At 42.1% G+C, this 72,089-nt stretch overlaps 1 protein-coding gene across 2 annotated transcripts; it reads left to right on the top strand.

The window, feature by feature from the left end:
- Positions 1-29,882: 29,882 nt before the first annotated feature.
- On the top strand, positions 29,883-71,257 carry LGI1 (leucine rich glioma inactivated 1). 2 transcript variants are annotated; one of them, XM_004749641.3, is made up of 8 exons: positions 29,884-30,421; positions 30,822-30,893; positions 49,945-50,016; positions 50,115-50,186; positions 61,378-61,449; positions 64,425-64,594; positions 64,874-65,038; positions 67,827-71,257. In XM_004749641.3, the coding sequence occupies exons 1-8, from the start codon at positions 30,207-30,209 to the stop codon at positions 68,660-68,662; spliced, it is 1,674 nt and encodes a 557-aa protein (XP_004749698.1). In that variant the 5' UTR covers positions 29,884-30,206; the 3' UTR covers positions 68,663-71,257. The 2 variants fall into 2 exon arrangements, with proteins under 2 accessions (XP_044924375.1, XP_004749698.1); XM_045068440.1 differs by lacking the exons at positions 49,945-50,016; positions 50,115-50,186 and having other exon boundaries at positions 29,883-30,421.
- The last annotated feature ends 832 nt before the right edge of the window (positions 71,258-72,089 follow it).

Below are 72,089 nucleotides of genomic sequence, written 5' to 3'. Positions count from 1 at the left end.
TCTTCTAACTGCATCCTGATTTGTTTTCTATTAGACGGTGTCCTTACTCAGCCTATACTATTTAGCACAATTTCTGACAATGAGGTGTGTTGTTGACAAGGTTCTGTTTATAACCAAAAGCATTACTCTGTTGGATGATGCCCTCACATGACAAGAATTAGACAGCAGCTGAAGTGGCCCCAGTCACTGGACAGTGAATTACAAGATGTCAGCAGTAAGGTCACTAGTCTGTCTTGGCTTCTGCCACACCACACTCAGTCTTCCCTCTTCCTCAGAGCCTATGCCTTCTCAGACTCCTGGGGCTCTGCATGGCTGGGGCTGGGTGCTCTTTTCTACCTGCACCAACAGACATGGCCATGGCCCAGAGGTCCACCTATATGCTAATGTGCCCCAATTTATATCCTTTTAACGGCTGAATACTATCTGTTGCATATATATCATATTTTGTTCATTCATTCATTCATTCATTCATCCATTGACAAAGTACTTGGGTTGCTTCTACCTTTTGGCTATTGTGAATAATGACAGTATGAACATCTGTTCAAGTCCCTGCTTTTGATTCCTTTGATATATATGTAGAAGTAGAATTACCGGGTCATATGGGAGTTCTATGTTAACCTTTCGAGAAACTACTAAACTGTTCTCCATAGCAGTTACCATTTTACATTCTTACTTTCTCCACATCCTCATCAATATTTGTTATGTTTGAAAATTAAGGGGTGCCTGTGTGGCTCAGTTGGTTAAGCGGCTGCCTTCGGCTCAGGTCATGATCCCAGGGTCCTGGGATTGAGCCCCACATCAGGCTTTGCTCAGCAGAGAGCCTGCTTCTTCCTCTCCCTCTGCCTGCTGCTCTGCTTACTTGTGCTCTCTCTCTGTATCGAATACATTTTTTAAAAAATTATTATTATTAGGGCCATCCTAGTATGTGTGAAGTGGTAGCTCATTGTAATTTTGATTTGGTTTCTCTTATGATTAATGATATTAAGTATCTCTTCATGTGCATATTGGACATTTTTGTACCTTCTTTGGAGAACTGTCTGTTGGAGTCCTTTGCCCATTTTTGAATTGCATTCTTTGTTTTTTTTCTGTTGTTGAGTTTGGGTTTTGTATGGATTCCAGGTATTCATTTCTTATCAGATATGTGATTCACAAATATTTCCTCCCATTCTACATGCTATCTTATTGCTTTCTTGATAGTACCCTTTAATTAAAAAGATAATTTTTAAAAGCCAAAATCATGACTACAGATATACAGATATAAAAACACATATCAGAGATTTTATTTACCTAATTCATGAGACAACCAGCTGGAGTTTACCATCAGTTATGAAGAAGAATCCAAAGAACCCACCCATAAAGGCAATCAGAAAAGCTGACAGGAATTTACAAATAGATGTAAAACTGGTCAATACCACAGACACATAGATCAATGGAACAGAATAGAGAGCCCAGAAATAGACCCTCAACTCTATGGTCAACTAATCTTCGACAAAGCAGGAAAGAATGTCCAATGGAAAAAAGACAGCCTCTTCAATAAATGGTGCTGGGAAAATTGGACAGCCACATGCAGAAAAATGAAATTGGACCAATTCCTTACACCACACACAAAAATAGACTCAAAATGGATGAAGGACCTCAATGTGCGAAAGGAATCCATCAAAATCCTTGAGGAGAACACAGGCAGCAACCTCTTCGACCTCAGCCGCAGCAACATCTTCCTAGGAACAACGCCAAAGGCAAGGGAAGCAAGGGCAAAAATGAACTATTGGGATTTCATCAAGATCAAAAGCTTTTGCACAGCAAAGGAAACAGTTAACAAAATCAAAAGACAACTGACAGAATGGGAGAAGATATTTGCAAACGACATATCAGATAAAGGACTAGTGTCCAGAATCTATAAAGAACTTAGCAAACTCAACACCCAAAGAACAAATAATCCAATCAAGAAATGGGCAGAGGACATGAACAGACATTTCTGCAAAGAAGACATCCAGATGGCCAACAGACACATGAAAAAGTGCTCCATATCACTCGGCATCAGGGAAATACAAATCAAAACCACAATGCGATATCACCTCACACCAGTCAGAATGGCTAAAATAAACAAGTCAGGAAATGACAGATGCTGGCGAGGATGTGGAGAAAGGGGAACCCTCCTACACTGTTGGTGGGAATGCAAGCTAGTGCAGCCACTCTGGAAAACAGCATGGAGGTTCCTCAAAATGTTGAAAATAGAACTGCCCTATAACCCAGCAATTGCACTATTGGGTATTTACCCTAAAGATACAAACGTAGTGATCCAAAGGGGCACGTGCACCCGAATGTTTATAGCAGCAATGTCCACAATAGCCAAACTATGGAAAGAACCTAGATGTCCATCAACAGATGAATGGATGAAGAAGATGTGGTATATATACACAATGGAATACTATGCAGCCATCAAAAGAAATGAAATCTTGCCATTTGTGACAACATGGATGGAACTAGAGCGTATCATGCTTAGCGAAATAAGTCAAGCAGAGAAAGACAACTATCATATGATCTCCCTGATATGAGGAAGTTGTGATGCAACATGGGGGCTTAAGTGGGTACGAGAAGAATAAATGAAACAAGATGGGATTGGGAGGGAGACAAACCATAAGTGACTCTTAATCTCACAAAACAAACTGAGGGTTGCTGGGGGGAGGGGGTTTGGGAGAAGGGGGTGGGATTATGGACATTGGGGAGGGTATGTGCTTTGGTGAGTGCTGTGAAGTGTGTAAACCTGGTGATTCACAGACCTGTACCCCTGGGGATAAAAATATATGTTTATAAAAAATAAAAAATTAAACATGCAAAAAAAAAAGAACTGGTCAATACCCAAGGGCAATAATCAATTGCGCTTTCACCTGACAAAACACATTTACATCTCTATTGGTAAGAATCATTTGTATGCTATCGGTTTTGTACAACCTAACAAGTTGTAAAATAGCTCAAAGATGATGGAAGTCCCAATAACTCAATAGGGTACCAGCCTAGTAACCCTTTTCTGCCTATTTCAGTGTCTTTCATAATTTTTCCTGACGCCGCTCTCAGAGCACCCCCGGCACCACTCCCCCACCAGTGAGGGACACCAGCTGCTCTCAGGTTGCCTCTAGTCCGTCAGCACTCTGATGGCTCCTGGGGACAGTTATTTCAGCTCAAGCACTGCTCATGGGGTGCCGTGTGGTGTAGGTACAGCCATCCAGCCATTTTTGCTACAAATACTTACTATGGATTCTGAGCCAGCACTATGCTCTGAGCACAGTGGGGATTGGGCCGTCTGATGTCTGTCCTCTGGCGCCTTCCTGTCCAAATAGGGCAGGAAGAATAATAAATAGACAAATAAAATAATTACAAACTGATAAACGCAACGAAGGCAAATAGCTGTCAATGCAGAGAATCCCCAAGAAGGGTTTAGGTAAGTAGGGTGGTCAGGATGGCGGCTATGAAGAGAACGTTTCAGCCGAGACTGGAAAATGAAGAAGAGCCAGCTACTCCGAGTGTGGAGGGCGGCAGGAAGCCAAGAGAGCAGCCAACTCTACAGTCTTTCCTCACCCTCTGTGCTTCTAGGGACTGGTCCGCAGCAGCTACAGTTACTGCTTATCCCTGCCCCAGTGCTTAGGAGGCAACAAAGGCCAGGTCCTGACTTCCAGTGGCAGAACTGGTTGCCTTTGAGTCTAAGCTTCAAAAAATGCAAAAGGGTTGCTCCCGAACCAGCTTGTCCTCCTTCTGACCCAGTTTCCCTCTGACTACCCCCCTCTGCTAAGTGAAGCCTGAAATGTCTTCAACTTGTGAACAATGGTTGAACCCCCCCAAAAAGATAAAAGGCTTTAAAAATGCAAATGAGGGGCAAATGAGAATTAACACATTAGTGTGACTGTGTACAATGATCAGCTTTCTGCTGAACTGATTTGATGACAAAGCTGCAAGGCACAGGTCTCTTACAGGCAAAGGGAGAGACCCAAGGGTCGTATCGGGTGATGGGGCACCCAGATCAATGTATCATCTGCCTCCCGATTCTGTCCAGAGCCTGGCAATAGTTCATCGTTGTTCCAAAATCGTATCACGCTGCTCCATGACTCTCACCAGGATGCTGGCACCAGCATGGCTGAATTGGGGACCATCTGCCCGAGTTGGAGTGCTGCAAGTGGATGGGCGCACGGAGACAGACAGCAGGGAGAAGAGAAGGCGGGGGACAGAGTCTGAGGCCACTGATACGGCCAGGAGAGGAAGAAGGAGATGGAGAACAACAGACTCAGAGCCCACAGAACCAGAAAAAAAAATGTTGTATCATAGCAACCGAAGGAAATGTTTAAAGAAAGGAAGTGGGCAATTATGTCAATACCGAGGGACTGTTTCTCAAAATGTGTGTGGATCTGGGAACGCTCACATCAGAATCACTTGGGGCATTATTAAGAATTCAGATTCCCAGGCCTTGGCCACACCTGGTTTGGAACATCTGGTCCTTCAAGCAGGAACTAACAATTAAGATTTTTATTTATTTATTTGAGAGAGAGAAAGTGAGAAACAGCATGAGAAGAGAGAGGGTCAGAGGGAGAAGAAGGCAGGAGCCAGGAGCCCAGTGCAGGACTCAATTCCAGCACTCTGGGATCATGACCCAAGCCGAAGGCAGTCGCTTAACCAACTGAGCCACCCGGGCACCCAGGAACTGGCATTTTAATAGGTGCTCAGAGATACTGATGCATGTTCTGGAGTAATATGTAAAACACGGGATGTGGAATCAGAAATGGGTATGATTCTGGTTCCTTCACATAATCTGTGAGGCAAGTTATTTAACCTCTCAGAGCCTAGTTTTTTAAATCTATAAAATAATATCTACCCCATAGGGTTGAAATGAGGATAATCTTCACAATGAGATTATATTTATATATACAAACTATATATTCAGTGCTTAGCACAATGCCTGGAACACAGCTGGAAGTCAATGAATATCAATTGCTATTGTTACATAATAAAGAAAGGCCATGGGATTTGGGAAGAAGGGTTATTTTCAATTTTTCAGATAGTCTCAAGAGAGTAGCTTGGGAAATTTCTGGTAATTTGAAAGCAAATACATGGACAAGAAGTAGAAGTAGCAAGTAAAGATCAAAGTTAAGTTCAGAAAAATGTGCGGCAGAAGGAAAGCCATTGGGGTTGGTAGTTCTAACTAGAACTGGGTAATGTTGTTAAGAGGAAGGTGACTATTGAAGGGGCAGTGACGGGAGGGAGCTTGAAGGGCCCGGTAAGGACAGTTTCAATGGCAGGGATATAGGAGGCACTGGAAGAAAATGGGAATAGGAGTCCAGTCTCAGAGAAGATGAGAAGGAGTTTCAGAGGATGGATATGAGTTAGAGAAGCTAAACCATTTCCCCTGACATCAGAGGGAAGAATTACAGCCCGAGTTCGCCAGGTGTGGACCCTGTCCCAGCAGCCTGAGTACCATCAGGAACTGGCTAGAAACACAATTATCTTGCTCCACCATGGACCACTACATCAGAAACTGGAGGATGAGGCAATCTTTGCTTTAACGAGCCCTCCAGGTGATTCCAGTGTACCTGAAGCTGGAGAACCACTGGATTAGGCAGGAGCTGAAGAGGCAGGGATCTTTGAAACCAAGCTATGTGGTGCTCTGGGCAGGCCATCTGCTGAGTGTGGGCACATGGGGAGGCTGAAAGAGCAGAGAAGGATGCTGGGACAACTGTCCTGGATGTGTGCCAGAGTATCAGTAAGACCTGTGCAGGGGTTTCTAAACCACAAGATGCTATAAGCAGGTAAGAACATTTCTGTCCTACAATAACAACACATCTGAGGTGACCAAAAAAAATAAAATAAAATAAAATTCAAAAGCACCATGTACTGAGGTATGTATAATATTGAAAAACTAAACACTTAATTGCCCCACATGAGGGGATACATTAACAGACTCCCAAGGCATTCATTTACTCCTTGTGCAGACTTTGAGACAATGAGAGAGAATATCTGTGATACAATGTGGCGGGGGAGCCTCCAACACTGTACATAGGTATAATAACAATTGTGTTTTTTTTTTCTTTTTGTGAAGCACTTTTGGAAGGATGATTGGAATTTTAAAATAGATTGCCAAAGGCCACTGGAGCCAAGAACATAGCTGTTATACTTGCCACAGTGGAAGCAAGAGCTGGCCGTTGGTAGGAAGTGTTAGTCAGCGAGGACTTCTGGGTAAGACAGGCTTTAATCCGGGAGTTGACAGCCACGGGGTGGTGAGGCACCAGAAGCTGCTTTCTGGCGGTTGCTATGGTCCAGAGCCAGAGCAGCTAACTGAATCATTTGAGTTTGTTCAGAGTCCTTGAGGCTACCCATGTGTCTGGAGTAGAGATTGCTGTAGAGAATAACATAAGATCGTCTTGATAAGCTAGGGCGATGACATTTTTAAAACGCAAACTTGTGACCCAAGACCAGCTTGGGAGTATAGATGCTATCGGGAGTGTGGGCCAGCAAATCAGAATCTGGGCACCCCTGGCAAATGGAAGACCAGGGTGGTCATGGTGGACAAACAGTTCTAGGAGACCATTTACATTTGGAGTCCCCAGTCATTCTATAGATCAGGTAAATGAAGGCAAGGGAAGTTGAAGAACATCTCTAGAGTCACACAGCTTGAAAGCTGCAAAGACCAAGGCAGAAGCTAGATCTCCTATTTTATTACTGTGCCTCCTGGGCTAAAATAACAAACCCCGAGCTGAAAAGTCGAGATGAGATGTGAGAGGTAACAAGGATTCATGAGAAATCACAGCCTGGGAAGCAACATGGTGAGTGGAGTGTCCAAGGAAGGACAGTCACGTGTGAAGGGAGGGGATTGCTGGGGGACCAGCAGCAATCTCTAGGCATGGGGTCAGCTAGGGCCTGGATGAATTGCTGGCTGTGCCATTAGTCAAGAACCCCAGAGAGACATGGCATTCCTCCCTCACTCCACACCATCCCCAGTTTCCTTCCATCCATCCTTTAGAACTCATTTCTTTTGTCTTCAAGGCTTTGTGGACACAACTCAGTCTTTAGCCACCCTGTAGATCTTTCCGATATTTTTTTGCTAGACCATGCTCCCCATCTTCCAGAGCCAGGGCTATACCCACTGGTAATTAAGAGGAATCATACCCACCACAAATGGTGAGTGGTCCTGACCTCATGGCCTTCTACAAATACTGTGGTATTTGCAGAGCTCTGGGGTGTCTCCCCTCTAGTCCTGTCCCACTTCCGGCATCTCTGCTCCTCCCTCATGCCTCCAGCTTCCTTGGCTCCTTTGAGAAAATGGGAGGCATCATGCTAAGGTTAGGGCGAGGTTCTGGGCTAAGGCCTCACAGATCCTAAACACGAGTGGTGAAGGAGAAAACAAGACCAGGACCAGGTCTCTTAAAGGCCTCTCTGTACTACAACCTGTCTTTCCCCCTCTATGAAATGCAACCTGAGATAAAGTTCCAAAATTAAAAAAAAAAAAAATTTCAGTCTTAATTATATATAGAGAATATATAAAATATAAACATATTTCTATAAGATGTAATTACATACTTATTATAAAATATGTAAGATATATAAATATATATCACATATATATACAGATTAGAGTCAATAGAAGGCAATAAAGTTACGGTAAGTGTTGGGGGGGAAGGCCTGGGTGGTTTAGGTGGTTAGGCATCTGCCTTCAGCCTAGGTCATGATCCCAAGGTCCTGGGATTGAGCCACACTGGGCTCCTTGCTCGACAGGGACCCTGCTTCTCCTTCTCCCTCTGATACCGCTCCCCGCCACAACCACCACCACTTGTGCGCTATGGCTCTATCTCTCTGCCAAATAAATAAAATCTTTTAAAAATTATAGTAAATGTGTAGTAATTCAAATATCACCTTAAATGAAGTAATCGAACAGCATTCTTTAAATCGAATTACTTTAAGAAAGGGGAAAAAGAAGAATTTTTTCCTTTAAGCTAGATCTGCCATCAGAAGTAACCCGTCTACATGTGCTTTTCTTTGGCACACTCCTGTAAGTTCCCTTGGAACTACGTTATGTTATTCCTGGTCCTCGGTTCCCTTTCTTTCCATGACCCAATCTGCTGAAAGGAAAAGACCTTATCTTTGCATACCTCATGATTCTTTGTATTGTTTCTGGCACGTTGTTTATTCTTCAAAAGGTTTTGGCCCCGTGTTTACACCTTATAAACATTTGTGGAATGACAGAGCATAAAGTAACTTGCAGCCAACATTTTTGCGACTTGTCCCTTCACCATGTAAAGGAGAAAAGACAAACAGCAAAATGAATGTTGCCACATCAAGTGAAGAATCTAACAAGTTGCTTTTCCAAAGAAAACAAACACCTTGGAAAGCTTTGAGCTCACACCCACAGTTCTGAAATCCGTATCACACAAATGAGTCTGAACAAGTTGAATCAAGTCTTTGGTAACAAATTAAAAATTTGACCCATGGCAATTAAGGCAGAATCAAATAAGATGGAAAATGGCCTTCAAGCCAATTTCCCTTTCTATAATCAATGAGTTGTTTTGAAGCAAAAATAAATAAAAATAAATAAATAAATAAATCCTAGGATTTTTATTTACTTACTTTTATTACTGTTATTTATTTACTTATTATTTTAAGAAAACTGTTTTGCTTGCTTTTCTGTAAAACCAAGAACAGAGTGGGTTCCTAGACTCCTTTCAGATGCTTCAGCTAAAAGTTAAATGAACACCAGTGCCAATAAAACGAGGAGAAAAATTATGCCAAACGCTTGACACCAGCTGCAGCAATTAAGTAAGCACCTGCTTTATGTTTCATTTCTCATCACCCCTTCCCTGCTTCATTTAGGCTGGCTTCTGGTTTTGGGGGAGGGGTTGTTTGTTTTTTTGAGAATAAATGCACCTCAGTGCACAAGCCCACAAACGTGCTTTTCCCTTCTTTTTCTTTCTTTTTTCTTTGGCTGTCATTAACTGGGGTGAACTGAGTAGCAGGAAGATCTGGACAAAGGCAGGGTAGTAAAGGCACTTAAATTTCTAAAATCTGGGTTTTTGAAAATGTTGGGGGCAGATGTAACCATAGCAATCAGCCCCACTAGGAGTGCCAATGTCTGCGGCTTGTGCTAAGCAGTCGACTACGCCCTTCCAGGGAGACCCAGCAGATATGATGTAGATTTGATTTCTGGAAGCAAGGTTTCCATTGGCTTAAAAAACATGTTTCTCTGCAGACATTCAGGCTAGAAAAGAAACACCATTGAGGAGTTCTAGACTGTTAACAGTGCAGAACTAGCATGAGCGTCAAACAAGATCTGGAAGACATAAGGGCGCTTTGAAAAGTTGAAAGGATTATGCAAATACGTGACAGGTATTAATATTAAACATGCTTACTGAAATCCATCGAATAGAAAGTAGACAGTAAGCGCATTCATCCCCTGGAAGTGAATTAGCACTTTTCAGAGCCCTGAGCTACCATTTCCTCTGTCCTTTTTTTTTATCTTCTCTGTGAAAGCTAGCTAATGATGCCTCACTCATGGGGCAATTGGAAGGCTTACAGGAGACTAAGTGAGATAATGTATGTGAAGCACCTTGTTCTGTGCCTCCTATATATAAAGAACACTTAATAAATGTGACTTGATTTCAAGGGGGAAATTAAATACATTATCCTAGAATTCTTTGTACCTGCAGCCCACCAATAGATGCTTCTCATTAAATTATGTTTCCAAGAGAGAAGAATGGAAAAGTCACCCACAACGGTATGGAATCAGGTAAGCGAACTACTTCTCACGTGGAGAAAACAGACACGAAACTAAGACATTTATCCTTCATTTCGTGAGTACCAGAGTAGCAACTTTTCTTCCTATATTGATTATTACTGCTCTGTTCTCCAGGGGGAAATGTTAACACTGCTTTTAAAGTCCCCCTAACACAGCCACCTGCCTAACACAGATACCTGCAAAAGAGAAATTCTGAGAATGAAGCAAGACCTTTTGGCTGCAGACCAGCAGCTCCTTGAAGGCATGGACCTCCCCACCCCATTTCCTGCCACGGACCCAGCACCATCCAGCACTGGCAAGAATGCCCAACCTGTCACGAGCCCTCAGGGCACATTCATTGAAGGAGTTCCGCACATCAGAGATATGAGGAAGAAAATGAGGTATCAGATTATAGGTCTCTGTTTCAACAATTTAATTAGTAGTCTTGCTTCCTCTGCCTTTGGTTCAGAATGAGGCCACATTTGTGTTAGGACTTAGACAATAAAGGTTCCTAACTCTGCAAGGTAATGGACAGAGCTAGACTTACTGTGGTGTTTGCTTCCCAGTGTGTACACATATTGAGTCATTATGTGGTGCCCCTGAAACTAATACAATGTCTTACATCAATTATACATCAATAAAAGAAAAACGTAACAATTTTGAGGTTTCATTCTTGATCAAGGGTCCATCTGCTCTTCTTACTAGTGTGCCCGACACATTAGTAAGAGTGAGAGCAACCTGTTCTTTGTTAATTAGTTAATATGGCCTCCAAGAAGGAGAAGCCTTAAACTCTGGTCCATCCACCTAAGGACTCTGTCATTGGCTGTCGGTACAGATTTACACTGGTGCAGAAGAAATAAAGTTGTGTAGAAGGAGCCTCTAGGTTTTTTTTAGGTATTGCTATAACACCAAGACAGACAGCCATTGACAATCCTAAAAGATTCTGCACCAAACAGATCAGTGCTTCCAGCATTAATCACTGACCAGTTTATACACACTCACACACACACAGAGCCTATCCTAAGGCATGTCTAGGGTGCCTGCGTGGCCAGACCAGCAAGTCCAGCATCAGCCTCACCCCATGCTGAGAACCTTTGTCTTGACTGTCCTCTCTCCTGGAGAGCCTAGAAACACTGAGCTTGAGTTCAAGAAGGTAACATTTGAGTAGAACCTTCAAGGATGAGATAGGATACCTATCTGCTCTCCTAGGAAAGCAGAAAGTATCACCAACAACAGAGTAGTTTTTTGTTTTCCTTGGATTTCTAACAAACATAATGCACAGCATTCAAAACTCAATGGCAAGGAAAAGGTGAATAAAATAGAAATGGGATCAGGGAGGAGGGCCATAGGCATGCACAGGGAGGGGTAAGAAGTGGACGAGTTAGGATCTGGAGCAGGGGGATGCCCCCCTTTGGGCATCACATCTCATCGAACTCACAGTCTTCCTTGTGGGAAGTCCCCCACTGTCACAACTGATGGCTTGATGAAGACATCGTCCCTGGCCCAGCACTCACAATAGTGTTTTCCATTTGCACTGTCATCGTTTTCCTCTAGTGACTCATCATAGTTGTGCCAATCTGGTAGAGAGCTTTGAAATCTGCAAGTCTTATGTACATGATGGTGCTGTGTGGCAGGGAGCTGCCCACGGGCAACCTGGGCCTTCTCCTTGGTATTCCTTTGGTACAGAGATAACTTAAAAGATTGCTGTGTGTACTGCATTTAGACTTGGGGCAAAACCCAGAACCCACTGCCATCACTTTATTGTCCTATAGAGCAGTGATGGACTCAGGGAGGACTAGAGAACTGTGACAACACATTGGGAGTAGCCAGTCTTCCAAATCGTTAGGGTAACACGGCCCAGGCCAGTCAATCACCTAACATGGACTATTAGCTCTATGAGAGGAATAGATTAAAGGTGTTAAAAGCCCTTTAAAAGATACCCATGTCAGCCTAGGATAATTAGAGAGATAATCTTGGTCATGAGAGTGGACTCCTCAATATCTCACCGATCTTGTTTGGTTAAAGAGTACATTCATTCAGCAAATCCTTTCATTGGTTCTTTTTCCTGGCCATAAAACAGATCTACCTAAGGAGCTTAAAAATTTCCCAGGGTGCCTGGGTGGCTCAGTCAGTAAAGCGTCTACCTTCTGCTCACTTCCTGATTCCAGGGTCCTGGGATCGTGCAGGTGTTGGGCTCTGTGCTCAGCTGGGAATCTACTTCTCCCTCTCCCCTTCCTCCAGCTTGTTCTCTCTCTCTCTCTCTTTCCATGTCTCTCTTTTAAATACATAAAAAAAAAAAAATCCCAATGTCTAGGCCCATTCCAGTGATTCTAGACACCCCGGGGCTAAAAGAATCATGAGCAAGAAGGCCTGGAGAGCAGGGTAGATTACAGGGTTATTTAGGGTTCTACGTGCCTGGAACACAGAACAGGGAAATGAAGCAACAGGTGACATTGTGGGGTTACTACTGTCCAGTGCAAAATGGAGGTAATGGTGTAGGGTTTAATTCCCTGTCCCCAAATCTACACTATGGTAGATGTCCCTGCAGCCACAACACAGCAGAGGCTATTAAAAAAGGGAATCTCAAAAAATCTTTGAGAAAGGATGCCATGGTTGTTATAGCACATGCTGTGTAGTCCCCAAATCTTGTCTCCTTTTTCTCCATAAAGGACAATGAGATTGAGTTCAGACCAAAGGAATGCGGGCTGAAGTGATACACACCACAACCAGGGCTAGACCTGAAGAAAATCTTGCTCCAGAACCTCCACGCTTGCACTCTCTCCCTCTCCCCTCTTCTGCTGCTGGGAGGCAGAGTCCAGTGAAGGACTCCAAGGCCCTGAGGAGGGTGGCCTGTGAGTAAGCAGTCAGCCTCTACTCTATTAAGTCACTGAGATTTGGGGAATTTTTGTGATGGCCGTTAGCCTACCCTGACTTTACAGCAATCACAGATTCAACAAGTTAATTTCTGTAGAAGCACAATGTCAAGAACAGCAAAGGTTTAGTAGGGAATAGTTATCTATTATCATGTGATATTTGCGCTTTGGGAACCTAGACTTTCCCTTCCCATTTTTTTCTAATGCTATTTTTTTCTCTTTGATCCAGTGACCGAGGCATATGTGGATGTCTCTCTCTGCTTTGTCTTTAAGCCTGATCACAATGTCAGTGCAATACTTCTGCCTGGACCTTGCTTCACTAATAACATTTCCTGCAAAAAATATGGGGAGAGAGGAGATGCTTCTGTTGACATGCTAATGAGTCAGAAGCATGAGGCAGTCCAATTGGCACTGTTCCCCACAGCTCAGCTTTGCTTTCCTTGCCTTTCCGCATGAGGGCTACAGGGCCGAGAGCTGAATTCGTTTGAGGACTAACCCGGAGGGCAGCACAATCTGCTCCCCTGGAGAAAACATTCCATAAAAAGTGTTCTTGCTGAGTTTTCACAAAACTTCCAAATTTTGATTAGACACTGGAGAACCAGATGGGCAGCAAAAGGAATTTTGACAAATGCAAGGAGTTTAAGTCAATGAGGAAGCCAGTGTTCCTACAGTAAGAGTTAAATCAATAGTCATGTGACTATGTGGCCACTTAATCAGCATGATTTGAGGAGTTCAGGGGTTCCCCCCATGGCCCCCAAACTTTTCCTCCATCGCATGCTGGCAATGCCTGAAAAATGGTTCACAGCAATCTTTCACAAATACATGTCCCTTTATAGGATTTCTCATACTGTTCCCAACTGTCCAACAAAGTTGGGGTATAAGCGTGGACCCCACGGCTCCATGAAATCAAGTGATGTGCACAAGACTGCACAGCTGGAAAGAGCAGAATGGGGACCCTTAATGTGTTTAGTAGCTTCGGAGTTCTTGACAGCACAATTGCCATTTTTAACCTTCATTTCTTTGGGCTCAGGGCATCTTCTAAATAACTGATCACTCAAATGAAATTCAGTGGGACCCTGAATCGTAGTGAACATGTGGAGTTGTTCTGGTCAAAGTGTATTTATGGGGTGGAGAGGCAGGGAGAGGGAAAGTTTAGGGAATTCGATGCACAGTCCAAAAAATGCAGTCCAAAATCCACTAGCTTAAAGCAGCTGTGCCCTATTTTGATACAAATGGCCTTAGAGGAACCACTTCGTGTCATTCATACATCGTATCCTATCAGATAATTTCCTAGTAGCTAAGACAGGGAGATAGAATAGCAAACCCAGGTTGAAGGGCCCTGTTGGTGTGTGGCCAGGTGGGAAGGAGAAAAGAAATACAAAAAAGGATGAAAACCAACTTTACATTTTGCTTCAGGTTTACTCCGCCTGTAGAGGGAATCGAATTCTGCTGCTGCTAATAGATTATTGTTTTTTTTGGACATCGATGTTTAATGCTAATACTGTGAAGTATTCCTTGTATTTTGTCAAGTACCTGAGGATCAGGATTTTAGGGACCAGGGAGAGTGGTGGAAACCAGCCACCACGCCCCCCAAATTCCTGGGAGCAGGCAGGTACAAGAGAGGAGGGTGCAGCCAGCTGGACTGGGACTGGGGTTTGTGGGAGGAGAGCCTGGAAGGGTCCTGATAAGTTGGGAGAGACTAGCTGAGGGGCTTCCCTCCTCCCCTTCCTCCTGTCTTCACACCTTCCCTCTCTGCTCTACTCAGTTCCTGCTGATGGAGCTCTTCCTGGGATCCATATTCCCAGGTGAGGAGGACTTGCTATTCCTACCAAGGGTCCCAGTTCTTACTTCTTTTTAAATACCCCTTTTTAGGAGCAACGCTGTTTCAGTTCCCTGACCTGAAAAATGGGCCTAAGAACACCAGCCTCACAGAGTTATAATGAGGAATAAAACGATGGAATGAAAGATATGTGAAAAGTTTTCAGCACAGTGCTCAATACCCACACAGGACCAGTGAAAGAGATCAGAGTATGTTACCCCAATATATACCACTTTGGAATAAGGTTTGTTTTGAGCTGAAAGGAATGATCTCTTTGCCCTTTCCCTTCCTGTCTAAATGCAGGGCACACATTTCCCTTTGTAAGTGTAATATAAATTTTCACTTGTGAATGTGCCTACCTCCCCAGTACCAGAGAAAGAAATGTTCTGGGACAATTCTTACCACCTGAGAGGACTCTTATCTATATAACAAACCTTATTAGACCTTTTTTATTAAAAAAAAAAAAGATTTTATCTATTTGAGTAGAAAGCCAAAGAGAGAGAGACAGAGAGAGAGAGACAGACAGACAGACAGAGAGAGCATGCTCAGGAAGGGAGAGGGAGAAGTAGGCTCCCTGCTGAGCTATATAGGGGCTTGATTCCAGGACCCCAGGGTCATGACCTGAGCCAAAGGCAGACACCTAACTGACTGAGCCACCCAGGTGCCCCTAAACAACTCTTATTTACCATCTGTTTCCTCTTATAACTTATCCACATTCCAGAAGCCCCAAACCCATTTTCCTTTGTCTAACCTCTTTTCCAGACAGTGTCACCATTTGTTAAGGTGATACCTGAACCCCAAATTCTAACACCTCCTTAAGTCATGCTTGTTTGTGAAGTCCTGTGCATAAGTATATAATTAAATTCTGTTTCTTAAAAAAACTATTATTAATCTGCCTTTTTTCAGTTTATTTTTCAGGGCTCAGGTAGAAAATCTAAGAGATTAGAAGAGAACTTTCCTAACAGAGGCATAAAAACCTTTTCCTCTCATATTTTTCTCTTGTTTCACATTATGGTCTGTGTTCCCTGGTTTACCCTAGAAACCATCCCTCAGAAGCCTTGGCCATTGTGGGGAGGATTCAGAGGCCAAGGATAGAGGAGTTTTCCCAGATCTTTGGGAGCAGAGGGACACATGTGCTACAGTGGGACCCTTTCAGTAGAGAGCCACCTAGCATCCACAAGGAATCTGGGGACCTTGGGGAGGCTGTCAGGATGGACCAAAACAGAAACGGAGCCCTTTGGGTTTAGTATAAACGTTTCTGACACCTTAGTCGAGTCTCTGTGCTATTATCACTGCTCCACCGACCTGACTCTCCCCTGACACTGCCTTTGGTCCCCAAGTGCTTCCTCTTATTTAATTCTTGACCCTTCCTCTAGACTATGTGATGCCCGAAGGCAGAACTCTGTGGGTCTTGCCCTGTACTGAATGTCCAGTGCTGGGCTGTGCCTCACCTAGAAATCACACTTAGCACACATTTGTTGAATGAATGAACTTAGATAATTATGCTGAGTAAGAATAAGATTCAATTGTTCACAGTTTAAAAAAAAAAAAATCCAGCATTTACTTAGTTCTAATCTGAGTGGCATGATTATAGTCAAATATCAGATGATGAACAGTCCCTTTCAGGAGGGCCCATGTCTGGGGCACTTAGGTGGCTCAGTGGGTAAAAGCCTCTACCTTTGACTCAGGTCATGATCCCAGGGTCCTAGGATCAAGCCCCACATTGGGCTCTCTGCTCAGCAGGGAGCCTGCTTCTTCCTCTCTCTCTGCCTACTTGTGATCTCTCTCTGTCAAATAAATAAATAAAATCTTAAAAAAAAAAAAAAAAAGGAGGGTCCATGTCCATCACAAATCACTTCAACGTAGGTCCAGAAAAGTGACAAAAGGGGAAAGTGGGGTTTTCCTAGAAAAACCTGAACAACCATCTCAGAGAGTTGATGACATCATTTGAGAGCCCCTCTGAAATCTGGCTGCTCTCTAGAGTGGGGATAGGAAGGAAGGCCACCACTGGACCGTGTTTCTTCAGGATCCTCTGATTTACCCTCAAACTAACCAGAGGAAACCCATCACAGAGGCCTGGGGTTGTGAGTAGAGCCTGGGTTGGGAAGGCAGCCACTCCAGCCTGTTCTCCCCCAGGGCCAGGCCTGATTTCTCTCCTCACTCATTCTTTTTTTAAATATTGATTGATTGATTTGACAGACAGAGAGCACAAGTAGGCAGAGTGGCAGGCAGAGGGAGAGGGGGAAGCAGGTTCTCCATTGAGCAGGGAGCCCAATGCGTGGCTCCATCCCAGGACCCTGGGATCATGACCTGAGCCAAAGGCAGATGCTTAACCCACTGAGCCACCCAGGTGCCCCCTTCCCTCACTCATTCTGACAGCTTCAGGAGGGATGCTCTCGTAGGGGTACCTCGGAGACTGAGAGACAGATCCGAATGATAAGAACTTGCTGTGCGTTAAGCTTGTACATAGTTATCTCTATTCCTCTTCATAAAGATCCTGTGAGATGAGTACCAGTATCTCCAATTTATAGGTGAGAAAACTGAGGATAAGGAAGTTTAAACATTTTCCCAAGGTCATGCAGCCAGTAAATGTCAACACCAGGAGTTGAGCCATAACCACGACACTAGACTGCATCCTACTAGATTGGGATGACCCAAGAGTTCCCCTAGGAATCCCCTGAGAGCCTCCAGAGCCAGGGCTGGATCAACCTCACTCATTTCCATGCCCCAAATGCCATACACTCTACGGATATCTTACACAGTACTCACCTCACGTGGACAAGGAAGGGCTCTAGAACTGCCCATAATTTCATATACATCAAAACTAGAGAATCCTATTATAAACATCTTGGAAGAAGATGACAGAAGTCAGTTTGAAGCCAAACTAAATGGCCTTGGGCAAGTCACTGAACTTCTGGGAGCTTGTGTTTTCTCATCTACAGAGTGAGGATGATAATGCCTGGCACGCAGAGCAGGTAAGATGATCAACTGGTCCAGTAAGTTCTGGTTCTTCCGTCTCCCTGGCTCCACCACTGGGAGCGGTCCAGGCAATGCTAAGTGTGTGGCCAGGAGAGGGGCTGGTGCAGAAGCCTGAGGCTCCCCTGCTGCCGATGTTTCTCCCTACTCCAGATCAGCAGGGCACTAATCCTACGGTCATAACCAGTTCCGTCATTCCCTTGCCATGTTCTGGGGTTAAATTCCAAGCTTCTGGGATCATCATTCCTACGGCAACTTAATGGGTGTAGTACAGGCCACAAGTCACGGGCAGCAATGGAAAGCTCTCAGTTCTTCCAGAACAAGAGTACAAAGCCAAACAAAACAAAACAGGGCCTTTCTAAAGGGATAAGGCAAAAGCAACAAGCTTGAAATCCAGCATCATGATGTTCACATTTCCAAAGCACGAACAGTCTAGTTGCAGGTTTCGCCTTCAATTTCAGAATCTTAAACCAAAATAACTAAACATAAAAGCACTTAATGGTCTCCTTGAAATGGTGAAGAAGTGTCTCCTTTAAGGAAAAAAATGACTGTTAATAACTACCGTGGTAGTGATTCGGGCATAAAGTAGTAGAAGAAAGGAGAATAATCATATTTTCAGATTTATATTCTAATAAACAAGTCCTCCCTATGGCAACGCCTCTCAGAGGCATTGCTTTCCCTTAGTACCCCCAAATCATATTTCTGGCTCAATTTCATTCATCTTCTTCATGACTGAGAATTATGCTTGCTTTATTCACTAACAACCTTTTTTTTGCTATTCAAGTCTAGCAGGTAAGAAGGGCAGCCTACCGAGATCTTCCATGCATTTTTTGGTGTTCGGCTCTGAAATATTCAAATACATTTCTAGAGAAAATGTTAAATAGCTAAAATCAGAGTTTATTAAAAATATTCTTGGATCATTTGCTTCTGTACACTTTTTTAAAATTAAGGTACAATTGACCTAGAATAGTACATTCATTTCCAGCATACAACATAATGACATTTATACAAAGATTTGCAAAATGATCACCACAATTAATCTACGTAATCTACACCTGTCACCATATAAAGCCACAAAAGAGTTTTTTTTCCTTGGGATGAAAACTTTTAAGATATACTCTCCCAGCAACTTTCAAATATGCAGTATGGTATTGTTAACTACAGTCAATATACTCGGTGAAGTATGCTTTTGTATTTTGGTTTATTCTTCACCATGTGCAGGGTGCCTGGGTGGCTGAGTCAGTTAAGTGTCTGCTTTTGATTCAGGTCATGATCTTGGGATCCTAGGATTGAGCCGCACATCAGGCTTCCTGCTTAATGGGGAGTCTGCTTCTCCCCCTCCCGCTCTTCCTTTTTCTTCCCCTCCCCCTCCGCTCATGCTCTGTCTCTTGCTTTCATTCTCTCTCTCTCAAATAAATAAATAAAAGCTTTTAAAAAAAAATAAAATAAACACTGCCATGGGCATTTTGTTTAACAGTGGTACGTGCATGTACTATACACAAAATGAAGAAAACAAAGTCTTTTCAAGCTTCTGTTTTTTTTTTGTTTTTTTTTTTTTTTAAGATTTTTTTTTTTTTTTTTTTATTTGTTGATTTGACAGACAGAGATCACAAGCAGACAGAGAGGCAGGCAGAGAGAGAGAGAGAGAGGGAAGCAGGCTCCCTGCTGAGCAGAGAGCCCGATGCGGGACTCGATCCCAGGACCCTGAGATCATGACCTGAGCCGAAGGCAGCGGCTTAACCCACTGAGCTACCCAGGCGCCCCTCAAGCTTCTGTTTTGATAAAGTATTTCTCCTGCTTGAGGAGAAAAGTTTGGAAGTTCTAGAATGTTAGTGTAAGAAAGATGAAGAAACTGAGACCTGAGGAAACAAAATGCCTGTCCACGGCCACACAGCCCTTCCACATTTCTTGCCAGGGGATATCTGTCAGTTGTTTTGGATTCTGTGTGTAGAGCATTCAGCTTCCTTGGGTTAATGGATTATTGATTAATGTTCAGAAAAATACACAAGGAAGTTTTTTATGTTCCCACTATGAGAACTTCTTTTATTCCTTCTCAGCGGGAATGCTAAGAGCTTTGGGGCAGGACAATTCCTCATTGTGTGTAGAGGTTCCAAGAGTTTCAGGATGTTGGCATCTCCAGTCCGGCAGCTATAGCCACGGTGAAGCAGGAGGCAACCAGGCAAATGTTAGCACAACTCAGGGCACCTAGAGCTACTAGTAACTTGTTGTTGTACATTCAAGAACCTGCTCAACACTCTCCCTGCCTTTCCAATAACCTCTCCAGCAGGACTTCTGGCAGAGGCCATTCACATGTACAGGATCCTTAGATCCCACCCAGCCCTGGCACTTCCTTTGAAAAGCAAAGCCTCGATGTCAAGAGCTATACACGAGGTCCTACAGCTCATCCCAGATAGAACCAGATCTTGGCCCCTTCTCTTTCTAACACATCTCAGTGCCACCACCTCTCCATGGGATCAGCCCTGGGTACATGGCCAGACCAGCACAAGGGCCCAATACCCATCACTCCCAGAGGTTCCATACCCGTAATGCCTGCCCATCCTTGTATGAGTAAGGTGGGGTCACCTTTGTTCCAGGAAACCGCTCTGCAGCAAGGAGACAGTGCTGTGGAGTGAGGAAGAGTGTGGATGTCTCTGTTTCAAGCCAGGTGGACCTCTTATCTTGGACAAGCTGCCTGGCCTCTATGCCTCATTTTCCTCATTTATAAATCAGGAGTCAACAGTAGCCAAACTGTGTTACGATTAAATGGGGTAATGGCTCCCAAGCCCCCACACCAGCGCCTGGCACACTGTAAGCACCTGCTAAGTGTTATCTGTCAGCAACAGCAGCACCATCATCACCTTCTTCAATCCAGGGACTAGAAAGATTCATTAATTGCAGATCCTGTCTTCAAGGAGGCTTTTTAAAGAAGTACAACTTGTTGCGTTTCATCCCATTCACCTGGGTTTCACTCTGTGACGGGCTTGGAATCTTGGTAAAGAGTGTGAGAGCCAAAATCCCACTGGATTCACTGCCCCTCCTGCTCCCTTCCTTACAGACCACTAACCCTAACCCTAACCCTAACCCACTCTTAGTGGGGTGGTTCCCCAGGCTTCCACACGGGTCTTAGTTGTTTTAGAGCCCAGCCAGTTGTTTGGAAGGATGAGGAGTGTTTGGATGAGTGTATTAAACACATCTTCTTATTTTCTCTACTCTGATGGTTTGACATCTGTGGTCTTCCTGATACTGGAGGGACTATCCCGGCCAGAGTTAACCAGTTCCTAGAAATAGTAAATGACTCAGCTGTGAGAATATCTGTCATATGTGAACCAACCAAGGCAGCGTCCATCTCCCCAACCATCGCCTCTACTGGGCTCTCCTACTCTGAGCCAATGTCCACCTGCCCTAATCATCCCAGAAGCAGGTACCCAATAATGGGGGACAGCACCCACGTCCCAAAGCCCACCGTGATTATTCAAACTAGCACAATAAAGGTTCTTGTCTACATTTTCCCTTGATAACTTCTGCCTCTTGATAGTACCTAGGGCTTCCTCATGTGGACTTCCTGCACAGTGTGCCCTGCCTCCTGTTTCATACTCCAGGGCTGGGTACAGCAACTTCTTCCTTCATGACAGTCATTTCCATGTCTGCCTGTTGTACCACACCAGATTAAAACGAATCTTGGCTACCTTTACTTGTATCCTCTTAAAGGGAATGAAAAGGGGAAAGAATCAGAGATAAGAGTCAGCTGGGGAAGGGGTGCCTGCCTGGCTCAGTCAGTTCAGCGTTTAAGCTTCTGACTTTGGCTCAAGTCATGATCTCAGGGTCCTGAGAGCAAGCTCCCCGTTCAGCAGGGAATCTGCTTCTCCATCTCCCTCTGTCTCTCCCCCAGCATGTACTCTTTCTGTCTCTCTCTCAAATAAATAAATGAAATCTTTAAAATTTTTTTTTTAAAAAAGGAGCTTGTTGGGGATGAAGGGTTGATTTCAATTTAGTAAACATGACTAGAACAGCAAAAGAACCCCTCATACTTGTAAAAGACTAGAGTTGATAAAGTGTTTCCATTGACGTGATTTCATCCAGCCGTTGGCAAAAGCCTGTGAAGTCAACATTAATCTGATTTCACACAAAGATATTGAGACAAAGGCTAAGTGACTGACCATGATCCCACAGCCTGTAGGAGGCAATGTCAGAATTTGAACTCAGATCTATCTGTATCTACAATTCTACTGCTGCATCCCCAAGAAGCAAAGTGAGAACTAAAAAGGAAGAGTGAGCTATCTACCATCTTATAATCTCCGTATTCATTCCATTGGCTGAAGACAGAGACTTAGGTGTCCTTGCGTTCCCCAATGCCTCATGCATAACAGAGTATGAAGAAGTACACGTTGAACCAATGAATGAAGAGCAATCAAAAGGGCAGGTAAATAGTTCCAAGCACCTTACGAGCCCACTGACCCTCTCTCTCTTGTTCTTGGTTCTGACACACCAGTGTCACATGGTTTCCTTATCTGTAAGATGGGGTAATAATAGTGCTTATGCAAATCTGTTGAGAAGAATTAATATATAACTCAAATATATATAATACAATTATATAGAATATTATATGAGTTAATTATATATTTTATTATTTTTTTAAGATTTTATTTATTTATTTGTCAGAGAGAGAGAGAAAGTGAACACTGGCAGACGGAGGCAGAGGGAGAAGCAGGCTCCCCTCCAAGCAAGGAGCCCGATGTGGGACTCCGTCCCAGGACGCTAGGATCATGACCTGAACTGAAGGCAGCTGCCCAACCAACTGAGCCACCCAGGCGTCCCATAGTTAATTATATATTTTAAATATGTAATATTTGTTGCTGAGAATTAATATTGGAAAAAACGTTTTATCCATATGCCTGGCATATAATCAGTAGTCAGTGTGTGGTAGCAAGAGTTAGTTATCTGACACTTCTGCTCTTGGCTGGGCACTGTGGGCCTTTTGCTGGGCTGAGAGTAAGGTATTAATGGCATCTGGTCAAAGTCCCCTCCTCAGCCATTCTTTTTGTCAACTGGCGAGTATGTCTCTGCTTTCTATTTAACTCCTCTTTTTCCTCCTTTGACAAAGGAGAGAGACTGTTCTGGCTCTGTGTCCCCAAAGCACTTTCACCATTAATTCAACAGGTATGTATTGAGCATTGTTTCATGTTTCCTGTTGCTACATTAACCAACCAACCAACACATCCTGGCTTAAAATAATTTTATTTGCTCATGGCTCTTTGATCTGGTGTGGGCTCAGCTGGGAGTTCCTGCTGTTGGTCTTGCCACTGGTCTCTCTTGCAGCTGCATTCATCTGCTAAACCTGGCTGGAGCTGAACTCAGCCTGGGTGCTGGGGTGGCTGTGTCTCTCTATGGAGACTCAGGATTTCTAACTCTTATGTGGCCTCCTCACAAACAGCCTGACTACTGATAAAGCACATCAAGCCTTCTAAAAATACGAAAGCAGAAGCTGCTAGTTCTTAAGACTCTGGTCATGAACTGGCAGTATATCACTTGTGCTCATCTTGTTGGTTAAAGAGGGCCAGTCCTGCTCCCAGGGGAGAGGGCACAAGGACATGAGTAATGGGAGGCCTGGTTCGTTGAGGGCCCTTAATGGAACAGACTATGGAAAGCACATTCTCTGTACCTACCACTTCCCTAGGATCATTGGTGAAAACGTCAGACCAAGTTCTTTTCTCCATGGAGCCTCCATTCCAGGGCAGTGGTTATCAAAACTTGACAGTGCATCAGAACCACTGCGGAGCTTTGTGAAAATTTAAAATGCTGGGCGCTCCCCCAGAATTTCTGTTTCCATTTGTCAGGGATGGGGCCCAAGAATCTCTAGCTCTACCAAGTTCTGGTCTGGGAACACTTCGAGAATCACTGTTCTGGGGTTCAGTTCTCTCACCAGAATACATCCTCAGAGATATTACTTCAGTTGGTCCGGGATAAGGCAATTTTTAAAAACAGTTCCCTGGTGATCTTTACGTGCAGCCAGGATTGAAAATCATTGCCTGATAGTCTATTCTGTCTCCCTGTCATTTTCCTGACAAGGTCCCTGAGCGAGTCACACTTTGCTTTACCTTTATGACCCCACCTGAATATTTCTCTTCTTCAAAACAAGGGTTCTCAAATTTTGCTGCACTTTAGAAATTTGCTACAATTTAGAATTAAAAGTCTCGATGTCCAGGTCATACTCCAGGCCAATTAAATCAGAACCTCTAGGGATGTGACCCCAGCATTAAGTATTTTAGAAATTCTCCAAGTGATTACAAAGTGCAACAAAGTTTGAGAATGGGTGCTTTATAACGCCCTTAGTGATATTATCACAGTAAACATTTGTCAGTTTAAAAACCACCTTTCCTGGAACGCCTGGATAGCTCAGTGGGTTAAAGCCTCTGCCTTTGCCTCTCTGCTCAGCGGGGAGCCTGCTTCCTCCTCTCACTCTCTGCCTACTTGTGTACTCTTGTCTATCAAATAAATAAATAAAATCTTTAAAAAAAATAAAAATAAAAACCGTCTTTCCCACAGTAATTCCAGTAACACTAAAAAAAAAAACGTAGAGGATATTTTAAACTAGAATTTTACCTTCTCCTCTTCTACTTCCACTTGTAGCTGCATTCATGCCTCAATTGCATAGTCATCCTTTAAGGAAACCAGATTTTGCCACATTTGCCCTTAAAAATTTTTTTACTCAAGATCACCAGGAACTTTTGGTGAGGAAGGGGTTAAGATGATAGCCCAGTTGCATGCTGGGAATTGTAGTACAAGAGCCACACTTTCCCCCTGAGGCACTTTGGACCTCCAAAACAGCACCCAGAATCCCGCATCCCACTGACCCTTTGGGGAGACAGTGCCCTGTAGTGGCTAACACCATGGACATCAGACTCAGATGCCTGGGTTAGATCCCAGTGCCACTCCTCACGAGCTAAGTACCCTGGGCACACTACTTCATCTCCTGGCCCTAAGTTTTCTTTTCTGTAAGTGGAGAGGAAATAATAACAGCAACAACAATAATAATAAATATCTAGCCCATTAGATTGTTACGAGGAGTAAATGAATTAATTACATAAAGGGCTTAGAACAGCAGATGGCACAAAATATGCATTCTTTAAGTGTCAACTTTATTCCTATTGTCTTCTAACTCCTCTCTTGGCCAAAGTTGGACCATAGGAGTCAAAAAGTCCCCAATTCCATAGTCAGGACACAAGGGTTTAACTGTCTTTTGAGAAATTACCCGTATCTGTTTGTCTAAATTGTCCTCTGGTCATTCTCTTAAAAATTATATGGTTGTTTGGTTGGGGTGATAGGTTGGGGCCAAGGGATACAATATTGGCTAACAGATGCTAGCACACATACCGTCCCCTAGTGAGTGTCCCTTGGTTTTACCTATCTAGCCCTCCTCTCTGCTCTTGGTAGTAAGACCAAAGTTTCCTTTGGGGTGCTACACCTCTCCCACTGCATCCTCACTTGGTAGGATTGCTGCCCAGGTGTCTGTTCCCGTAGCAGATGGGTGGGTACCAGACTCCAGCTCAGCCCACCCGGCTCTCTCCTCTGGGGAGGAACATGGGGACAAGAACTGGTTGGAGTGGATTCACCTGAGGAACTTGTCTCTTGTCTCCTGCCGCCTAGATCCTCAAGCTCCCACAAGTTTCTCCTTTCTGAAATCTGCTTAGACAGACCATCCTCGGATTCTGCGAGTCACTCTATCACCATGGCAATGAGGGCCTTTTATGCTAAGACTGGCAAAATCAATGTCTGACACTTTCTACCAAAGAGTCCTCGGTGACACACTCCTTCTAAGTAATCTTTAAAATCTGGTCCTCTGCTCACTGCCCTTGCCCACTTCCCATCTAATTTCTGGCAGAACTATCAGTAGCCGAATGCCTTCTTTGTGACATGCCTTCCACGAGCATTATCACGAATTCTAATACCAACAATGTAAAGATGGCATTACTACTACTTTATCAATGTAGAAAATGAGGCACAGAGAAGCCAAGCAACTTGCTCAAGGTCACACAGCTATAAAGAAATGATATTCTGATCAGTCTACTTACTGCCCTCAATCAGAAAGTGAATTCTTTTGGAATTGAGATCAACATTTTTCAGCAATTTCACAGACTCCTGGGGTGGGTGAAGATCTTTCTCATCCTCTGATAAAGCGTTTTCTTTTTCTTTCTCTTTTTTTGGTCCTAGACTGATTGTAAGCAACATTTTACATCACAACCATGTGTACACAGGCACGCGAGCACACGCGCGCGCGCGCACACACACACACAAACAAGAACTGACACCCATTTGCATGTGTCAGTGTTTGTAAAAGGGAGGCAGGGCTAAGCTGGAGCTTTTGAGGCTCATAATAATGATTTGTTTACTTGCATAATGCGTGTTTCCTAGGCCACAGCCAGCCTGAGGGGAGAGCTGGGATCAGAACCAGCACAGGCTGTTCCTCTCTCCCTCTGCTTTCATCGGCTCTCCCAGAAACTCCAGCCCCTCCACAAAGCCCCGGTCCTGATCTGAGGATTCCTGGAGAACTTCGCACATGTGCTCCCTAACACACACCAGGACCTCACCTCCCTTCTCTTGTGCTCTGGCTCTCTGCTGGGATCATTGCCAACTCCTCTGTGTGGCTGTCACTGTGGCTGGGCCACTAATATCGAGCTGCTCCTGCTGGAAAACCCAGGGCCTTTGGTGATGTATGAATCACGGGCTTGGACAGGGACGCTGTTGTATCTCCATGGCAGTTCTGGTACCACAGCGCTGGGCACAGTTCCTCATAGCACCCACGTGCAAGGCCATAATGGCCGCTAACCTAGAAAGAAGATCCTTTGTTCCAGGGACCCGAAAGTAGATTCTTCTTACCCCTTCTAACTTACACATGTTCAAGGGCAGCAGGCTGACAACAATCTCTGCCCTGCGTTCATCACCAAAACAACCTTCTTTTTCTCCAGCTCAGGACCTTGCCCTTGGACTAGGCTTGGATGCTCTTACTCTCACCCAGACTGGTGAGTTCTTTTCCCAGGAGGATCCTTGGTTGCTTTATGCAAATAGACTCTTGGCAAGGCCACATTCTCTTACCCCCTGCCTCCCCCCACAAGACCCTGCTTCCTGGAGTGAATACAGATTTAAGATAAACCCATTTTTATTTGAGAGCTTTGGCTTCCCAGGTCTTGGGAGTCACATGCTCAGAGTTCAAGTCCTGTTGCCGCAATGATGACAATGATGGTAACAAGTCATCCCCATGTATCAGACCCCACGCTAAACACTTTAGATCTATTTAATTCTGTCAGCAATTCCATGTGATATGTATTACTAATATCCTCAAGATGCAGAAGAGAAATCTATGGCTTAGAAAGTTTACAGTGTAGCCTGTGGTCACACAGCTGGCAACACGCAGAGCCATCCTGAGATCCACTCATCTTCTCCTCTACAGCTGGGCCTGTATATCTAGCCTTCCTCAGCCAAGCCTCCCAGCCCCCTTGGGCATCCTTCCAGCTTTGTTTTCACCCCTTCTAGCTTACTGTCCCAAGGGTCCCCATCATAATCCACAGGTGGGTTATCAAACCGTATCTAAAGGTGTTCGACTTGGTGGAAACCCCTAGCTTCCACCCTCCCGATTCCCACATCCTCTCTGTGCTGTACCAGGGCTTCCTGGAGAAGGAGGAAGTTGTGGGGAAAGGAAGTCTCATCAGCAACAAGAGTCCCCTCTCCAGGCCCCTCAAGACTTCATTATGGCAAACTGCTCTTCCTAGCCCCCTCCTCAGTTCCAATTTGGGAACCAGGCAGTTTCTCTTCCCTTAAAAGGCCATCAGCATTCCACATTACACGGTTACAATTTTGCCTGCTCTTGGTGGGTTAGTGGGTGTTTTAATTGAATAAGGAATTCAAGTCTGGGCTTTAAATGCCAAAGAGAAAGAAAAAGTTACTGTCTTTTCAGAATGCCCATTGTAATTTGCCCTTAGAGACCCCCCTCCCCACCCCATGGTCGCTTTTCCACTAGAACTGACACACTGAACCACCAGATAAATATAGCTGCCAAGTGAAGTTATGGGCATGAGTTCTTTCCCTCATTCATTTGCCCTTCTGCCTTTGTCCAGTCAAAAATGAAAGTGCTCACCCTTTCTCTGACTGCGTCTACAGAGTGCAAAGCGAAGGGTTGATCAAGCAATCTTGGTAACTTGCTATGTTTGAAAGTGAAACACAGGGAGTGACTTACCCTGTTTAGCCACACTGATCCATTTCACCACATCTCTGAGAATGTCACCTCACACAGAATGGTTGCTCTGCTCCCCACCATCTGTATGACCTCTTGGGAACTCAGTTTCCCCACATGTAACATTTTGGGGACTGGATCTGAGAACTCTGAAGTCCCTGAAGGTTCTTGCGGTCTTTATTTTATAATTACAAAATGCATCATTTACAAGTCAGATAAGTTAGGGGATGGGTAGTTAAAATAAAAACAATCCTCTATGAAATTTTTACCACATAACTATTTTATGGAACAAGATTCCAGTGTGCACTTGAAACAAGACCCAATTTATAGAAATCTGGCTTGCAGCCAACTTTTAAGTGACACTTTTACCATTCCAAGTGGGGCTTGCCCATGGGTCACAGTTATTATAAACACTATCATATATTCCCTCCCTTCAAAGAGACTTAGATAGTGAAACATTATTAGAATCTACTCTAAAATCATTACTTCTCTGGCATGGAGGTTTTTTCCTTTTCTGTAAAAATATAACACATTTATATGCCCTCAAAAATCGGTCTCATGATCATAATCTACTGGTCCTTTTGAAGCAAAAACCAGATTATATCACTCCTTGCCCAAAACACTGCAGAGGTGTCTGCTGTCCTCAGGGTCAAGGCCGGCCCCTTGGGTCTATTTGCTCCACCCGGAAAGCTCCAGCTCTCTCCTTCATTCCCCCTTACCTGGGAACTCAGCTCAATCAATACTTCTTTAGGGAATTGTCCTCTGGCCCCCTTGATGAGATCCAATGCCTCTACTGTAACTCTGAGACGGGATGTGAAGTTTCATTGGATGAGCATGTCCTGGTCATGAATAGCCTCTACGCTCTGTTGTTGCTCTAGAAGGTGAACTGTGTGCCCAGCACGTGCACAATGCTGTCCAGGCACTGGAGTCACTGCAGGGTCTCTGCCCTTATGAAGCTTACCATCTTCTGGGTAAACAGACAGTAACCAAATACAAGAGTGAACATGCCTGCCACTACCCCCCCCACCCCCACCTCCAGAGCTCAGAGAAATTAAACAAGTGACTGCAGTGAGCATGGGGCATGTGACGGAAGGGAAGGGGTAGACCACCAATGCGTCAAGTTCCCGTGGAGGACGAGTTTGGTCATAATCATGCATTTGCTCAAACAGTCCTTTTACTGTTTTCAGTCTAAGAAACTGAGCAGGAGAAAGGACTAGAGACTGACCTCCCCTGGCCAGCTGGGCCAGCTCCAGAGTGGCCGACTTCAGCATGGTAAGAGGATCAAGGGTCTATTCTCCTCCTTGTCCTCCAAGCCAAGGGTCTTCCCACCCTCTTGGACTATACCATCTTGCCCCAGTGTCAAGGTCTGGTTTTTTTTTTTTTTCTTTAAATAAATTTCCTATTCCAAAGATATGTTCTCCTTCCCATCAGGTATGACAGTGAGATAGCTTACCACGTTGATGTAATGTTCATGATATTTATGGAACACCTATGCTACCATCCCCATTTCACAGACAGGAGAACAGATGCAGGGGTAAGGCCAATTCGCTTGTAGCAGACCTGGGACCTCAAAGCCAGGGCTCCGGCTCTTAATCCAGTGCTTTCCCCGCCCTGTCTGAGCCTCTTGGGCTAAACCAGGCCTTTACTGGGCTCTCAGAAGCCAAAGTGGGCTGCCTCCTGCTGGCAGGGAGTTCCCTCAGGGCTTCTGGTCCTACGGCTGACCAAGGGAGCGTGAGAAAGGAGGAGGGTGGATTATGCACAGGGGCAGTCTACATCCTCATTTCCTCCCTCATCATGGCAGGAGGGGATGGCTTACACAGGGGGGTGGGGGGCGGATTATGAAAAGCAAGAATTCATAAGAGTTGATAAGTGTCAGAAAACTGTTTACTCACATTCATTCCCTGAAAGTCACATTCTCCATGTGTTCCTATTTGTCTTTCAACGATGGCATCAGTCAGGTGGAATCAGCAAGCAAGACCAAGGTTTTAGCCAAATGCTGCGGAGAGAGAGAGAGAGAGAGAGTTTCATTTAACTTCATTTTTCCAGCCAGGGCTGGCTCCAAAGCGAGTTTTTCTCACTCGTTCTTCTGCTACACGCACAGCAAATTCCCAGAGGTTTCTGAGACTGCCGAGATCTGATACAAGAGGACGGCTCCCGCCCACCCGCCCACCCACCCACTAATAAGACATAAAGCCGTCCTATTTTTGGTAACAATTAAAGGCCCTCTCGGTGCAAGCAAAACGCTGTTTATTTTCTGTTACATCACTTCACTTTGCCTTCGAAGGCTGTTCTGTGCTCAGTGTTCTCGTGGTGATGCAAGTCGGCTCTCTCCTCCAGCAGTTGGGTCCCTCCCATCGCACAGCACCTCACAGGTCTCTTCCCTGAGCAGTGCGTTGCTGGAGCGAAGAGCAGCTCACGAATCAGCTGCAGGTCCCCGTTTTGAAAAGCAGAGATACAGAGGCAGAGGAAACGGGTGGACTCCTGTGTGACCTGGTCTCAGAGCAAGACAATCACCAGCTGAATTCCAGAAGCCCTGTTCATGTTTGGGGATATTTTTTCGACTGCATGGAATCAGAGAGAAGCCAAAGGATGGGAACTGCCTGCATCCCCCTGAAAAGAATTGCTTATTTCCTATGTCTCTTATCTGCGCTTTTGCTGACTGAGGGGAAGAAACCAGCGAAGCCAAAATGCCCTGCCGTGTGTACTTGTACCAAAGATAATGCTTTATGTGAGAATGCCAGATCCATTCCACGCACCGTTCCTCCTGATGTTATCTCATTGTAAGGCCCGTAAGCATTTTGATATCTAATTTACGATTTAAAAATTCCAGCCGATGTATTTGGGGCTTTGTATGTATCGGTAGAAGGGCATGGAGAGAGAATTTCCTCTTGCGTGCTTGGCCATTTGACAGTGCTAACATTTTGCTGCATTTAGAAATTTTGATTTTGATTAAGCTGCTATGGAACATGCTTAGATATCCCCCACCCCTGAACATTATTATGAGAAACCTGTAGCCGATTTCATCTCTCCTGCTCCATCTGGGAAGGAACAGTATGGTACTTCATAAAATAGTGTCAAAATAGTGACTGTTTTGCTAAACTGGATTAACATAAGGTTTGTTCTGTGTGTGTGTGTGTCTCTTTGTGTACGTCTGTTTGTTTTTTGTTTGTTTTCTTTCAGATCCTTTGTGAGATCTGGTTTTACTGAAATCTCAGAAGGGAGTTTTTTATTCACACCATCGCTGCAGCTCTTGTGAGAAATATTTATATCATGACTATTTTTAATATAGCATATATTTGGATAAGCCCTCTAGTAAAACGATCTCAATATTAATTTTGTCAAATGTGATTGCATTTCTGGGAAGAAAAAGACATCAGTAAAGTCAGAGGTAGCTGGGTTTGTTTGGGACTGGACACGAGCAGTGCAGGTTGATTCTTTGCAATGGTAAATTTGCTAACCTGTAATGCTGACTACTCTAACGGCTATTTATGAAGTTGTTGGAATGTTTGCAACAATGCTCCCAATTCCATGCCACTATTTTACTTTCATTTTTGACTTGGGAACTTTGCTTATTTTGCCCTGGAGTTTTTGAATTAGTCGATAGAGAACCCTGCATAACATATGCGCTCAAGATGTTGTCTCCCGGGGATCTGGGGCGAGCTGCTATTCTGTATGATTTACCATGTGGGGAAAAACAAATCCGGGTTCTTTCTAGGTAACTCCTTAATATATTAACTCTTGTGAGATTGTTTTCTAATCTCCCATCACTTATAACTAGTCGCCTTACAAGGAGGCAAAGAAAATATTAATATAGGGTGGTGTGAAGGATTAGTCTTTGCCGTATGTTTTGAGTTAGCCACGAGGGAACCACCTATTCTGGCTATGTCTCAAAATAGTCAAAAAACAATATTTGACTAAGAAATTCTATTTCTCCACCGGCATAATATCACATGTATCATTTGTTCTGACGTGTAATGTTTGGCCATTGGAGTGCTAGTTCTTAGAGCTGGACCATGTGAGGGTCAAGAGGTCTCCCCAGACTCAGGTGTCAGGCGACAGATTGAAGTTGTAGTGATATGGTTCCAGGAGGAAATTAGCCAATTGTTGATCAACTGAGTTTTCATTATCTGAACTGCATGATTCAGGACACAAGTTTTTTGCTTGCTTGTTTTTTTGTTTTTTGGGTTTTTGGGGTTTTTTTTTTTTGCCTTAATTAATCATTTTGGCTCTTTGAGGTTATATATACAGAGACAAACAGCATGATTTGAAACTGGAGAGACCTGTGTAAATCTAACCCCAGCACTCACTAGAAACTAGACAAGGAATCTTGTACAAATGACTCCATCTCTCTGAGCCTCAGTCTCCTCATCTATAAAATGGAGGTGTTGATACATTGAAGGATTGTTATCAGAGATAGATAAGATTTAAGTAGATAAATGCTTGGCATCGGGTATGACAAATGGTTACACATTTTAGGAAAGGTAGTGTTTTTAATTTTTACATAAAGCTAAAAAGCTAAAAAAAAAAATCTATAAATTAATTCTGTTAATATGTTGTTTTAACTATATGAAATTCCAAAACTGGTTTGACTATTTCTTTGAATTCATAAACCTGATTAGGTGTTCGGACATTATGTAACAATGTTGGCTAATGTCTTTCTACTAGCGAGTGTCTTGGGGTAATATGCAATTGAGCAGAGTATTCTTAAGGGATTTATCTGATTGATGGCTAGTGGTATGATTAGGGGAAGAGTTAGCACATCAGACAAATCCAAAAAAGAGTCTTCAGTACACAGAGAGGCAAAGTCTCCCATGGCAGGATCCTTCTGCAGCATAAGAATTGGTTATATCTGAAAAAGTGATAATTGTGCTTATGTTGTCCACTTGTTAAATAAATAAATGGCTCATTTAAAAAGCATCCTTTTCCAGAGCTAAGGCACCTCTTTCCCTCCCAGGATAGTGAAATAGGTGAGTCCTTAAAATTCAAGGAGAAGCGTCAGTCAACACATTCTAATATTCCAACACTAAATAGACATTAGCTGTGACACAGAAAACCTGGACTGAACAACCCAATCAGTTAGAACATGTCTACTTTTTTTTTTTTTTTGCCAGGGGACCAGCCTCCCAAGCGCAGATGCTGGACAGTGGTATAGGAATAGTTACCGGCTGCTGCGGGGTAATGTGATTACACGTATTTAGAATCACAGAGGGAAGCCAAGGAACTGGTTTTTAAATAGCCCACACCGAGTGTGTGCCATGCCCCTGTGTCCCATGCTCTGAGTTCCTATGGAACATTCCAGCCCTTATTTCTAAAAGCAGTTCAGGTTTCAGAAATAACAAAAGGGCAAGTAATTCTTGCCCTGTATGTCCTTACTTAACTCACATTGGCTAACCTTCGACATGCAGATTTGTGCCTGGGCAGAGTTTATGCATAAGTGTCAGGTGTCGAAGTTTGTCTCTGATCCCGGCACCTTGTTTTCTAAAGATTTTGCTCCCTATTCTTCCTGCTCAATGTTTTTTGCGTCCTCCTCTTCAGAAGAGGGTCTAATAAGCTCATTTTCACCGAGGAGGAACTAAATCGTAAGGATCCAAATGGGAATTGTGCCATAATCATAACATTGATGGGAATAGATGGTTCACGGATGAAGAGTTCTTCTGTGGGGCAGGGCCGCCGGGTGCCCTGAAAACCCCACGTGGGCTGCCAGTCCCTCCTGGAATACGAAGAGGAAGGGGCCTGAATTTGCCTTTGTGTGACTTTGGCCATCAGACAAGGCCTGGATCACAGCAGAGGTGGCTTGTGTTTTGCAATGAATTCTAACAGCCTTTGTGACCATGGATTACCAAATTGACCTGTACTATCCTGTGAAGGGATAAACTTCAGACTTGATGCTGCTTCATTGTTGTGCAAAGACAGTTGGTTTCTTGCCCTGTTGTTGAAAAGGGAAAAGAAATGTCCCATTCCCGTGATCCATGCTAACAATCTGATAATTTTGTTATGGTCCCAAATGCTTTTTCAGACCTTCTGCAGAAGCATGATGAGAAGTACTTTTTAAAAATGTCAGCATGAGGTACTGAGGAAAACAGATGCAGTGCCCTTTTAAGTTACATACAGTGTTTGGGGAGAAAAGATCCTGCTAGGCCAAGGCTGACAATGTGTTTTGGAGGGCAGGAACAACAAAAACCCACACTCTGTAGAGAGTAGAGGAAGAATAGAACTATCTAATAAAAATTCATCAAAAACAGTGAACAAAATGTTTAAAAAATACCTTATTTCTGGTTTTAAACAGCCACAATAACAAAACTTTGCCCAAGCAAACGCAATTTCATTCATGTTTTCCATAGAGTCAGTTGTGAGACATAACCAATGAGAATAATTATTCATTTGGGTTTGCATTTAGTGGTGGGGAACAGTGCTTGTAGCAAATGGAATTTGTAGAAATGTGTTTTCACACATTAAAGCCCTGTTCTTCTCAACTACAGACTGAAATCCCCAATGACAAAGGCTCATTTCAGAAGTAAAATTCTAACTGAAGAGTATAAAATGTGGCTACATTGCCATTTGTTTATAAAATTTTTAATTAACCAAATCCCTCCAACTCTTGCGAGAGTTCTGTTTGCAGGGAGCAAATTACAGGGTTGTGCTCAAAAAAAAAAAGAAAAGAAAAGAAAAGAAAAATCCATGTATATAAGAATTCAATTGGTCAGAAAAAAAAATTCTATTTATTCCAGTGAGATTTGGTCCTATCTGAAGCAAGAGAATTGATCCCTCTGGGGAAAAAAAAAATCATTATTTCTTTTATTAATCCACAGTCAGCACACAAGTACATAGCCCCTAAGAAGTAAAAAATTAAAAAAGGAAAAAGTAAATACCATGAACAAGATAAATAATATGTCCGTTCTTTTTTTTTTTTTTTAAGATTTTATTTATTTATTTATTGGACAGATGGAGATCACATGTAGGCAGAGAGGCAGGTAGAGAGAGAGGGGGACGTAGGCTCCCTGAGGAGCAGAGAGCCCAATGCAGGGCTCGATCCCAGGACCCTGAGATCATGACCTGAGCCGAAAGCAGAGGCTTTAACCCACTGAGCCACCCAGGAACCCCAATATGTCCGTTCTTATTAAGGTTTTATCATTTAGTCTTTCAAAATACTATCTGTCCAGGAAAAAAATACCATATCTCACCTTTGGAAGTGATTGGCCCCTTTTTCTATTCCTCCTTATATTACAAGAATAAGAAAAATGTAGCACCCTTTAATGACTACTCAAGCCAGACCTAAATGCTAAGGGGGCTTCTGGGGGAATTGTTAGCTGGTTATGGATGAGCCTGGTTTTGTTTGGGGCCAGCTGATGCCCCTCACAATAGACCACGAAGTAACAATTTCAGTCAGCAACTAGGTTGTGTTGTCTACAATACGCCTCATGACCCATGGCTCTGATTTTCAACTTTTTAATTACTTAGTTGTTGTGACTGCAAAGCAACCTTGTGCAATCAATGTTTTCTCTGAAAATGGATTTCTTCCTCTCAATTATTCAAGCGAGAATCTTAGGAGTTATTGGCCCTCCTCCTTCAGTGTCCACTTCCAACCAGACAAGTCCTCTCTCAAACAGGATGAGAACCTGCCACCTCCTCTGCACCCCAAGGCCATGGCCCTAATTAAAGCTGCCATCAGGGGCTCACGGGCTGCTGTGGGAATTTCTGCATCAGGTGCTCCTGCTACCCGCCTCCATTAGTGTTACTTCCAGAAACTCCGATCTCAGTTCCCTGAAAACAGAGAAAATCTGAACAACCGAGTTGGCATTCATAGAATGTAGATATTTGGGCAAGGTCATCGTTTATAATATTGATACCATACGTGCATGCACACACACACACACACATGTGCACACAGACACTCCCCAAGCTCCATCAAACTGAAGTACCTAATTCCCTGACCTCTGTTCTCTCAAACTCTATAGACTTTCTGGATATCTCTAGTTCTTCCTGTCATTTACTAGAATTATCTGTGCTTCTATCTGCCCCATGTCTCTGGACCTCATGGAGGGTTATCCAGAGCCAATTCAATTTTTTGTTGAATTCAATCCATTTGTTGGATTCAATTTGTTGAATTCAATCCATATTTTCACAAATTTTATACTGAAGAGTCTTGCTTTCCTAACAGTAGATAGTCACATTCTTTTTTATGGTAGTGTACCCTATCAGATATCACGCGAACTAATTGTGTGGACATCTAGAAAGTGAACGGAATCAAAACAATGTGAAGAGGTTCTGTTCAGCCTCAGAGTGAAGGTGCTGTTCACGGGCTCAGTTATTTCCCGCGTACTGGCATTTCACGTTGGGAATCGGCCTCCTTCCTGAGGAACCAAGGACTACCCATACAAAGAGAGTAATGGTTGGGTGATACTCCCTCAAGTTAAAGAGGAGCCCCCCCCAATCTGTCTTAGGGACCCAGGTAACCTAGAAAGTTTGAGACAGAACACAACAGGCCATCATCGGGGAGCCCCCAGGTCTGAGGCTCCAGTTCCTGGAGGACCTGTACTCTCCCTCCTGAAGGCCTGGATACAGCCTAGATCTGAGTGGGTCAAGCAGAGTCTAGTCAGGAAACTGCCTTGCCTTTGGGACCAGAACAAAATAGTGGAGGGAAGTCTGGGAGGCACGGGACATTTTCTTCCCCAGGAGAGGCCAGAGAGAGTGGCAGTTTGTCGGCGAACACCTCCTTCCTTTTCGCTGTCCCTTCACTTTCTTGCTGCCTTTTCCCTAATCTCTTCACCCACTTTCCTGGGCTATCTCAATCCCCTCTTCTGCATCATGTGTATTGGTTATACATATAAATTATACTTCCAAAAAGAAGAAAAAGGAAAAAACATGGTGTTATGATGTTAAACTTCTTCAACAGAGATTTCTAGTGTACCAGAATTTACAAGGCAAAGCATCCAAAGCCTTTCTTAGACCCATTGCTGAGTCTCTTCTGTCCCACGTGGACTTCTTCTAGGCCTTTGACATGTAAAAAAAATCATATTTGCTTCCCAGGTTCTCTGGTGATTCTGGAGGCTGACTAGCATCAAGGGTGTATGAAGGGTAAAACTTCCCCTTAATTCAGTCTGATACGACCTCCAAAGCGAAATGTTGGTTAAGCAGTATTAAGATGAAAAAAAAATTCCCTAATAGAAAGGTAATTTCCTTTCTGACTTATTTATACTTGCTTAGCTATCAGTATGTATTCATTGTAGTGTTGCAAGCAGGAACAAAATGAAAGCAAAAGCCTCCCATCTCAGTAAATGCATTGTGGGATTCTTTGGTGCAACAGGCACAGCATTGGGCTTTGTGAGGGACACGAAGATGAGAGTCAGCTCTCTCTCCCTCCCTGCTCTGATATGGCAGATAGAGTTTGGCAGCAATCCCTAAAAAGATAAATTGTAATCGCCTGTGTTTGAATGTATCACAAGGTGTTCTCTTTTTAAACTTTCTTATCCTCAGGTAGTCTTGATGGCCTTTCTCATTTTGTTCAAAATGATACTCAGTTGATTGGCAATGATGATGACTTTTGCTAACTGTTGAGATATGGGCTAAAAAATGATTACAGGGCCTTTATGTTGACAGCTGTGATATCAAAATGGCTAACCCTGGAGAGCTGGCAATATGGCAAGCAGTAAAGGGCACAGGGTTTTTTTTTTGTTTGTTTGTTTGTTTGTTTGTTTTTAAGATTTTATTTATTTATTTATTTGACAGAGGTCACAAGTAGGCAGAGAGGCAGGCAGAGTGAGAGAGGTAAGCAGGCTCCCCGCTGAGCAGAGAGCCCGATGTGGGGCTTGATCCCATGATCCTGAGATCATGACCTGAGCGGAAGGCAGAGGCTTTAACCCACTGAGCTACCCAGGTGCCCCAGGGCACAGGTTTTGTGGTCAAATAAACATGGGTCCAGTCTCCACTCTGCTGCTTAGTAGTTCCATGATTTGGGGCAAGTTTAATCAAGCCTCATGATTTGCATCTGCAAAATGGGGAATAGCCATCATACCTCCTGCACAGGATTGCAGTGAGGATTAAATGAAACAATAGATGGAAAATGCTTGGCACAGTTCCTGTACCTCAATAATAAACGTTAGTTTTTATTATGGTTTTTGAAAATCACTTTAATTTGACCAACCATGATATTGGATTAGCATCTGATTGTATGGGCTGTGTTTGCTTATGATCCTAGATTCAAAATGTTGTTGTTCTACCCATAGGTGTCCATCAGAACCTGCTAAGCAATCTTGCCTTCAAATACCTCTCACCGAAAACATAAACTATTTGCCTTTCTGGGGTTACAGGACTAAGAGGAAGCAGAATCCTCTCCCTTCTTCCTCATGGAAAAAAAAAAAAAAAACTAGCACCAAATTTTGTAAAACACTATTTTATTCAAAATAATTAACACTATCCAGTCTTCAGATGGGTAGTTCTGTGGTAGGAGGAAAGAGGTCTGAACTCAAAGACATGAGTTTCAAATCCAGGTCAGTCACTAATGGGCTTTCTGAACTTGGGTTGGTCACGAAATACCCCTGGGCCTCAGATTTTTTTTTTTAAGATTTTTATTTATTTATTTGACAGATGGAGATCACAAGTACGCAGAGAAGCAGGCAGAGAGAGAGAGGAAGAAGCAGGCTCCCTGCTGAGCAGAGAGCCCGACGCGGGGCTCGATCCCAGGACCCTGGGATCCTGACCTAATCTGAAGGCAGAGGCTTTAACCCACTTAACCACCCAGGCGCCCCTGGGCCTCAGATTTTATATGTATAAAATACCAGAGATAGATAAAATTGTGATTCTCAAACTCAAACGCCAATGGGGATTGGGTGTTAGGGTAAATAAAGGAAGCAGTTGAGTATAAGACAATAGTGGATGGTAGTAACCAAGGTAAACCAGAGAAGACATGCCTTGTCTAAAAATGACAAGATCCTCAGCTCCAGCAGATCATTGCTGATGAGAATATGGTACATGAGCATGGAGCCATATTTTTCTAATTTTCAGGGGAAGGCAAAAATTTGGAATCAGATTTTTTTTTAAAGGCTAAAAAACAAACAAAACATAAGTTGACATTTTGAGACCTGTCTACTCAATTAACTAAGGTGTCTTCCTGTCTTAAAAAAATTCTATTGCATTGTATTCCATTCTACAAGTAGAATTCCTAGAAATTAATATATATAGAAGGTGGTCTCATTAAAGAAATGAAAAACATTTATTGGATCATTTCTAACATTAAGCAGCAAATTAGATTATTAAATGAAAGAGTCTCATAATATGGAATTGGTTATTATAAAGTCATCATTAAAAATAATTATGTGGTTCTCAATTTTCCAAGTAGATCCTCCGGGATTTTACCAAGACCTCCCCATGATGACTGATGATAAAACAATATTTCATTATTTCTCCCCTGGGTAGGGAGTAGAGAGAAATTGTTGTGCCCATTTACATGACAAGATGGCAGGTGTTTGCCTGTGTACAATGTGATTAAAAAGCAATAAGCCTTAAAAAAAATAGACCAGAATTTATATGTACAAACAATTCTGGAGTCATTAGAGAATTCCTGTGGGAGGTCTTAGATTCCTCCCAGCTACGATTCCACAGCTAAGCATTTCTAGATCCTTCTTTGAGAACTATCTTTACTGCCAGTTTACAAGCCATACAATAAAACCAGGCAAAGTTTTGTTAGGGGGTGTTTGTCATGTTTGTATTGCCTGAGGCTAAGCACTTTATGGACCTCATTTCTTTACTTCATCATCACAATAACCCCATGAGGGGATATGATTACCTCCATTCCACAGATGAAACACTGAGTCATAAAAGGGTTTTAGGTAACCTCTTCTATGTCACAACCCTCCTAAGTGGCACATCTGGAGCTTAACCTTACATCCTCACTTTTAACTACTTGCATCTACTTCCTCTTGAACATGAATCACTGGGCTTGACTTCACATAGTTCCATTCCCCAAATCCAACCCCCTCTCAAAGGGTCAACCTTTGCCATTAATGGGGGTATTCAGGGGAATGTGTCCTGATTCCTGAGGACAATTAATGAGAAGGAGTTTCAAAAGCCCTTTGAAAGAATGGCAGCATTACTGGCAAGAGCAACTCGTTTCCCTAGGATTTAATTCTCATTTGTATGTGTAAGCCCTGGTCCCCTTGCTTGGAAAAAGAGAGAAGAAAATAGCAAAAGAAAAAGGACTTACATACTTTAAAGTTATGCCTTAGACCAACATCTTCTAAACTTGTGTCCAGTGGAACTGTTGTCCAGCAAGAAACAGGTCTATGCTCAAATAAATTTGGGAAACTGTACATTTTATCTCCCCACCTTGGCTACTCACAATGCACTTTGGCTTAGAAAAGCCTTTGGAATTATGTCATTTCACTTCTCTTCACATCTCATAGGATATTGGAATCTATGCTTTTGGGATTCATAGTATTTACTAACTTAATTATTTATACCTCACCTTGTTCTAGAAAGGCTTGCTAGCAGTCCTTAGACAAGTGCAAAGAACTCCACCTTAAAGGATACACTACACCATCTATCTCCATATAAGGAGTTAACTCAGTTTTATTAGTGTGGATTCATGGAGTGTGATATCCAGGAGCATGCCTGCCTCCCACACTGTCCAGCTGGTCAAGCAGCTTGGCTCTGGGGACCTCTCAGGGGATGCTCCACCTTTCTGAGGAAGTAGCTACCCCTCACAGCACATTTAACAGGAAAAAGCCCCTGAGCTTATATTTACACTCTCACTATTTTTGTTTGGAGCAGGTTCCCTCACAGCCATTTCCCAAATGGCTAATCCAGCATTTCCCTGGGTATGTTTCATGGAATAGTCATTAAACATAAAGCTCAATGATAAAAGGGTCCCATGATCAATAAAATTGGGAAGCTGTGTATTTCATTCCATTTTGAAGAGTCTCAGTTTATTTAAGGATAGAAAGATTAGTGTGATTAAGAACCCTAATGATCTTTACTTATTTACTTTCCCCAGACTTATCTGTTTCTCTGTTCATGTAAAACCTCTCAAGGCCTTGTATTCTAGGGAATAGACTTTGGGAACTTCTAGGCAAGGCTATTCTAGATCTGCAGCAGACACTGGGCAGATCTGATGGGATTAAAAAGAGAAAGCATGGCCTCACCTATGACCATCACCAGTTTGAGCACAGAATCCCAGCTTTGCCAGTTACAAGCTTCAAATTACTTTGCCTCTCTTACCTCAGTTTCCTTCATATTTTAAGAGGAGAATATAAAACCTAAATTACAGTGTTCACTTTAAGATTAAAATGAGTTCATAGATGGCAAGCTGCTGAAGATGAGGATTGGCACAGAATGGGCTTTCCAAAAAATGTAAGTCCTTTATTCTTGGTGCTTCAGGACCAGGGCAATACAGACTGAATTTATAAACAACATCGGGAGGGGTGGGCTGTTGACTAGTTATGTCAATTCCTAGACTAGTTATGCCAACTCCCAGAAAGGAAAAGTTTGACTGTCCTGGGATAAGAGGTAATAGACCATAAAAACAAAGAAGTAGACCCATGATGTGATCTTTGCTAGTAGGCATCATATCAAGAATATTCCCAAGGGGATCCCTGCAGATCTAAAACCAACATTCTAATCCTGGCCCTGCTACTGATAAAAGATGTATGTGACCTTGGGTAAATCCCTTAACTTCTGCAGGCCTCAGTTTCCTCACCTGTTAAAAGAGGAAATGAACCATCTATCTCTCTGGAAAGTCCCTCAGCTACCACCAGATTTATGTGAAGCTAAAGTAGGGCTATTTCCCATCAACCCAGATGAAGCAGACCTGGTGGTCTACTTAAGGATCAGCTGAATTTCACTGAAAATTTTTTTCAAGGATAAGAGACCCAACCCCCCCCCCCCAAAATGAAACACCATGACATAAGGTGCTCACATGTGATGCTTCCCATTTTAATGCTTTCCTGTCTTAAAAGTATATTTTTAAATATTCAAATGTAAATTATTCACATGGCACATGCCCTTAGAATGTGCGCATTTAACTAAAGTGAATCATCAGCCTATTATTAATTATCATCCAACCAGCCCTATTCTTTTGGATAAAGGAGAATATTAGGATCTCAAGGGGCTGAATCATTTCAGCACAGCAAACTGTACATAAGTTGTCAAATCCCTCCAGCTATGCCCCTAACTTTCCCAGCAGCTTATGGCCTAGGTGGCTTCACGTCTCATTTGGCTGTATATGCATGTATACATCACAGATGTTCCTAAATTTGTGCATTTTTGTGTTTGCACACACTCCCCATGACTGCTTCATTCCCAGGACCACAACTGTCTGGGACAGGTGACAATCTCACTAGCTCTCAGTTTCCCTAGAAGTAAAAAAAATCTATCTAAAGGCTCTCCCAGCTCCAGTGTTTTATGTCTATGCTCTTTGCTTAGATATTCTTTGGCAGAAGCATAGGAGACATGCTCACATATATTATCCCATGTAATTCTTAGAATCTTCCAGGAAGTCCTTTTGCTATTATAATTCCTATCCTGACAGACGATGAAACAGATTCATCTACTTCATGTATCATGCATGTAATGAGTGGCAGTTACAAACTTAAAAACCAGATTCTCTGTTCTGTATCTGATCAATGCCATCTCCAAGCGACAACCACGTGTTGGCTGCTCACTCTTCTTCTTCATCCGGAGTAGCCCTCACCAAGGTGAGAGTAGCCAGGAGAATCTGCTCTGGCTTAAAATCATGCTCTGACGCCATGCAGGCCACTCATGGGTCAATGACAATTCTGACGATCATGGAGATGTCGCAAGTACCTACAGGAAGTTTGAAGAAGTATCGGTAGAACCAGGGGGCCCTTGCACACGACTAGGTGAGCAGTCTGGCTTGAGACAAGGGAGGTTTTCTCAGCAGGGTTACACCTGTCATTCAGCTGTCTGCAGACCTGCCTCCACACCACTCCCCACTCCCTGTGCAGAGCTCGTGCCTACTCTTCCATGAATGAAGCCCACAGTGCTGCAAGCATAGATTCCTATATATCTCAAGCTAGAAACCACCTAGCCTCCTCCTCTGACAATGTAGAGTTAAGTCTTAAGGCCACACAGAGGATTTATGACCAATTCACAGGAATTAAGACCCAGACTTCCTGATTCGCTCTTCACTATGCTCCTTCCTTGGAACCTGAAAAAGTGAGGAACCTGGGTAGAAAACCACTTCAGCAGCCCATCAGCCTCGTCATCAACACCTGTGCCTGCCCAGGCCTTTTGCTCCGGTGGCTTCCCATCTCTGGCTTCTTGGCTGGATATCTGGCAGCCTGAAACTTGACCTTCTTCCCCTGTAGCTAGATCTGCATTCTCTGATCTGCTCATTTCTTTACTTCTCTGTCGCCACCTTGGTTTCCCTCAAGACTCTGAGCTCCACACTAACCTTGTTGCCCACTTTTTTCTCCTTTTGAATTAAATGCTCTGGTCCTAGCTTTTCAGTTCACCCAGGAACCCCCTATCAACTTTACAACCTTGGTATTAATTTACTGCTTGTAAAGAAATATGACCCGCCCATCTAGGTAGTTGGATATAACAGGCACCAGAAGGAGCAATTAGAACTCAAGGTGAACAGATATTTTTCAGAGATATCATCTTCTGTTCCCAGTGAAATATTAACATCATTAAAATCATGAAGTCTTTTTTAAAAAATCCTATCATTGAGAGGGGATTTTAATAATATTATTCTAAATACTTGCAGAAATCAGATATGCGATTTTAAAAGATTATTACCTTTCAAGACTTACTGGATGCCTTACTCAGAAGTAAAGTCATATTTTTAAATGCTTTCCTTTCAAATCAAAAAGAATAAAAATATATGAATTGAGCACTAAACTCAGTATCTTGAGGAAGTCAAGAGAACATAAATAATAATCGGATACAATAATAAATTAGGAAGCAGTAGGAATAATAAATAAATCCAAGATTTGGTTCTTGGAAAAATCCAATAAAATAGGAGACATTTGAAGGAAAAAACACTCATAAATGAGGAAAGCATCAATTATTCAACAAAAGGTTTTGAGTAAATTTGAGTGTGTGTTTGGGAAAGAATCAAGGCAGTGTTTCACCTCACATTATACATAAAAGGAAGTCCCAAATCGATTGAGGAGTCAAACGTTTAAAAGAAAAAAATTTAAGAGGGTGGACATAGGTGATATTTCATTGATCTTTATGTGGGAAAGAATATTTTAAGAATAAAAGCAAAGAATATACAAGGGAAGCTGATGCATTTTGTTAAAAATGTAAAATGTCTACCTGTTAAAAATCATGAATGAAAAGACAAGTCATAATCAATAGGGAAAAACTCTTAGCATCAAATAAAGATAAGAAAAGAGTAAGTAATGTTTTTAATATATAAAAGGGCTCAGAACCAACAGAAATTATCAAAGGACATGGCTTCATAGAAAAAGAAACAAAAATTATAATTCTAAATGTTGATGTGGTAGAACAGGCAAAAATATTTGTATATGAGGATGGTTATGGTAGTGATTAATAATAAAAATTGGAATCAACAAGAAAAAAATTTAATTACATTTATAACAGAAAACATACTCATCTGTTAAAATTATATTGAAAATTTATTGTCATGAGAAATTGATCATGATAAAATAAGTATGTGAAAAGGGAAGAAGAACATAACATCATTATCCCAATTTTATAAATATACATGTGTATATCTCATATATGTTCATGAATATGTATATCAATATCTTTGGGTAGTTTGATTATGCAATCTTTATTTTTTCCTTTAAACTTTCTGTGTTTTTCAGAATCTCTACAATGAGGATATTGTATTCATAAACAGAATACACTGAAGTGCATTCCAAAATTTTAACATCTTTACTTGAAGAAAAATATGGGCTTAAATGATCTTAATGTCACTTTGAGACTACTTAAATTGATTTATTAGTTCCTTTTAAAAAGGGATTATTATTTTACTAGATTTCTTAAATCTATGAGCTGAGCAGTGTTGTCATGATTATTTGCCAGAATGGAGATATTAAGACCCTATTCTGAGCAGCTACCGGACGAGGGCCTCATGATCTTAAGCAAAGCTTTTAACAGCCCTCTGAGCCTCAGTTTCCTCCCATTCAATAGATATTAGCAACTCCTCTACCACTTTCCAGAATTTTTCCAAAGACCAAAGAATATAATCCAGCAGGAGTCTATGAAATATAGGCTATTATGAAGGCAATGCCATTCTTTAAATAATGAGCTATTGCCTGTCTAGAATTAACAGTTGGTTTGTACGGTCATCCTAAATCTCCTTCTTGTAAGGAAACATATACTCCTTTGGTTGCAGAGGGAGAAAAAGTCCTCCCCATTCCTCCTGTAGCTCCTTTTCCTACTGAATTTGTGAGGGTGCTAAGAGATCTAAGGGCATCACCTTTGGTGGTAAGATACAGATAGCTCATCGCACATCCCTGTGTCCAACTCCACCAAAACTCTACAAGGAAATGCCTAGTGTTTTCCTTCACTGAAAATAGAGGAAATGGCAGAGACCTCACAGGCTCCCACAAGACCAGGAGTGAAGGGCAGATTCTACACTATCTCCAGACAAATCCACAGGATGACTGATTGGAAAGTCTGCGGGATCCAGATCTCTGATTTGTGGCTCAGAGTACCAACTTCATTCATATGGTACACTGGTCCCCACCAACCCTTCCATGATGCTATTGTGAGGATGATTGTCAAATCTGAATCATATTATTGCAGATTCTTACTACATGTAGTTAAGGGGACAGGACAGTCCACAGCCACCGCTCCAACCAGACTTGCTGCAAGGAGAGCTGACTGCTCTCTCGGTGGCCACAGGTAAAGGAGGGGAACAGGAGTAGGGAAACTGACCAGAAGGAAAGCCCAGGCTGCACCTGGGGAGTCACCTGGGGAGCTTTTGAACATTCCAATGCCCAGGCTACACCCCACATGTAGAATTTAACTGGAACCCCTCAGGGCAAAACTGGGTATCAGTATTTTTAAAGTTTCTCAGGTCATTCCCAAGTGCAACCAAAACTGAGAAGCAGCGGCTTGGGATTGAACACAGATCTAGGCATCCCCACTACTCCAACATTTCCCTCTCTTTGTGAGGCCTCTTCCACATTCTGCTCTCTCCTGAGTGTGGCTTGCACACACTTTGCATGCCATATAGCTAACTAAACCTGAGGCATGCTTTCTCCTTCGGCTCTTCTACTGGCTGGCTCCATCTATGCTGATTCCCAATCCCCAGAAGGGGACTCGTTGTTAACCCAACTAGCCTTTTTGACCAGGACATTTGGGCCTTGGGAGGTTGACCCACCTCAGAATCAGCTATCCTGGATGAAGACCCGAGCCCTTCTTGCCCTAATAATCTGTGGGAATGGACACAGGTCGTGTACTATAAAAGATGGCCACCGTGGTCCTCTCCAGGTCTGTCGCATGTGAAGATGGTGTCGGGTGGCACAGTTTCCTTTTAACAGCGACTGTGGGATTCTTTAATATCTGGATCAATAACAACAAATCATAATATTGAAATCAAATATATTTCCAAGAAATTCATAAAAATTAGGGATCAGAGTTTTACCCTCTTTATAGAACATGATTTTTAGTCTTTTTCTAAGTATAGATAGGGCAATAAAATGAATAGCCTGCTCAACTATATTTATTGTGTATATATAAATTTTATATATCTTTGTCCACAGAATCCTTGTGGGCACATGGGTGGCTCAGTCAGCTGAGTATCTGCCTTCAGCTCAGGTCATGATCCCAGGGCTGTGGGATCAAGTACTGCATTGGGGCTCTCTGCTCAGCAGGGAGTCTGCTTCTCCCTTTCCTTCTGCCCTACCCCCTGCTCATGCTCTCTCATTCTCTCTCTCTCAAATAAACAAATAAAATCTTTAAAAAAAAGAAAACTACAATTGAATTTAGAATCAAAAGACTAAGATATTCATTATTACCTTATTATCTTTCTTGTTTTTATTAAGAAACTTTTTTTATTGAAATATACACAATGAAAAGTGCATATATCTTAAGGGTTTAACTCAATGGTTTTTTAAGACTTTTTAAAAAAGATTTTATTTATTTATTTGATAGAAAGAGATAGCGAGAGGAGGAACACTAGCAGGGGGTGTGGGAGAAGGAGAAGCAGGCTTCCCACTTAGTCAGGAGTCCAATGCAGGGCTCGACTACAAGAGCCTGGAATCACGACCTGAACCAAAAGCAGACGTTTAACCACTGAGTCACCCAGGCACCCCTAAGACTATTTTTTTGAGCAGCTTTAAGTTCACAGCAAAATTGGGGAGAAGGCACAGAGACTCCCCGTATGCCCCCAGCCCTCACAGGTCTCCCCCATTACCAAATCCGCTACCAGAGTAGGACATTTGTTACAACTGATGAAGCTACACCATCATCCAGAGTCCCTAGTTACATTAGGGTTCCCCCTTGGTGTTGTACATTCTACAGGTTTGGACAAATGTATAATGACAAGTGCCCATCATTATGGTATCATACAGAGTGTTTTCAATGCCCTAAAATTCCTCTGCCTATTCATTCCTCCCTCCCCACCACCATTTTTTTTTTTTTTTTTTTGTAAAATGAACACCTTTGTAACCAGCATCCAGGTTGAGAAACTCAGCACTATCCATACCTGAAAGGCTCCCCCTGTGCTCCCTTCCAGTGACTATCCACCTCTGAGAGTATCCATTATGTTGATTTCTGCCAGTATAGATGAGTTTTACTGTTTTTTTTTTAAATTTATATACATGAAATCACATATGATATACTTTATTGTGTTCTGGTTTCTTTCCCTCAACTTAGGTTTGTGAGATTCATTCATGCTTTTGCATGTAGTTTCAGCTTTAGCCAGAGATCTTGATCCTTGAAATCTAGTTAAACAAGCATTATTTAACCAGGAACTGTGCTCAGGGCTGGGGACACAAAAGCAAATAAGGGTATGTCCCTGCTACAAGAAACATTCAATTTAGTAATGTAACATTGACAACAATTTAATGTCAAGTGAATTCCTTTATTGTTTAACAAATATTTATTCAGTGTCCACTATAGGGCAGACAATGTTACAGGTGCTAGGGATAAGCAATGAACAAGCAGATACAAATTCTAATGGAAATTCTCTGTTTTACTTCCCTGACATGTGTGGGCAAGTGCTGCCCACTAATACCCATTTCCCGCTCTGTTTTGCATCTGCTTTCAACATAAGGGGAGCTGGTGCTGAAAGCTATTTCTTCTGGCGACTTGCAGTATATAGCTTTGAAGTTGCTAGTCCAACCATGAGACAATTTGTAAACCAGTGAGCAGGGGAGGCATTGCTCTGTATCTATTTTGCCTTATTCTATTCTCTCCATCCTTGATAATGCCTATACAGAATGAAACAAAAATCTGGAACCTAAAGAAGGCTTTGGATGTTAGCTTACTTTGGAGTAAAGCTGAGCAATCTTGTTGCTTTCCAGAACCATGAAATAAGAAGAAACAATTGCCAAAGTTGGACTGAAATCATAAACCTTTGAATTTCTTTTAATAATTACAAGCATCTAATATACATCATTATTCATTGGTGTTGACTTTTCAGAGCCTAGTGAATGATTTGAGCATGATGGAGGAGGGATAGAAAACCCAACATCACGCCAGGATTGATAGCTTAAGAGGAAATGGAACAGATAATCTAGTTTTATTAGTTTGGTTCCTGTTTTCCCTCATTTTTATGGAAAATGTCAAGCATATATAAAAGTAGAGATAAGGAGCACCTGGGTGGCTCAGTGGGTTAAGCCTCTGCCTTCGGCTCAGGTCATGATCTCACGGTCCTGGAATCGAGTTCCGCATCGGGCTCTCTGCTCAGTGGGGAGCCTGCTTCCCCCTCCCCCTCTGCCTGCCTCTCTGACTACTTGTGATCTCTCTCTTTGTGTCAAATAAATAAATAAAATCTTTAAAAAAAAATAAAGGTAGAGATAATAGTAAGATTCACTTCCATGTACCCATCTTTTACCTTCAAAGATTATCGATCATGCTCTATTCATCTCTAACCCACTGCCTTCCCCTCCTCTGACTGTTCTAAAGCAATCCCAGCTGTCAAATTAGTTATTCATAAATGTTCGGAAAGTGAGGTCTCTTAGTTTTAATCTCCTTAGTTAACAGGCACAGAGAGGCAAAGTCACCAAGCTGGTTAGTAGCAATTATTTTTAATCCCTAGACTTCAAAAGTAAGTCAAAAAGGTTGCTAACAGAGAATACTGGACTTTACATAGTACAGTTAAATGGTATGTATGAGACACGAATTGTCAAATTAAGTAAAACATCTGGTCTGGCCCATGACCAGGGTCACATTTTGGATAATAGTTCTAAGTGGAATAAGAGGTTCCCCCACACGAGAACCTTAATATGTAGACTGAACATCACTTAAACTGAGGTGTAAAATTGTCATCAGTACATTTAAAACCTTATTTTTAGCTTGTATCAACACTTTAGCCAATGAATTTCATAAATTAAAACTCATTCTAAAAAAACAAACAAACAAAAATATCCTTTGTATTATTTGGCCTACAACCACCTCTTTTAAATCTCCCATTCAGAAACTGACAACTCTTCCCAGTTGTTCAACAGGATGTTGGGACTGCTGGTTGATGTTCCTTTTCATCAGTAATTTCAAAATTTTTTTTTATTTTGAAATTGCAAATAAATGTATCCAAGTGAAATTGTTCTTTTCGACTAGTTAAAAATAAAATGGATCTAATACCTTTTTTAAGCTTCATTGTTTCCTATCTTCAGCCTGTCCTATTTTCTAAGAAGTTTAGTTGATGTTCATTGAGCCAATGTTAATGGCTTATCTACTCTTAGATACCAAAGCACAACTAGGCTTTGATGGAGCTACTTTTCCAGGGTTTCCAGACTTAATACCCTGAGGCACCATTGTTTGAACTGATCAGAATGTTCCAGAAGTTTCTTGAGCAAGAGGAAAAGATTCTGTTAGTGTCTTCGTTGTGCTAATGTGCAAAATGTTGCTTTGGCTGCTTTGACTGTCATACTTGTCCAGTTATATCTCAAAATGTTACCCAAGGCATGTGACATCCACACTGTGAAAAGTGGGGCATAAAGCCTCTCTCAATGAGTATTTAATGAGGAGATAATTGAGGGTATTAAAAAAAAGGCTGCAAAGATTACCTAAATAAATAACACTTTAAAAGGTAGATGTCCACTTTTTCATACACAACTCCCTCTAATTTCTCTAAGAGATAATAGCAGCGAAGATTAACAATCTATCAGGTTAACCATTTTCATTGTGTACTTTTTCTGGGCAGATTATTCACATCGAACTCCTTTGATGTGATCAGTGATGATGCTTTTATTGGTCTTCCACATCTAGAGTATTTGTAAGTAAAGAAACTTTTTTTTTTTTACATAATGATTCAGGACAAGTGCTCTCAGCTTCCTACAGCTGTCTGACAACAAATATTATAACCTATTGCAGATTCATAGAAAACAACAACATCAAGTCCATATCAAGACATACTTTCCGGGGACTAAAGTCTTTAATTCACCTGTAAGTATGAATGTTGCTATTACTTTTTAAGCTTACTAATGGATAATGCAGTTTGATAATCTGTGGGTCAAACACCCACTTCATGGTTAGTCCATGAAAACTTAAGAAACCCAAATGACTTCTTTCCATGCGCATGTGCCAAATCTCCCTGTCATCAGCCAGTGTGGATCCAGGAAACTGATCATTATTAATATGATTAGACTAATCTAACGATAATTAGGAAAATAATCTAATGCAGGGAAGTTGTGTGACTGAAATAACTTTTTTATTATCTACATCATTACTCACTTCATGGATAGTTATGGTTTGACTGTATAGCTTAATTTGATATGTGCTGTTTTTCTTTTTCTGTGTAAGCCCTGACCTTATATACATTTAAACATATCCTATAACCACCAGCAATGGCTACAGAGTACCTGAACAATTTGTTTATTAATGGAATACTTAATTATTCAATGGATGACTATAGCTATAAGAGTTGCTCTTCACGGGAGACAGTTTTGCCTCCCAGGGAACATTCATCAATATCTAGAGATGATCTGGTTGTCAGAACTCGGGGGCCGTGACATCTGGCAGGTAGAGGGCACCGTTGCTCCTAATCACCCTGCAATACACAGGACAGCCCCCACAACAAAGAAATATCCAGCCTGAAATGGCATAGGGTTGAGGTTGGAAAACATGAACGAAATAATTTATTTCTTCTAACCTCTCCCACCCGCCCCCCACATCCATTTTGAAGGAGGCTAGAGGGCATGGAAAGAAAAGGCACTAGCATTTATTGAGTGTCTACTATTTTGTCGGTCAATTTGCTTTATATAGATTTTCATTTAATCCTCCCAACCATCCTGCCAGATAGGCACAATAATCCCCATTTTAGAAATGAGAAAACAGAGACCTAGAGGGGATATGTGACTACTGAGCTGAATAGTTATGGGATTATAACGTCAATCCCATAGTTGAACTGCAATGGCTATTCATCTATTCAAGACTATTTTTCAAGTGCCTAATATATGTCTCACTAGTGTTAAGACAAGGATGCAGGAGATCCCGATGCCATTCTGTCAACTTTAACGTGCCCCCTCACAATACCTCACGGTCAGCTCTGTTCTAAGCCCCAGGATGCAGCAGGGAACAAGGTAGACAAAAATACTTGCCTTTGGGATCTACATTCTAGTGTGTCCATAGGGACTTAACACTTCCTCTCACCAAACCTTGTCTCAACTGCTGTTTGGATTTGCAGTAAGCGGCCCTGATGGCCAGATGTATTACACATAAATCATTAACCCTTTAAGTCTTCTGTAAAAGGTGTTATAATGAAAAACGTTTGCTTTGCTGTATTACACATCAATGCTGTAATGTGATACAGAAATAGCTGTGTAGGGTATACATGCTAATGCCATTTTATCACAGAGTCAAACACTGCCAAACACCATTGTTTAGAAAATAATAAAAAAACAGATACAAATACATGGAAGGAGAAATAGAAGTCATGACCTCAACTTGAGAGCTGCTGAATTCACAGAAGTCCTACTCAACAGGGCTTTTGTCTGGTACTCAGCATCATCAAAGGCTGAAGAGAGGATGTAAGATCCACGTGTCCTCTCGGGGAACTCGTGATGTAAGTCTGCTGTTCCCATTGGTTCACTCAAGCGTATCTTCTCTCCAGTCTAAAGGACTACCTGACCCAGAAGGAAGGGAGGAAGGAGGCAAGAATGTATGGAAGGAAGGGAAAAGGGATGGATGGAAGGGTTAATGAAGGGAGAGATCGAGAAAGGGAGAAAAGAAGGGGAAAAGAAAACAGAAGGAAAGTGGGGGAAGATGGGGAGCAAAGGGAGAAGGAAAAAAATCTATCGAACACCCTGATGAAGAACATCTATTTCATTTGACTAGAGACTATTTTGTTTGTTAGGTCCATTAAATGAAATGGGAATTGAAATTTGGGTCTTAATGAGGCCTCTTATAAGAAGGGGTCCCTGGTATAACATGTGCTTAGCATCCAGAAATTTTCAAGCTCAAGGGGACATCAAAGTCAGTCTTCAAAAAGAGAAGCATGAATCTTAAGGGTCAGACAGTGAAAGGGAAGCCCAAACCTCTCTGACCAGGTGCTAGAGGTAGGAAGGAGGTGTTATGAGGAAACAGGTTAAAGCTGACGGGGTGAATATGACCCTTAGGTCTCTTGCCTCTTCATCGCACACTTAGGTTGACTCATATGGCATTGCCAATATTAGACTGTTTTTGATCTACAAAAATGCAGCGCCATATGGTTCATCCTAAATAGTCTCTAGGAAGTGCCACACAAAGATGAATAAGATCCAGTTCCAACCTGGGGGAGCTCCGTCTGGCAAGAGCAATTAGGCAAACAAATATTTTCTCACTGAGTGCCTTTGTCCCCAAGTTATGTTCTCCTTGCTAATTACGCTGTTCTTCAAAATACCCTTCTTTCCTTCCTCCTTCTCTCCCTCCCCCCCTTCCTTTCTTCTTTCCTCCCTCCATTCCTCCCTTCCTTTCTTCCTTCCTTCCTTCCTTCCTTCCTTCTTTCTTTTCTCCTTTCCTTTCTTCCTTTCAAGGAGAGATGGATAGGGAGGATTTGAAAACCAAATGTCCCTCTGACTGCTCAGCACATCAAGTTAGCTTTCCATTATTTACCACCTATAAATAAATCTGACATTTGTTTGAGCTATTTAGTTTCTTTTTTAAGATTCTAGGCTTTAAAGAGCAACTTCCTCCACCTGAGACCAGCTTTTCCCACTCACAGGCAAACAGGAATCAGCAAGGAGTTATCATCTGACTCTCTAAATTGCATATCCTAGAGAAGAAGTTTACAAAGCTCTATCATATTCTTGACCTCATTATAATCTCCTGGTGACCTTACAAAAGAGGGCGTAGCACGGCCCCTGTGGACAGATGAGAACATGGGGGTGCACCCTGCATTCAAGCTGCTCCCCAGAAAGCAGTGGTAAAGGCAGAAGTTTCCTGGGGTCTTTAATTGGATGTTTCATGCCCTCTCCACCAAGTCAGTTCTAGCAGGACATGGTCTGAGGGGCAAACATGACTAGGGAAGAAAAAAATCCGGAAGACAGGGACCCTAGCCTCGCTCTTAGTCTCCAAGCCCAAATAGTTGGAATGAGACCTATAGCTTGAGTCAACTGGTTCCCACTCTGGCCTACCACTGAAGCTGCATCAAGGGGCCTACCTGAGCCTTTATATAGATGCAATTAGTTCCTAAGGAAGCAACAAACTTATCTCGCTTTCTTACACATTTATCTCAGGAGACTTAACTCCTAAAAAGAGAATTATAGACAACTTACTATACTATATATACCCCCTTCCCCTCAAGCTAGCTTTCAGAAAAGGGAGAATTCCTTACATTTCAGTCCTTACAATGCCAGTCAAATCCTGGGACCCTCTATTTATTATTTTATTTTGGATTACTGTCCCTATGTTATATGTGTTTGACGTTAATGTTTGAATAGTTTATATATATCGACAAGGTTTGAATTTTTCTGCTGGCTGTGTATTACTTTTAAAATTACAGGGTGAAAATGCATTAAAAAAAATGACAAAAGTCTCTAAACATTATATCTATTACTTTCTGTTAACACCCATGAGCCTTCTTGGTAATGATTTCCTTTGGTATCACGTATGTGTCACTGTGACTGAAGCCCAGTAGGGGCAGGACTGTTGGCATGCATGTATAAAAATATTTGGGGAAAATTGTCATCAATCTAGATGTGTTGCAGAGCCCCTGCTGGTTGCTTAGAAGTGGGGGACCCAAAAGGTGCATATAGCAGTCCCCAACCTCAAGATGCCTGTATGTTCCCAGTCAGGCAGGCAGGATGTCTTCCTTTCAGCCTTCACGATGACATACAGGTAAAGAGGCAGTGCAGGGTAGTGGCTGAGGGTGAGCTCTGCCACCAGACCCCCTGGGTTTCAAGCCTGATAGCTGTGGGATAGCCACTTAGCTTCACTGGGCCTCAGAATTCCTTATGGGTAAAATGGGAGTGATAACAATAATCTGTAAAAACAGGGAGACAGGGGATAAGAAGGTGCTTAGGAGTACCTCGCTCCTAAGGTTGTCCTAAGATCAAATGATTAAATCTATGCGAAGTGCTTAGAACAGAGCCTGGTAGGTAGGAAACACCATTACAGAAAAATCAACTAAAATGGCCTGCCTAACCTCTATGGGTCCTGGATCAGGATTCCAAATGCTGCAGTGTTTTCATCCCCTTTAAACATTCTGTATGAAATTAAAATAACTGCACTTGAACCGCCGCAAATTCAGTGAGACACCAACTGCAGCTGGGAATCTGCACGGCAGGGAGGCTGGGAGCACCCCAGATGGCTGTGGGCGCTGCTTTCTTAGCAGCAGAGCCCGGCGGCACTGAAACAAACGTGCTGTTGGAGCCAGTCTGCTCTGCCTCAGGGAGGAGACTTTCCAGTAGGTTCCACAGTCATCATCAGAGGTTTTCTCAGGTAAACCAGGAAGACACCAAAGTGGAGGAAATGGTCATCCCCTCTGCTGGGAAGGACAGACTGTCTGCCATTGGGAATGCTTGACCCCACTCAGCTAGTATCAAGGCAACTAGATGTTTAGTTGGACAGTTTCCTTGTGTCTTAAAAAATGTTTCTTATGCTTTGTGGAAGGCACCTTGAAAGAGCCTCCACATTGCTTTGGAATGGTTGCCATGGGAGGCAATGAGGCGGGAGGGCATGTTGAGAGCAGCAGGTCCATGTGACGGGGGCAGGCGGGTGGCAAGGGCAGTTCACAGGGTTTGCACTTTCTTCCTAAGTCAGTGTCTCGGTATAAGGGGGTCTAAGCATTCTCCTCCACTCTCTTCTTTGTCTAGATTGCTGCCCTTCCTCTCCACCATTCCAGCCTGCCCCATTCATTCATTCCTTTCAAAGTGTCTACTGAGGGCTTACTTTGTGCCAGGTACTAGGAATCTGGTGGTAAGAAGAGCATCCTTCCAGGACTTGCTACCGAATCAACCTAGAAAAAATTAACATGGATGAAATACATCCTCAAACCTTCCCTTGCCTCCTCTTCACTCCTGCTGATCGGTTCTGTCCGCTCCCCACTCAGACATTCTAGTGCACTCCTACTCCCTACCAAAACCTCTGGTCAAATTCATTGTCTCTAAATGGCATGGCTTAGGGTGTTGGCTCTCCTCATATCATTTCCTAATTATTAAAGATGAAGCCATAGCCTTTCATGGTGAAAAGCATAAATATGTGATTTAAGAGCTAGAATAGAACTTGTAGTTGATTCTGACCAAGTGATCGTTCACTTTGGAGAAAAGAAAACAGCCAGAGCTCAAACCCTGATATGTCATTCCTGGACCATGTCATTTCCACCTCCCCCTCCACATCCGCCCCCGCCTCACCCCTGGCTGCTCCCCAATCCAAAGAGCCCTGGAGAGGATGGACAGACAGGGGGTCGGCTTGGATGCTCGCCAGGATTCCCTTCAGTCATACCACATGCAGAATGACTTTTCCTGACAGTTCAGGTGGCCACGTCCGACTCCTTGCCTCTCTCTCCATCAGCCTTCTAATTTGTCTTCGTCTTCTTCCTAATAATACTTGTATTTGGTTTTAAAATCCAGCATGGATTTGACCCTTGCCTACCTAGCAGACTTTTGAAGAGGAAGGAGGTCCCCCACACCAATTCAGGCTCACACTCTTTCAAGCCCTCTCACTCTGGACCAGAAAGAAAAAGGGAAGAGAAGAAGGTCTCTAGACCTTCAGGACCCAATAGCATGCCTCTCTGGAATCACTTGCTTTCCACATAAATATCCCTCATGAGATGGACTCTCTAGTAAGGAGTAAGAGAAAATATGACAAAATCTTTATAGTGATTACTTCTTCCAGGATGATTATTATTTCATCCTTTAAAAAATAATTTTTACACTTTCCAAATTTTCTTGAAGAAATAATAAGCATTATTACATATATAGTATATATGTATGCATGTGTATATATATGTGTGTGTACATATATCAGAAAATATATATATGCCAGTTATATATATATCACTAATATATATAATATGTATCAGTAAATGATGAGATGCTTAAAAATACTAAGGCATAGAGTTCTGTCTACTTAGAGAGGCAAAGAGAATAGATGATCTCAGCTCCTGAATTGAGCATTTAAAAGTGCTTAGGCATTAAATATTACTGGTTTTGACAATAACAAAGAAATAGATTAGTTTTATAGTCTTGATTATCTGACATAGGCTTAAATATTCATCTGCAGATGCCAAAATTTTCCCTGGAATCCATTTCAGTAGTGTGTATATAAAAAATACTAGCAGTTGTGTGTGTTAATTTTCACAATAAAGGAAATTGGTATTCTTTACTCAGTTTGGCAGATAGAGACAAAAACCAAGAGAGGTGAAATTAAGTTGGGAAAAGGCACACTCCTGAGAATGAGGACGCTCAAATGGAAGCCCTTGTCCACTTGAGACCAAGCTGGACCCCAAACCACCACACTGCTCTCAGTGATGCTGAGGACGAGACTGACAGCCAGTTTTACAAAAGACACAGAACATGTTTCAACCAGAGCATCTATTAGGGGAAAGGGAATAATGACATGAAGCTATTACTCTGTGAAGCTGTGGGGACAATGGAGGGAAAGGAGAAAGTGAAAAAAATTGAATGCATTAGATTGTCCATTTTGCTTTCCAGTAGCAAGACTCAATACCGAGATGGAATCTGAAGAATCCAACGATCCTAACATCAAGCCTAAAAACCCCAACCCTAACCCATGAAATGCTACCTCAGTCTCTCCAGCTGTTTAACTCATAGGCACCAGATCTTCACTCTTATCATCTAATGACCAAAGCTGAGCAGGCTTCAGGGAGCATCAGGGCCTTGCTACTTTTTCTTCCTGGCAGCTCTGACGCAGAGCCCTCAGGAGTCCCCTCACCCGCATCCCCACCCCCTAAGAGAAGACACCTTAAGCCTTGAGATGCCCATGATGATTTTTGAAGCTCCAGTCCCCCCTCGAAGCTGAGTTTCAGCTGAGGCAAGGAACCCAGAGAAATGGCTCCACGTCTGGACTGACTGCAGTCCTTAATTTCCCCAGATGATGAGGGCCTGATGCCATGTGGAAATCTTGTGAGAAAAACAAGACATCATCGGACCACTCGGATTCCTGCATGCTGACCCTGACAGTCCCTCACACTCCAGCCTGGTTACTTTGGGACTTTGTGAGTGAAGTAAAATAATTGATTTAGAATCACTAAATCTTCACTGGACAGAACCATTCCATACACAAATACTCAGCAATGGCGTCTGTTTCAAACCTCAACTTTATTCTTTGTTCCTTCTGAATTTAAAATAATAATACATGCTTGATGATAAAAACTGTCACAATCTGGATGTTTATATAGCAAAAGCGAAATATTCCAAATGTAAAAAAAATGATTCTCCTTCCAGATTTTTCTTTATGCATTGTTAGACATGTATCCTCCCTCCTCATGTGGGATTACCCTCTATATCCTACTCTCCAGTTTACCTTTTTTTTCTTTTAGGCATCATTCTGTGTCAAATCATAGAGATCTACCTCATGTTTTAAAATCTCCTGCAAAATAGTCCATGTTAAGTATAAATCATCATTTACTTACACAATCCCTTATTAATGGACATGTAGGTTGTTTCCAATTCTCTTCTCCTAGGGATAATGCTAGATTAAATATCTTTCCCCAGTGGAAGTGGGTCTTAAAATAATTCCAACTCTCTTCACTTGGTAAATTGGTAAATATTCCTAACTGGCCAGCTAATTAACGTGTGGAGGCATTTCATTGGTCTCTTCTTAACTTTGCAGATTCTGCTGATCTCCCGTGTGCCTTTTGTATCCTTCACTGTTGACCCATCAGCCCCCAGTGGAAGGGTGATTTATGTCAGGGCCCTTTACATTTGTTTTGCAGAGTAATTCCCAGCTTTATCAGCATTGTTTTCCTAAAACATTCTCTGCTCCAGTCCCTCCTGCCTGCTTTCTTCTTATGCAAATGTAACCCTGTCACTGAGGCCTGCCAAAGACTTTTGGGAAGCTGTCTCAACTCCTCTTCCTGGGCCTCGGAAGCCTTCCTCTCCTTTCTGGGTCTTACTTCCTCATGTTTCTGCCTCTTTTAGGAGTCCAGGCAGACTTCTCATGCCTACTTCTCATCAAACCTAGGCGTGAAGCTCCCTCCTATGTTGTTCAGAAACAGTCCACTGTGAACCAGTATTTCACTGAATTTTGGCAGTGGAACAGCGAAACAAGTCACACTAAGTGCGGTAAATCCATCCACCATTTCTGCCTCTGGCACCCCTCATGGTGCTCTGCCTCCGCCACCCTCTGGTCCCCAGAGTGAGAGCCTCCCTGTTATAAGAAGCCCTCAAAAGGCATAAAGCCTCATTTTACAGCCCAAGAAGGCTAGCCTGCCTTCATCAGTCCCAGCCCCTAACTTTGTTGACTTAAAAGTCACCCATCCTGTCATGGAAAAATGATGTCTCTCCACCCCAAAAGTCTTGTAGCTCCAAGTCCGTGTCTTAGCAGCTGCTTATGTGGTTGGCCTTCATGTTGGGTATGTGAGGCCTAGAGCTCTATCCTCTGGGCAGGAAGTGGAACTCCCAAATTTGCTCATTGTTCAAAACAACTACCTTGGAAAAAAGAATAAAAATAAAAGAACTGCCTTGGGCAGCATTGCAAACATGGTGCCTCTTCCTGGGCAGCCCTGCTGGCAGTAATAATTCAGGACTTGACTGTTTCTTCATCACATGCCCGCTGTCCTGTGACACAGCCTCCTTCAAACTTGTGTTTTACAACCAGTTGTAGTTGGTTTCATCCACTTAGAAGTTCACCGGAGAACTTTAAGACACATCGTGCTAGAAAATAAATTGAGACACATAACTTGGGAGTGATTCAGGACTAGACCAAGCCACAAGGAGTTCTCTTCTTTCAACCACTAGGCAGAAAGGTGAATTATAGAGACATTCTCTTGAAAAGTCCTTAGGGTGCCTGGGTGGCTCAATTGGCTAAGCAACTGCTTTCAGCTCAGGTCATGATCCCAGAGTCCTAGGTTTGAGTCCTGTATCAGGCTCCCAGCTCCACAGGGAGTCTGCTTCTCCCTCTGACCTTCTCCTATCTCACGTTCTCTCTCACTCTCTATCTCTAATAAATAAATAAAATCTTTAAAAAATACATTTTGAAAAAATGGGGCACCATTTTTGGTGGGCTTAGTCAGTTGAGCGTCTGCCTTTGGCTCAGGTTGTGATCCCAGGGTTCCCAGATCAAGCCCCGCATCGGGCTCCCTGCTTGGGGGGAAGCCTGTTTCTCCTACTCTCTCTGCTTATGTTCCTCTCTCGCTGGGTCTCTCTGTCAAATAAATAAATAAAATCTTTGAAAAGTCTTCTTTAGCAACATTTTATTAATCCTAATACCACTGCAGTCATAGTGTTTCTTTCATATAGCCAGTTTTCTAAATATTATTTCTTAGGCAAGCTCTTCTCCTTCTTTTCCTTTCCCCTTCCTCCCTGCCGCCCTTTATTGAGAATAGACCAGATGCCAGGTACCATCCGGAGTTATCTTATCTACTCTCCCTAACTTTCTTGTGACATGAGGTATTATCACCTCCCCCTAAAAAAATGAAAATATTGAGTCCTGAAGAAGATTCAGAATTAAAGTCACACAGCCAGGAAGTAGTGGCATCAGAATTCAAACCGAGCTCAGAATGGCTCCAAAGCAGTGCCCTTCTTTACATAATAGACCATCACTGAGACGGGAACATTCTGATTCAGTTCCCATTCTTAAGTTCCAAGGTTCATTGAAAAGAGGTTTCCAACCTAGTCGTAATTTCTAAAACTCAAGAAAACAACATAATGAACTTAAAAATAGGTTTTAAAAGTCTTGAATGTTTGCACTTGAGAAATCTCATATTAATTAAGCAGGTAGAAGACAGAAGAGTTTTGAGAGTCTTTTAAATGGAATTTGAGAGAATTTTCAAGGACTTTGGAGGCCAACAATGTACGCTTTTTTTGTTTCAGTTTAGTTTTTATTTTTTTAAATCTTTTTTTTTTTAAAGATTTTATTTATTTATCTGACAGAGATCACAAGTAGGCAGAGAGGCAGGCAGAGAGAGAGAGGAGGAAGCAGGCTCCCTGCTGAGCAGAGAGCCCGATGCGGGACTCGATCCCAGGACCCTGAGATCATGACCTGAGCCGAAGGCAGCGGCCTAACCCACTGAGCCACCCAGGCGCCCTAGTTTTTTTTTTTTGTGTGTGAAAAAATTTCATTAGAAAAGTATATAACCGATATGGGTGCACATACACACACACAATACTGGTTAAAAATAGAAAATTATCAGAATCTACATCCCTTCCTACTGTTATGTCCACACTTCTGCCATATGGACACATTTCCCTTTTCTTGATACCATCAGGACTACTCCTTACTCATTAGCTTTGATTAGAATTATTCTAGTGACTCACGAAAGAACAAATAGAAAGGGAAAGAGAAAACAGTTCCTGTGCAGTAAAATAAGAACTGGAAGAAAAGGAAAAGAAATGTTTAAAGAAGATGGATGGAGGGATGGACATATGTGACAAAGTTGTTTTCTGAGGTCAAATGAATGGAACTAAAAGAAAAGAAAAATATAAAAAGGGAGTATATACTTTGGAAAGAAGAAAGGATGTGCTGGCAGGGGGATAGGTTAGACAGGTCCCCAAACTCTAGAGCTACTGGCACTATTAGTTGGGAGTTTGGCCACTGTCTAGAGCAAGTGAGAAGGAGAGAGGGAGGAGCAGGGGCAGGCTGAGTGTGAGATGAAATGGGCACTGTCACCCATTTAGTTAGTCATCATTTGGGACACATCTCCTAGACTGAATGTCTAAGAGTATGAATATCATCTTCCATTCTACATAAAAAGATCAATGTCCAATACCACTTTGTTACTGGTTTGTTAGCTTCTTTTTTGCCATAATACGTAGAAAATGCCATAAATACTGAGTGAGCACTGAAGCAAAGAGACCAAGAATTGAATATACAATAGTAGGAATCTGAGTAGTATCTTAGAAGAAATAAAAAAGGTACTGCAACTAATTTAGTATAGTCAGGAAAGAATAAAAAGGATTCATAATTAAGTTTTATCATAAAATGCATCTATTTAGTTTGATTACAGTTTACATCACTCTTTTTTTTTTTTCCCCAGGAGCCTCGCAAACAACAATCTCCAGACATTACCAAAAGATATTTTCAAAGGCCTGGATTCTTTAACAAATGTGTAAGAGGATCTAAGACATCACTGATTAATTAATTTACAATAGTTAACAAAGAAACTTAGTATTAATTTTTAGAATTTGTAATTGGCTTTAAAATTAAACTATAATTTTATAATTTAAATTTTAAATTTGCTTAAATTTTTGAGTCTTCTATCGTAAAGACTCAAAATATATATTCTATAATCTGAATATATAGTGCCCAGACTTTCCATGGGGCAAAGTGTGTGTCTTATGGGTGGGAGCACTGATAAGGGACTTTGAGGGGGTGGGAAGAAGAGGCCCCAAGTGAAATTTCAAGATGCCTTTTTTCTCATGAGGTCCAGGAAATGGGGCTACAAAGGAAAAACATAAAGGAGTCTGGGAAACTGACCGATGAAAGGTTACACCCATGGGTTGGTCAGTCAACAGAGAAATGGAGCAGGAAGTGGGGGAAGGGAGGCAAGTTTGCCTTTTCTCTCCTTAGACTGAACAACAACTCTAGGCTTAATCCCCAGGAATTTGGCTTAAGCCCCAGGAAGGGAATGAACTTAATTATTTTTGACCCTTTTTCAAACAAAAGAGCTTTCAAACTTTGACTTTTAAGCCTCAGAGTGAAAGATCTTTGTAAGGAATTTGTATATTTTGCTGTAAACAAAGCAAGTAATATATGCCTATCTCTCAAAAGCAATTTAGCTTCATTAAGTGCCTTCCAGACATTAGAAGGGTATTTAAATGGTTATAAGGTAGATATAGGAAAAATGAAAGGATATATGTAAACATAAAGGTTTTTTTTTTTTTTTTTTTAATCAACTCAGGTACTTTTCTATAGAATATATGTTCAAAACAACTTTTCTCCAATAACAAAAGATCTGAGTCAAGTATTTTCTCCTAAAGTATTTAACTTCAAATCAATAAGCTAATGGAAAACTGTATGTGTTCCTTGTGGTATTTCCCCAGCCCCTCCTCAGTGCCTGGTACCCCAAGTCCTGAATGATGGCTTATTTGCAAGAGAGTACCAGAAGAAAGACACTACCAAAAAGTCTCAGACAGATCACAGTTAGCTGTTCTGGTTTACAATCACCCAGAAAACTTGCCAGTCATTATTTGGGGTCAGAATATTCTTGGAAGATAAAGTCAGTCCTGGGAAGGTCTTCAAAGTTAGATGATATACCATGGCTTATTTGGACATTGTCCTCTGGCCCATCCTTCTGTCAGCCAGTGCCACACATGAGCAAAAACCAAAACAACAACAACAAAGAACCCACTTGAAATTGGCTCAGTCTCTAAGGAAATCCCGTAATGGGTTTGGCCTCTTGGGTCTACTCTAATATGCCTAAACCAAGAATTATCTAAGTACAAGGATCCTTGATAGCTTATCTTTTCATGGATTTCTTGGTTTTCTTGAATGTATCCCCCAAAAACATTTTTAAATGCTTCAACATTTAAAAATTATTTGTGTGCTGTGTGAAGACTAGGCAATACCTATCTTGGGAATTCTGTGTGACCAAGAAGGGTTTTAGGAAGGAACTGGAATTTCTGAACAGAAGCAGTGCAAATAAACAGAAAACTTGGTGAGTCAGGATCATATGTGGAAATTTAAACGATCGTGCTGTATAGTTTATTACAGACAAGAGCTGCTGGATGTCTGAGTTAACTCTGGTGTGTCAAAGTCATTTCCTATTAAAATTGAATTTGTAGACCATGGAATAGGATCAGGATGAATTACATCTGTGAGGAAGAGCAAAAGCAAATAGTTCGCTTGATTTAATTAAATATGATATAATAAGCACTATATTCTGTCCTCTAGACCTGCTCTGTCCAATATGGTAGCCACACATGTGGTCACCGAGCAGTGTTCCTAGTGTAACTAAGGAACAAAGCTTTAAATTCATACTTAGTTTTTAAAAAATTAAGTAGAAAACTAAATTTAAATTGAAAAACTGATTCTCAGTTCAGCTATTGCAAAAGTTAATTATGTTTGGAACAACTTGGATGTGTGAAACTATTTTTTTCTGAGTATAAATTTTATGAAATCTAAATACAGATCACATACTTCTGATGAAAATTTAGCATCAAACTGAGTTATGCTCTAAGTGTAAAATACACACTAGCCTCCAAAGTCTTAAGATTTTGGGGATGCCTGGGTGGCTCAGCTGGTTGAGTGTTTGCATTCAGCTCAGGTCATGATCCCGGGGTCCTGGAATCAAGTCCTGCACCAGGCTCCCTGCTCAGTGGGGAGCCTGCTTCTCCCTCTGCCTCTGCCTGCTGCCCCCCCACTTGTGCTCTCTCTTTCTCTGACAAATAAATAAACTTAAAAACAACAACAAAGATTTAATGTTTTTTAAAAGTATAAAATACCTCATTAATAATGTTTGTTGGCTACACAGCTAAATGATTTGTGTGAGATATTAAATAAAATATATTATTTAAAAATAAATGCCAACTTATTTTAATATATTATTAAAATTAATGTCACCTATTTCTTGTTACTTTTTTTAGAAATATAGAAAAAAAATTTAAGGTTTTATCTATTTATTTAAATGAGAGAGAGAGAGAGAATGAGTGGGAGCAGAGGGAGAGGGAGAAACAGATTCCCCACTGAACAGAGAGCCTGCTTGATTCCAGGACCCTGAGATCATGACCTGAGCTGAAGGGAGATGCTTAACTGACTGAGCCACTCAGGTGCTCCTACAAAATTTTAAATTACATATGTAGTTTACACTATATTTCTATGGACAGCACAGCTCTAAACAGAGCTGCCTTTGATCCAAGAAGGAAATATTTATGAGGTTCTATAGACTGGGTGGCATTCAAGAGTGTGCTCACTGTGGGATATCTTTGAATTCAAAGTGAGTTGTCAGTCACGTTCAAGGTAGATGATGGAGCATGATGTAAAGCCAGGTAAAAGCAATCTGCATATGTTAATTGCTGAGGTAGAGGTCATACCTGTGTAGGTAGGATCCTCATACAGCAAAATCAACTGAAGTTTGTCTTTCAGGGACCTGAGAGGGAATTCATTTAACTGTGACTGTAAACTCAAGTGGCTAGTGGAATGGTTGGACCACACCAATGCAACTGTTGAAGACATCTACTGTGAAGGTCCCCCAGAATACAAGAAGCGCAAAATCAATAGTCTCTCGCCCAAGGATTTTGATTGCATCATTACAGGTAATGTATTCCAAATCATTCCACCTCATAAAGCTAAAATAAGGGCTACATTTTGTGTGTGTGCAGGAATTGATATTTTTAATATCTTTAAAAACCGAACGACCAATTTTAATTTTTTATGATAAAGCATTAAAACTTTGTGGGTTTAAAAGCAAAGTAAAATTATCATTTTACTATTTCTCTTAAATAAATGTATCTCTTAAGGATGTTTGAGATCTAGCCAAGGAATGAAGCAAGCATTAGCACACAGTTATTCATCATCATTTCCTGTTTTTGCAGAATTTGCAAAGTCTCAAGACCTGCCTTATCAATCACTGTCCATAGATACTTTTTCTTATATGAACGATGAGTATGTAGTCATTGCTCAGCCTTTTACCGGAAAGTGCATCTTCCTTGAATGGGACCACGTAGAAAAGACCTTCCGAAATTATGACAACATTACAGGTATGAAAAGCCTGACCGTATTTTGAATAGGAAGTTAAGCAGGTTGGACCGAGGGCAACAGAAAAAGACAACTGGCATGGGGGGATGCTTGGCCATGCTTAGAGTACTTTAATCCCCATCCGTACCATTTACTAAATGATTGGGGATTTACTAAACCTTGATTTCCTGACTTGTAAATGGGAATAATAATACTTAACTCATAGGGTTGTTGAAGATAATGTATTCATAAGATAATGTCATCACATATTCAAGAAACAGCATAGAACGTAGCATAGTAAATGACAAATGTGAATTATTTTTCTTCAAAAGAAAAGTATTGGACAAGGAATCATGAGTTTTAATCTAGGTTCTGCCACAAACCAGCTGGGTGAGCCACTCACCCTTACTGGGACTTCCTTTTTCTTATCTATAAAATAAAGATGTTATTTTAGATCAATGAGTCACAAGCTCTTTTGTACAAAGTGACCCCCTCAAAATGTTAATGTACTCCTTGTCACAAAAAGGGGTTCTGGTCCAATAAATCTGTGAACCGTATCTCCCTCTTGGAGATTCATAATAATTATGCATTAGAGGCCCTGAGAAGTCTAGCAGTGATGAAGCCTCTTGCCAGTGTTTTGCGCATTTAATTTGACCTTCGGAACTACTTTTCTTCCATGAAAACTTTTACTTATGTGACTTCTTAATTTTTCTTCTCATTTCAACAACTTAATGGTTTTTAAATAAGTTAGAATATGGGCCTCCCTCCAAAATGTTTTCATCGGCTTTAGCTTCTAATACCTTTAGATCTGTTCCTGAGAGCATTCAAACCTCTATGTAAAAGATTACACTTCTTGGGTGGGAAGAGTTATAACTCAGTTGTGTTGGTGGCTGTCCACCCCACTGCTTACAGGATCAGGAAAGGTCTGGGCCTTGCTTTAGACTAAGGTGCCCAGGTGAAGGGATCTTCTCCAAACTGAGGTCCTCCCAGAAACCTCCTTCTTTCTCAAGGAGGAAGGTCATACTTCCCTTTCTCCCAAAGTGCCCTGAGTTTTCCAATGGACTGCAGCAGCTTTGTACAGTTTAAACCAGGTTCTTCTTACCTGTGTATAGTCCATCAATTATTCTAGATGAATCTTAGAATGAACATTTGAAGGAGAAATGAATCACATATATGCAGACTTTCAGAGGACATCATCTTGTCTAAGATGACAAATATATATTCAATATGCCATCATTATGACCTCCCTTACCCCAGAAAGACATCCTAATCAATCACAGTGCTCTTGCTTATGGAGTGCAGACAGGACTACGAATCCTTCTCAGCACAGTTATCCAACTCATCAGTTGATCAATATTGATACGTGGTTGAAGTCTAGTGGCCATTCCTGATCTAGGCCAAACCCTCATTGTACAGAAGAGAAAACTGAATTCCAGAGAAGTTAAGTGACTTTCCCAAAGTCACACAACCAGTTGAGTTCTGAAAAGAGTCACAAATAGGATAATTTCATCAATTAGTAGAAAGAGCTGATGCAGAACTTACTGCTTTGGAGCTCCTAAAGTTAAAAAAGGCTTGGGCCCCAGATTTGCCTTGCTTGCTTTGGATTTCCTAGAGCCAAGCTCCCTCTAATCAATATTTGCTGATAAATGATATTTATATTTCTTTTTTTTTTAAGGTTTTATTTATTTATTTGACAGAGAGAGAGATCACAAGTAGGCAGAGAGGCAGGCAGAGAGACAGGAGGATGCAGGCTCCCTGCTGAGCAGAGAGCCCGATGGGGGGCTCCATCCCAAGACCCTGAGACCATGACCTGAGCCCAAGGCAGAGGCTTTAACCCGCTGAGCCACCCAGGCGCCCTGATATTTATATTTGCTGATAAATGCCAAACTCTTACTTAAAGGATATACTGAACAAGGACACTGATCCATATTGTCTCTGAAATTTCTCAAAAGAAGTCTCTGGAGTATCACTTGTGACTATACCCCTCTTTCATTTTTCTCAAGAATTTCTCTTCCTTATCTTCTCTCTTGCCACCAATAGCCTAAGCTTCAGGTAAATGACAAATAGCATCTTTGTCCTTTCCTAGGGGAAAATCGCATTATTTTTAGAGCAAGAACCCTTTCACACTAGGAACAAACCAATTACAGGTAGAATCATGGGCTACCCACATCACTGCTTAAGACTTTATAGGGTGGTTCTAGAAACTTGTGGGATCCTAGCCCAAGTTGGAAACCCTAGAATAGCTCACCTCCCTACAGATTGGGTTAAAAGCATAGAGACGCTGGTAGACTTGGGTTTGAATCCCAACTCTGCCTTCTCCTAGCACCACTGAACCTGTCTGAGTTTCTGTCTGCTCATCTGCAAAAGGAAGGATAATATTTATCTCTTCAGATTGTTGGGAATTTTTAATGAGATGATTTGGCAAAGCGCAGAGCTGGTGCTCAATAAGTGGCAGTTTTCACTAGAATTACTGTAATTAACTCATGATGTGTCAGGGAAAGCAATGCTTGCTTTCTGCAAGTAGTGAGAGGAGAAAACTCGGGCAGTAGCCGTGTGCCCTATTAAATGTCTAGTGCAGGTTGGATGTGACTTGACAACTCAGTTGTTGGTAACAAGGCCTCGTGAGGCACAAAGGCACAGAACCTCAGGGTCTTGCTGCCATTGGGCCTTAGAGATTGGCCTTGCCTATTCAACCAAGGAAATCCTTATTCTAGGCTGATTTTGGTAGAAGTTGCATGGCTTCAGGTTGCATGTTTACATGCTGCAGAAGACGATGGCCATTCTACTAATCTCTCATTTGTCTTTTCCCAGGCACATCCACTGTAGTGTGCAAGCCTATAGTCATTGAAACTCAGCTCTATGTTATTGTGGCCCAGCTGTTTGGCGGCTCTCACATCTATAAGCGAGACAGTTTTGCAAATAAATTTATAAAAATCCAGGATATTGAAATTCTCAAAATCCGAAAACCCAATGACATTGAAACATTCAAGATTGAAAACAACTGGTACTTTGTTGTTGCTGACAGCTCAAAAGCTGGTTTTACCACCATTTATAAATGGAATGGAAATGGATTCTACTCCCATCAATCCTTACATGCGTGGTACAGGGACACCGATGTGGAATATCTAGAAATAGCCAGAACACCTCAGACACTCAGAACGCCTCACTTAATCCTTTCCAGTAGCTCCCAGCGTCCTGTAATCTATCAGTGGAACAAAGCAACGCAATTGTTCACTAACCAAACAGATATCCCTAACATGGAGGACGTCTATGCCGTCAAGCACTTCTCGGTGAAAGGTGACGTGTACATTTGCTTGACAAGATTCATTGGTGATTCCAAAGTAATGAAATGGGGAGGTTCCTCCTTTCAGGACATTCAGAGGATGCCATCACGAGGGTCCATGGTGTTCCAGCCTCTTCAGATAAATAACTACCAATATGCAATTCTTGGAAGTGATTATTCCTTTACGCAAGTGTATAACTGGGATGCAGAGAAAGCCAAATTTGTGAAATTTCAGGAATTAAATGTTCAAGCACCAAGATCATTCACGCATGTGTCCATTAATAAGCGTAATTTTCTTTTTGCTTCCAGTTTTAAGGGAAATACACAGATTTACAAACATGTCATAGTTGACTTAAGCGCATGACACCAAATTCTGTGGCTGCCACCAGAAACTTTCTACAGTACATGATCCGGATGAACTCAATGCATGATGACTCTTCTTATCACACTTGCAAATGAATGCCTTTCAAACATTGAGACTGCTAGAACCAAGCACTACCAGTATCTCCATCCTTAACTGTCCAGTCCAGTGGTGTGGGAAGTGACCTTTTATAAGACAAAATTGAATTGTGTGACTGTTCTTTGCAGTGAAGATGTGTAAATAAGTGTTTAATGGTATCTGTTACTCCAAAAAGAAATATTAATATGTACTTTTCCATTTATTTATTCATGTGTTCAGAAACTGCCAAATAAAATGTTTACATTTTCTTTCATATCCCAAAGGTAATTATTTACAGTTGTTTTAGTCTCGGTGACGGTACACTGAGGAAATAGGTTATACAATAGGGTTATGTTATCTTATGGTACGATAAGGAATGAAAACGAAACACTGATATTCATTACCCAAGATTTATGAACAGGTTTATCAGCTGTTTGGATTTGGAACATTCAAGGGTGTTTCCAAAGGTGACGGCTTTTAAGAACATTTTGTGGTGAAAGGGTGACAAATTTAAAGTGGGGTAGAGAAATTTGCTTATTACAAGTAGCCTGATTTGACATAAAGAATAGTGAGATCCATCCTTTTCCTATCTGATAGCTCTAGCTAAAAAAATTCTTCAAAAAACTTAGAGACAAAGAGAAAGTCAAGTTTTTAAATTTTAAAAATGCTACTTAAGGACTTTCTAAGTGTCTGACCCTAGAATCATCTGAGAGCTGATTGAGGTAACCTTAGAGTACATGCCTCAAATTCACTCCATATGTGGGCCTCTTAATCTTATCAAGGAAGCCTCACTTCTAGACATCAGTTTGGATGTTACTGACATGCTGCAGAGTGTGCAGGAGGCTCATGTTTGATTTTCCAAATTTCTACACCCGGTTAACATGGTTTGTTAGCACCTAGCATAGTGCCTATAGGGTAGGCTCTCAAAATTGCATTCGAAGACGCATCTGTGTCCTCCTGTTATAATGTAATAATAAACTTCACAAGTCCCTTTGATCTAGTCAGTCCTATTTATTACCTATTAAGAATGGGGTATTGTTTCTATGGTGTTAGGGAGCAGAATTCAGGAGAAATAGGGCATGGCCCCAGGGCATGGACCCTTGTCCTCTGGGGCCTTAGACTAATTGGAGGGTTAGGATAGAGAAACCTGCAGAGTAAGTTGTAAATGCCAATCATCATCTTAACATTCTGATTATAAAGGTCCCAGGAGTACCAAAAATGAGTTCCTGGAGGAAGTGGTCCTTGTTTGAATTTAAAGGGGAGATATGGTTTCAAAAGGGGATCGTGGCAGAGAAGATATGCCTGGCATGAATTGGTTCTGTGTCAATCAGAGCTTCCTACAGCTTTTATTGCACCCTGTATTCCTTTGCCAAATGAATGGGTAGGGGGAGGAGGGCAGACATTAACCCCTCTGCCAGCACCTATCTGGTAAACTAGAGGCACCAAAGGTACACAGAGTAGTTACACCATCTCCAAGAAGCAATGCCTTGGGAAGTTATGCATAGGAGCCAGATTTCTTTACCACGTGGGAAGATATGAACTGACAATAGAGTTATGGGGGGGCAGGAAGCCTTACCCACTGCTGATCTTGCACACAGGAAGAACTGGCCTTTGAATTTCTTTTTTTTTCAGTCCCCCTTTTCTATAAGCAGCACATATGCTGTTGAAGAACACCTGCTTTGTACAGAATGGGTTTAAATCCAGCCTTGCCATGTACTGACTTTGTCCACAGGCAAGTTACTTAAGTTGTGTCTGAGCCTCAGTTTCTTTATCTGCAAAGGGAAACTATGCCTACTCCAAGGACAGTGGAAGGATTAAATGAGATAAAATGCACTCGGTGGATTGAATTTTCCAAATATGGCCACAATATTTCTCATCCCATGTGTTCTATGAGAACCTTGCTTCCACCCCATCAACAGGTGGTGCCCAATTCTGTTGTCTTTAAGTGTGGGCAGGCTTATAATCAATAGAATGTGGTGGGAATGATGCAGTTTGACTTTGAGCCTAGATCACAAAAACAATGAAGCTTCTACCTTGTGAACTGGGACAATCGTTTTTGGAACCCTGAATGGCCACCCACAAAGTCCCATGAGGCTGAGGCCACCATCTTGAGGAGGCCCACCCAGCTGAAGTCCCATCTAACAGCCACATCAAGCACCAGCCCTGTGAGTGAAGATGCCTCGGGTAATTCCAGCCCTGAGCTGTCAGACCTACCCCCACTGAGGCTCTGGATGACAAGACATCCCCACAGTACCTGGTCCAAATTCTCGACCCACAGAATCTATGAGCATCATGAAACGGTCAATTCAAGGCATCTAAGTTTTGGGGTGACTTGTTACACTGCAGCAGTAATTGGAAATGCACACAAGGTACTTAACACCGACCTGACACAAATCAGCACGCACGGAGTGTGCCGACTCCACACCCAGAATATTGCATGCTTCGGGGTCATGTTCTACATTTATTACCTTAATGCAATTCACAGCCGTTTCATTTGTAAAGGATCTCTCCTGTTGTCAATATGCTGCTGGTGTTCTAACTCTGTGCCAGGCCCTCTGCTGAATTCAGGGATGCAGAGATGAAAGGCTTGGATTCTTCTCTGTTTGTTTTCACAGAAACAGTGACTATTTAAAGTAGCAAACCAACTCTCTAATTCACCTGAAACCTGAGAGCCAGAGATGTGAAGCGAGCAGAGGGAGGTAGCTCCAATCCAGGCCTCTGGAAACTCAATCCAGACTCATCTTTATCACATGGTACTACCCTTTGACAGCTCAGGCTCCAGTCCGAACCTGGGACTGTAGATGGGGAAGAGGTGAGGAGTGAGTAGGCTGACAGAAATTCAAGAAAACCTGAGGAGGAGGACATGTGGTGGGATCTACTTTCTTAGGAACTGGCCAGTCCTCCCTGAGACCTGCCCTCCTTTTTCCCTGTACCCTTCTTCTGCCCTCTACTGTAAAAGTCTGCCTCCTCTCTAGTCGCAGATGATTGGACCTGGAGTGACCAGTGGGTTGGGCTCTGCCTGAACTGATCCAGTTCTTTCTTCTGGATATTTCTAATTAGGACAGCAGAGGCTGGGTCATTTAGCCACAGGCACCAGATTTGTAAAGTGACTATCTTAAATCAGGTTCCCTCAGAGCAGTGGTATTTATTGAGAGAGTGCTCTCTTGGTACACCTGTAAGGGACTGAGACTAGGACAGGGGAAGGTGTTAGACAGAGATGTCCTTTCAGGAGAAATTGGCATGGATTGGTTCTGTGTGAATCAGAGCTTCCTACAGCTTTTATTGCTTTTATTCAGACTGACTCCACGGGGAACTCCAGAGTGTGAATTGTACCACACAGTGTGTCCTGCCT

The sequence above is a fragment of the Mustela putorius genome, unplaced genomic scaffold, assembly GCF_011764305.1.
Source record: "Mustela putorius furo isolate JIRA1106 unplaced genomic scaffold, ASM1176430v1.1 tig00003909_pilon_pilon_pilon, whole genome shotgun sequence".
Taxonomy (NCBI): domain Eukaryota; kingdom Metazoa; phylum Chordata; class Mammalia; order Carnivora; family Mustelidae; genus Mustela; species Mustela putorius.
Note: the sequence above shows the minus strand (reverse complement) of the source record. Positions and strands in the feature narration are given on the sequence as shown.

Bases quoted from the DNA above. Each gene is read 5' to 3' on its own strand.
- LGI1 (XM_004749641.3), top strand. From the start codon at position 30,207: ATGGAATCAGAGAGAAGCCAAAGGATGGGAACTGCCTGCATCCCCCTG. The intron at 50,017-50,114 runs GTAAGTAAAGAA...AACCTATTGCAG, and splicing joins CTTCCACATCTAGAGTATTT to ATTCATAGAAAACAACAACA. The intron at 65,039-67,826 runs GTATGAAAAGCC...GTCTTTTCCCAG, and splicing joins AAATTATGACAACATTACAG to GCACATCCACTGTAGTGTGC.